Source organism: Silene latifolia, chromosome 9 (genome assembly GCF_048544455.1).
Source record: "Silene latifolia isolate original U9 population chromosome 9, ASM4854445v1, whole genome shotgun sequence".
Taxonomy (NCBI): domain Eukaryota; kingdom Viridiplantae; phylum Streptophyta; class Magnoliopsida; order Caryophyllales; family Caryophyllaceae; genus Silene; species Silene latifolia.
Genome location: NC_133534.1, coordinates 98,331,375 through 98,403,463, shown reverse-complemented (window position 1 = coordinate 98,403,463; position 72,089 = coordinate 98,331,375). Strand labels below are relative to the sequence as shown.

The following is a 72,089-nucleotide window of genomic DNA, read 5'->3' as shown; positions in this document are numbered from 1 at the left end:
TAGTGCGACATTCTTAGAGAAGGAATTTCTCGAGAATGCAAAGAGTGATAGAACCTTCGACCTGTCGGAGATTCCAGAACCAAACACCGAGCAACCATTGGAGGAACCAATTCCTTCTTCCTGGCTGCGGTGAATATTCCTGAGGAACCTAGGAGGTCGGGTAGAGTCTCTATTCCTCCGGACAGATACATCGGTATGGTCGAGGAACATGACATAGATGACGTTCTACTCTTAACGAGTAGTGAACCCGCAACCTATAAAGGTGCCATGACAAGTTCTCGACTCAAAGCTATGGCTTGAGGCCATGCAATCCGAGATGGACTCCATGTATGAGAACAACGTGTGGGATCTTGTTGACTTACCCGCTAAGGTTCGTCCCCTTCAATGCAAATGGCTTTACAAGATAAAGCATTCTGTGGAAGGTCAACAAGATATCTACAAAGCACGACTAGTTGCTAAAGGTTTCACCCAAGTGCCAGGTTTGCACTACGATGAGATTTTTGCACCCGTAGTTATGTTGCGTTCCATTCGGATTATCTTAGCGATCGCCGTTTTTCATGACTATGAAATTTGGCAAATGGATGTGAAAACCGCCTTCTTAAACGGTTTTTTGGAGGAAGAGTTGTACATGGTACAACCCGAAGGTTTCATCGATCCCGAACATCCTAAGAAAGTGTGCAAGCTTAAGCGTTCCATTTATGGACTTAAGCAAGCATCAAGGAGTTGGAATCATCGCTTCGACCAAGTGATAAAAGAAAATGGATTTACTCGATCCGTCGAGGAACCATGTCTATATATCAAGTCGAGTGGGAGCAAGATTGTCTTCCTAATATTGTATGTTGACGACATACTCCCGATTGGGAATGACATACCTCTCTTAACTTCGGTGAAAGTATGGTTAAAGAACCATTTCCAGATGAAAGATCTGGGAGAGGCACAGAGAATTCTAGGCATCCGTATCTATCGAGATAGATCACGACGGATGTTATCTCTCGCCAGAGTCTTACATAGACAAAGTCCTAGAGAGATTCAACATGACTAACTCCAAGAAGGGGTTCCTTCCTATGGCTCCAGGGGTGCATTTGAGCAAGTCTCGTGCACCGAGACACCGGAAGAGAAAGAGCGCATGACACGGATTCCTTATGCTTCAGCTATAGGATCAATCATGTATGCCATGATATGCACACGTCCGGACGTGGCATATGCATTGAGTATGACAAGTCGATTCCAACAGCAACCAGGTGAACCACATTGGTTGGCTGTCAAGAACATTCTTAAGTACCTACGGAGGACTAAAGATTGGGCTTTGACTTATGGAGGCGAACAAAAGCTATGCGCAACCGGTTACGCAGATGCTAGCTTCCAAACGGATCGTGATGACTCGAAATCTCGGTCGGATTCGTTTTTACTCTTAATGGCGCTGCATCAATCACCGGAAGAGTTCGAAACAAACTCATATAAAGCAGATTCTACGACTGAGTCCGAGTACTATGCCGCGTCTGAAGCAACAAAGGAAGCGATATGGATGCGTCAATTCTTACATGGGCTCTCTGTAGTGCCTAGTTCGAATGACCCGATCACCATCTATTGCGACAATAGTGGTGCCATCTTCCAAGCTAAGGAGCCAAAATCTAGCAACAAGTCTAGACATGTACAACGGAAAGCTCATCTAATCCGGGATTACGTGGAGCAAAAGACAGTAGTGATAGAAAAGATTGCTACAGATGATAACATAGCAGATCCTCTCACTAAAGCATTACGACAAGATAAGCATGAAGGGCACGTAAATTCCATGGGAATCAAACGTGTTCCTGAGTTGTAGTACTCTTTTATGGATCAGATTCATTCTCCTTTGTACTCTATACGACATCATCGTTTTGATATTTTATATATATATATATATTTTGTTTTTTTCATGTGGAATTGTACGACAATTTTGAACACCACAAAGTGAACTGAACAAACATCATATCTTGTTAGTCCTTAATTGCCCACATGAGCTGATAACTCTGGAAATTATTCTGTGACGTTGGTTGATGGTGGGTTCAACGAGCCATAAGTCAACAGGTTGACTGACCAATCACAGAGGCGATTTATACGGATATTTCGTAGGACACAATTGTGACATCGACGTGGAGTCCTAAATGTTTTATAACATTCGTTGCCCGGTCGTGGATAGGACTTCCATAGTGATCCTAAGAGTCGATTCTTAGACTATCGACTGTCTCTTGAGACTACGGCAGATTTTGGGTGACTTTGGTTTCTTTCTCACGGTCATCCGTAACAGGGGGCCAAGTAGATTTTTTCTGGGTCATTTCATGCTGTGCTTAGATCGGAAGGAGTCGAGTTGAAGGAAATATTCAGCCTTTATCGGTACTCGATATTTCTCGGGGCCACTCGAGGAGTCAGAATCGAAATGCATGGCCATGCTCGGATACGGATTCGTTTTATCAGTTAAGTTACTCTCTAGTCGGGGAAACCACTCTAGATACAGATCGATTGTAAAATACGACCTTTGTGGATCCAGATCTGCAAATTGTTTTACATTGAGTGGGAGAAATTTTAAATGAATATGAGAATCGGTTATCGCACCTACACTTGTTCGGACAAGTGGGAGTTTGTTGGAGCTGGGTCCTCCAGTTAGTGCGGATAACGTCATTGCACATACACTTGTACGGACAAGTGGGAGCTTGTTGGGGTTGGTGTCCTTAACAATTAGTGCAAGGACTTATAAACCTCTAAAAGGATCAAAGGGCATATTTTGGTATTATTATCACTTGATCCACGTTTATCAATAACGGTTGGCTTGCTAGATAAGTTTGACGTTATTGTCATACGGATGGCGGTGATCAACTGGTCCCTAAAAGTCACACCTATAGGATACGTTCGAGAGATGTGACAAGATGAAAATACTTGTCATGTAGATGCCAAAATTGACTAACCAGTTAGTCCGAGTTATTTGACTAAGTAATTAGTCAAATATGTGATGTTGAGATATTATATTTAATACGGATTAAATATCATGGGCTAAGGCGAATTAACCGGTTAATTCGTAAAATTAAATATACGTGATTTATATTTAATTAAATGTATATTAAAATAAATTATACAATACTGTTTTTTTTTTGTCGGACACGTATTAATAATTCAGCTAACCCGTATTATTAGCCGATGCCTTAATTTCCGATAACCGATAACAGTTTATAATATAAACCCGTCATATACATTTTAGCGATTTTGCGAACCAGACCATGAGCCAAGACTAAAAGGAAGTGGAAGCCCACTTCCCTAGGTAGCCCATGGCCGGCCGAGTGAGAGGGAACAAAAGGGAGGGTTTCTCCTCCCTTCTAACCAAATCAAAACATTTGTAAAAAAACTAGGGTTTCGAGAGAGCATTTTTCTCTGTAGAAACCGAGATCTCACATCTCAAGCAAAACACACATCAGTTCTCCCTATATTGCAAGGCAATCGGAGAACACTGTTCTAGCACAAGGGCATATCTCGGACAAGGTCTTGGGTGCAACAATTAGGAGGGAATCTCATTTGATTTCTGTTCTTTACGCCGCACTATAAGGACCCGAGGTTGATTCTAATTCCTTATCGTTTCCATTTTGTTTTTATCGTTTTATGACTATAAATTGCATGTATAAATTTACGTTATAGTCCTGCAATTAAAGGGTAGTATACGGATATTAACCAACAACTCTTTCCTTGCATTCGCGTCGAGCATCACTAATCGATTTTCTTAGTTCTTCTCGTTCCGTCAACATGTAAGTCTGAGGGTGTATTAATCTCTCTTTTATTTATTGTACTTTTTATTTTTCGTATAACAATTGTAAGGTTTGTGTCGAAAGTACCTCATTAAAACCGATTTCTAAAACCGTCTTTAAAACCTTTTTTGCGGATTTCCGTGAGATGACGTCGAGAAAAGACGCAGAATCGCTGCGCGCCTCTTCGAAGGAGCGCGGCACCTGCTGCGCCTCTTCGTGAGGCTGCCGCAGTTCCTGCTTCTTTTCTTCTTCCTCCGTCCTCTGTAATTCGTATCAAATTTACTTCTTTTGTTTTGTTCGTCTGTTAATTCTTCGTCTTAATGTCATAATAATTCATATGTATATTAACCATCATCATTAACATGCTTTAATCGTCATAAATCCGACTCAAATCCCAAATAATCAATATTTGCGGGTTTTCGTCATTAAATTCAATTCGAGTTTTAGAGATTCAATTTCGTTCATATTGAGTTTCTGGAATTTACCTTTGATATATTTGCATCTATGTTTAGTTGTTAATTCGTCATGTTTATCTAATTAATTGTTAGTTCGTTTCACCGATGTCACTAATTAATCGTTCATTAACATCGACCCTTCACATAATTAATCTGTTTTATTTCCGTCTCAATCATGTTTCATTGTTTTTATGACTTCAATCATATGTAAATAATCTGCTAATCACTTTTATCCGAGTCCGATAATCAAATCAATCCATTAATTTACCAATTAACATTAACGGTTTGCAGTTCCGGCTTCACAGCCAGAACTCACCCTTGGAACAGACGCAGCAACTGCTGCGCCTCTTCCAAAGGGCGCAGTGCCTGCTGCGCCTGTTCCAGGTTGAGTTCTGTCTCTGAACTCCGTTTTGCCTTGACATAATTAATTAGCTTACGTATTAATCTACTATTATCCGTATTATTATCGCTAATTTCTGTTCGTTTATTTCATTAATTTTATTGTTTTATTGTTTTATTCCTTTTTCTCAAATTATCCGTTTTAAAGGTATTTTCGACATAAATCGCCTATTCCGTTGTAATTAATGTAATTTTCTTTATTGTAATTTTCGTTTATTGTATTTCTTTTGTTGTTTGTATGTTTTCACATGTAAATAAGCATTAAATCCCAACTTCGACCCAATTGTATGCTAAATTACATGTCAACCGACTTAGTTAAATCTTCACATGTTAGGATTAAAACTTGGATGTTGCATTGCATGCATATAGCCGACGATATATCAAGTACGAATAACTTCCCTAATCATTAGTAGAGGCCGCTATCGAGGCGGGCGGGATTAGGTGTTCGATCAAAAGAGCTTCCTAATACGTACCCTCACCCCTTACTCCAGATCTCCGTGAGCACCCGTGTTCATTGGCATCCACGAGAGTCATTCTAGACATAGAATGCTAAGGGTAACGATTGCTTAGTGTTCATGTCACTACTTTGTGTCTTGACATGACACGAGGTACTCGAACGGTTCCAATTTCCCATAAAAATTGGTGGCGACTCCATACAAAATGCAAACGCTTGTTTCGCTTCTCACCAAGCGCCCCCGTGGGCGGCCCGCTGTCCACATCTTGTAATGTTGGAGCGGGTATTTTTTTTTAGAAGTGAAGGATTTACTTCAGCCTGGAAACAGGAAGAAAGAAAAAGATTCAGAAAAAAATGAAAAAAAAAAAGGGAAGTTGTTTACCTGGCAGAATGTTCTGAAGTGTGCAGGGTGGTCGATCGACAGCCCTCATTGGTCGATCGACCACCAGTTCAAATTTCGAAAAAAAAAAAAAAAAAAAGGAAAAAGAAAGAAACAGAAATAGAAAAATGAAAAAAAAGAGAGAGTCTTGAAAATAATAAGTCTTGGCTGAAATAAAACACGCCTCATGTGTTTACCTCTTGATTTGGAGGCGTCCGTTTGGATTTGTGAGTTGCCTAGTCAATGAAGGCATGTTCTTTTTGTTGAGTTGGAAGAACGGGATTCGGTTTCTGATGGTTCGTTAGGTACTAGCTTGGCTCTTACCTTCACTTTCCCATAATTGTTTTGCCTCTTCTTTCCCACTTAGCCTCACATTTCCAAATTTTGCAATGGTTCGGCATGTGATAGTCCTTGACGGTGGTTATGCGTATGTACGGTAAATAGAATCGCTATTCATGCTAGTCAAGCATACATGTTTTGTCGGTCGCAGTCTAGGTGAGAGACTATATTTTTCTTCCCTCCCTTTATATAATATCTTACCATTTGCTTTGCTGAGAGAAGAGCGATCCGGGAGAGTCCGACTGTATGAGTCTTGCAAGGTCGAACGCCCGACTTAATTCTATGATATGCATAAATTTGTTCGCTTGATTTAAGCTTCGCAGTAGTTGACTTTGGGCATTAAATGGTTTGGCATTGACTTGTAGTTAGCTCTGAAATGTACTCCTTTCCATTTAGTTTCATACGGGTCATAGTGCTTGCTTGGGGACAAGCAAGGTTTGGTTTGGGGAGATTTGATACGTGCATATTCTATACACTTTATCTGCGGTTTTGGCACGTATTTTCATGCATAATTGATAGCTTAAGGCTACTATTTCTCCCGAAACGGTTTACTTTGCATTTTCTATGATTTATTGTAGGAATGCGTGGAAGTAGGCTAAATCAAGCCAAGTTCGTCCTCCGGAAGCGAGTTCAAGGAAGCTAAGAGGAAGGAGAGTTCATTCACTCACCTTGAGATGCGTGCAAGGAGTGAAGAGTCATTTTGGAAGCATCAAGGAGCCACTGCACAGCATTATCAGTCGATCGACTAAGCCTTTCAGTCGATCGACCACTGGATCTCGCAGGCGAGTTATTGTTCACAGCGTGTTCGATCGATCGATCGGCCAACTCACCGATCGATCGACGATTTCGAGCTGATGTTTAATTTTCCGTGTTAGACTTTTAAAAGCCCAACTTGTAATTAACTTTCAGTATCTTTTTATCAGAGCACGCAAAGAACTTTTAGGTTATGTCATTCATTCTGAAAAAACTCAGTTTTCAGATCTAGCTTGAGACGGAAACCTTTGATTCGAATGCTTTGTTCTTGATATTCAATTAGTAAGCCTTTTATGCAATTTTTCCTTTTCTTAATTTCACTTGTTATTTTGATTCTTATTTCATCAATTAATTTCAGCAATTGATTTCTTCCCCTTTGTGTTAATTAGATTTCATTATGTCAAAGTTGTTCTTCACTATTAATTTCGTAATTAGTGTAGTTATGATTATGCGTAGGTAACTCCTTTGATTGGGAATTAGGTGAGCCATGGTATAAAATTAGGATAGTTGTGTAGTTTGGGTTCTTCCGTATTGGTCTTGTTATCTTTTGATGGATTTCTTGTTAGGTCGAAAGATTGGTAATTTGATTTATCGCTAGATTTAGAATTTCTCTTGAGTGAAAACTTTGATAAACTCTAGGGAATTATTGGACCGTGAGGTTATTTGAGCTTTGATCGAAAGACTAGCTTATTTTCCCTGAGACCGTATTATGAGAACTCTGATGCTTGACTGACCTGCTTTTTGCCATGGTGAACCGAAATTCCCGATCCTCTTTTTTTATCTTGTTAAGAATATTCATTTAGCAATTAGCCAGTTAATCAATCGATTTCAAAACCCCCATTTTATAGTTACTTTATAGACTGAAAAATAGCAAACAAAATCAACCTTGTCTCTCTGTGGTTCGACCCTTACTATCACTAGCTATAGTTTTAGTTTGGAATTATAAATTTATTTTTGGTACTAAACGACGGTATCAGTTGTCAATCATACCAACAAAGTAAAACATGATGAATAAATGAAGATGATTAACAATAATTAAAAAGGGATTAAGAGAATTATACCTACTAATGATTCCAGTAATAAAGCAAAGAATAATAGAAGTACTTGATGATTGATTGGAAGGTTGTCAATCTCCCAATAATAACCCAAATAATCTTCAATTACCCAAAATAAAAGATGAACAAAAGAGAGATTAAGGAAATGAGATTTGTATTAAGACTTGATTAAAAGTTGATTACAAGATTAAAGAGAGATTAGATTGATATAAACTACACTAAAGATTGATAAGAAGAACATGATTATCTAATTAGACTAATGGGGTATTTATAGTGGGGATTAGGTACACAAATTAGGGTTTACTAAGGGCTTAAATGACGATTAAGTCCTTGAGGAATCGCTCCTCCCAGAAAAATATGCGAGTCTCCTTTTTGCCGGTCTTTCCGAGATATGCGCATCCTTCATAGAACAAGAAAAATAGAAAGTTGCTAGAACACAATCAGAGCATCCAAGGCACGGGACGAGCGGATTCTCTGGCTTTTGGACGAGCGGATTCATTGGCTGGACGGGCGGATTGTGGCCTTGTTGGACGAGCGTCCCTATGGCAAAGACGCTCGGATTCCTGGTCTTGGACGGGCGTCCCGAGGGCAATCCGCTCGGATTCTGAGTCAGCTTCTTTCTTTCTTCTTTTCTTCCTCCTTCTTCCAATAATCCTCGGGGATTTTGTCGGAGATGCAAGGATGTTTTCTCATCATTGCTCAACTACTACAATATGTACAAAGGCCTTCTAGTCTTGTCTTCTCTTTGACGCTTGGTCATTGAATTCAATCAATTTAGCTCTATTTTGCCATGAAAATGCAAGGTTTGCACTCCTTTCCTACTAAGGGGACAAAACCTCAAAGAATATGCAAAAACAAAGGACTAAATACAATAAATGACTTAAATATGCACTAAAAAGCATGGGAACAAGGCTAATTCAGGGACTAAATACGCTCAAATAATGGTCACATCATAAACCTTCCATTGGAAGGAAAAGAGGGGTGCTTCCCTTGGTGAACCACTTGATTCTTCGTTCATAGCCTTCAAAGGTAATCCAATGGTGATGTCGGAATATTAGCATCTCATTAATCTTGGTAGTACCCGGAAGGGGTACATATGCGTTGTTGTTGTTAAAAGATGGATTAAAGAACTTGGCAAGTCTTGTTACTAATCTTCCATTAACAATGTGAATCATACCACCATCATCTCCATTCCGTAATTGCGCCCATCTCTCAAGAAGTACTAAGGGGGCCTTTGAAAGGATACCCACTCCTCCCTTGTATCTTCAAATAAGACTCCATAAAGATTAGATCAAGTTCGTTGATAACCACGGGGACGCGGTGAGCTATAAGGGGGCTTGCTATAAACCGGTAGGTGAGCCGGATGATTGGATTTTGGATATAAGAGGCCGAGCATTCTTTGATTGTTTAGAAATCGCGGCCCGTAAAGGCTCGCCAAAGCGAAGCTATGCTATAGTTCCGGGGTTTTGATGTACGGGTAGGCAATACCTCAAGTCCCAATACATCAACAAATTCTACAAGGGTCATCATTCTTATTGTGTTCTCAAGTCAGAATTCAACACAAATCGTCTTGTTTAGGGTTGATATTTTCATAAAACTCAAGAATTCGAGGACTAAAGGTCGATATGTAGGCTCATGCATGTTGAACATAGTCGAAAGACCAAATAGTTCAAAGAGTACCTCGATTTGATGGTATATCCCTAGTTTCCTTAATGTCTCATGGCAAATGAACTTAGTTCGAAGAATATTCTTACCTAGGAGACGGTGAAAGACGATTCGCTGAGCATCATTAACAAATTCGATGTTTGAGAACTCATTTAACCTTGAAAGATCGATGATTTCTTCATTTCCTCTTCTTAATGTGTTGAGATGATAGGCTGAAGAGCTTCCTATGACCCTTGTTCTTCTTATTTCTCTTGGTAAGGATACCCTTGGTCTTATCATGGAAGTAGATCGAGATATTTTGCTTGTCTAAGATGGAAGATTAAACTTTGTATTGTAAATCCTTTGTGAAACCCTAGGTTTTAGGTATTTTTATTTGAAGATGCAATTCGGTGTTTTGAGTGTTTGAGAGAGGATTCTTTCTTTTATAAAGGAGGAAAGGAGGTGATGTGTCTTAGTATGTGTGGTGGAAATAAGGGTTTGTCTTTGAGAATAGAAGGCTGGCACGGGAGGGAGACGCGCAGATCATGGACGGCTCGAGCGTCTTTTTCTATAGAGGGGACAGGCGGATTGATGTCGGGCTATGCAGATGATATGACTCTTAATTGCGCACATCTAGTATCATAATTAAACCCATTTTGCATACTAATATAGCATTTCATGACCATTTTATCCTTCAATTCCTTCCTATTTTGCTTTCCTATTGCATTGTATATGTCTTGTAGGAAAGAAGATAATGAGGCGGAATTACCATTTCTCGCGTATATTCGGAAGCTTGTTGATGATCTTGGATGGACTAGTATGAAGAGGAGGCAAGAATGATGACCAAGGATGTAGGAATAAAGAGTATATAGAAGGATCAAAGGCTTAAAAGCAAAGATGACGAGAAGGAAGCCACAACAAGAAGAAATTGCTCGGAACCAAACCAAGAGTTGCTTGTTTGGCTCTGAAATATGCTAGATGAAACGGCATCGAAAAATCAAGTGGTCTAGGCTTTTGAATCACTCCAATAGGAGTCCGGATGAGGAAATGACGTTTGTTTTACAATCCGAGCTCAAATAGATAAGCTGGCCGCTAATCCGCGCGTCCCAGACTTGGTTTGCCATTTCCAAACACCCTGTGAGACAATCCGCGCATCCCAGACTCAGTCCGCGCATCCCAGACCTAGGATCCGCGCATCCCGATGCCTGGACGAGCGGATCGTTCTACAGCAAGCCTTCTCTTCAGGCCAATCCGCGCAGATTTCCTTGGGAGTTGATACATGATCCGCGCATGTCCCTCGGGACTTGCAAAGCTCTATTCAACACTTAAGAATTTTATTTACTAATCTTCCCTTGCTTAACTTAATGATGTACCACTATATATACTCCATTTATAATACTCAATAGACTAAGCTTCCTAAGATTAGATTAAGCCTTTATTAGGAGTAGATTATAATAGATTAGTCTTTAATCATTCCACAAATCACACATTAATCTTTTCCTAATTATTGTTCAAGTTTATTATTGGGTAAGTCAAGTTTATTATTGGTTAATTGAAGATTATTGGGTTATTATTGTAGAATTGACAACTCTTCATCAATCAATCAAGTTTTCTTCTATTATTATTTCCTTTCCAAGTGTTCATCTTAAGTTTGGTATAATCTCTTTACTCTATGCTCTTTACTGTTTATTTCCTCACTCTTTAATCATGTTTATACTTGTTGTAATGATGGACACCATTGATAATATGTCATCCATGATAATAAGTGAGTAGTTACTTAACTAGGATTAGTGGGGGAATAGGGGAGTTAATCATGGGATAGATTTATGCTTAATGAGTCCATATGAATGCTTGCTTATTGTTTTTCAACTTATGCACATCATGTTTGACGAAATGCTAGACTATGAAACCTTGCATTTTTTGCCCATCTCTTACCTATTCAACAAGGCTTGTAAGATATAAACCAACTCAAGCCTTGTTAGACCTTGCATAGAGTTGAATAAGGAAAACCCAAGTCGACTTGTAGGTGTTGTAAAGTCTTAACTGACTCGGTTCTGAGATGTATGTTTCCCCAGGAATTTGTTTATCATGCATGTAGTTTAATAGGAAGAATTAAGTCGACTTGTAGGTGTTGTAAAGTCACAAATGACTCGGCTCCGGGACTCAAATCTTCTTATGAGTTATATGACATAAACTAACTTCATTCCAACAATAATAAATTGCTTGCATCTATATAACTCATTTATGCTTTCTTACTATGATTCCCCTATGATTCCATGACATCCTAGTATCCTTTATCATTTGTTTACATCTTTTAGTTTATTGCATGTTTTACTTTATTGCTTCTATTAGTTTAGACTCACCAACTCCAACCCAAATCAATTGTGACACTAGCATAAATTGAGATAGATAGACTTAGAACCTAAAGCACACTGTCCCATGGATTGACCTCGACTTAACCAGTATCTAGTTGTTTGTTGAGAAATATAAATGTGTTTGATGGAGTGAACAATGCCTCGCTCACCATCAAAATGACGCCGTTGTCGGGGACGATGTTTTGTGATTAAGTTCTTACTTGTTTGTCTATTTTTAATTGTGCTTTAGCCTTGAGGAACTTCTTCCTCAAGGTTGTTTTTACCGTCTTCTTGTAGTTTCCTGGTTTGTAGTTGTATCTTTGTCCTAGCTATGATGATGACCCAAGGCTTAGCACATGGAGTATGTGGTGGTTCTTTTGAGTATGACAACCATGGGTATGGGGAGTTTGAGGAGCAATTCAACACAAACCTACCTTATAACTCATACAATGAAAGTCCTAACTACTACCCCAACTTTTTACACCAAAGCCCCCACATCCAATATCCACAACAACCACCCTCCCAAAACCCAATTTACAATCAATGCCAAATGTCATCCTACAATCAACACTCATACAACCAATCTCCCATGTACCCACAACAAGAGAATGAGCATACCTTTGGCATGCAAAGTGTGGTTCTCCAAATGCTAAGAGACCAACAAAACCTCTTCATACAAATGCTAAAGGAGAGCCAAGCTAGGGACAATGTTCTCAAAAACATTGTTACTAATGGTGAGGAGTTGGCAAATCAAATTGCCTAAATGGAAGCCACCCAAATGCTCAATGAAGAAGAAGGGGAAGATAATGAGTGTGAAGAAGAATTTGGATGGCATTATGAAGCTACTCTTGTGAATCCCCTCCACCTCCAAAATTCATAAGCATTGAACATCCCATATTCCAACTTATACCCCACTTTACAAACATTCATGATGGATGTGAATATGAAGATGTAACTTTTGAGGATGAGGAGTGCTCGATTGATTATGGACCAAGAGTGGATGATGAATTGGAGGATGATGAAGTTGGAGAGGAGAGCGATGGTGAATATGAATTGGGGCTAATTATGAGACAAGCACTTTGTCTAAATTGCCTCATGTATCTAGCTCATCCACTAGCTTTGCTTCTCCAATTTGGGATACCTATGATGATGATGAGGAAGACCTCCCACCACAATTTCCTTCTATGACCCATGTAGAGGAAGTGGGTACCCTTGACACTTGTGGGAGTGAAGTTAAATATTGGAAAGAGGAGGTTGATGAAATTGAACTTACTATGTATGAAGAATTCAGAGACCAAGAGATAAACTATGATGATGGCACCTTTGATCATAGTTTGGAAGAAATAGAAGCTCTCTTCTTTGGAAATGGTTCAAGTTCTAAGGAGGGTCAAGAAGAAAGTGAAGAAAATGAAAGCATGAATGACCTCAATGGTGAGAAGTTGACTCCTCCACATCTTATCCTGTAACTATCCCCTCATCAAAGAAACGTGAACTCTCCGTCTACTATTGAAGGATTGATGAATCAATGCTCAATCATCATAGAATTTGAAAGAGATGGTAGAGAGTGGAAGCCTTCGGATGAATATGGGCAATACTTCATACCTTGTGTTGACAAGAATCATGGGCTTGTTGGTTTGAAGCATTGTAAGAAGCCAAGTTCTATTCCAAGCCAAGATGGCTAAACTACGTTTTGACATCGTCAATCTCCTATTTGTGTTTATTTGAAGCCCATTCAAAAGCCTTTGACCGGTTATTGAGAGCATTGAGCAACATGGACAACATCAATAAACATGGCAACATGAAATGAGTTTGGTGGAGTCCTCCCTCAAACCACCATTTGTATGATATCCTATCCTTTGACTTTGCATTGCGTTTACACTTGCATTTAGTTATATACATATAAATTTAGCTTGCATTCATTTAGTAACCTCATGATTGGATGATGTTTTGAGTGGTTTGGGGAGGTTCAACCATGAAGTAACATACATCATAGTCATATAGTATAGATTGCATTGTAATATATCTCACATGTCCATTAAAACGTTGCATATAGGTAGTTCTTGCATTCATACATAGTCACTAATGACCATTCCCATTCTTTTCTATACTAGAAATAGTGCTTAAATCGGTTTGGGGAGGTTTGATCATAGGTGACCTAAGCATTTAGAATGCATCACATAGTGTAGTTTTGATTGCATTCATTTGTTATATATGTCATATAGAATTGCAATTACTTAGAGCATGCATTCATTCATATCATTGCATTTGCATTTGTACTTCGATTTCTATAAAATAAAAAATCCAAAAACATGAAGTTCTTTTTTATTCCTAATCCTACATGTACATTGAGGACAATGTCTAAAATAAAGTGGGGGATGGGAATTTATATTCCAAAAATGCATAAAAATTGAAATTTTTTGAAAAAAAACTCAAAAATATGTCTTTTAATTTCATAAAAACAAAATCCATAAAAATTTGAAAATTTCAAAAACCAAAAACATTTTCTTTCCTTTGTAGTGTAGAATTTTATATGTTTGTTTGTTTGTTTATCACTCTTATCCCATTAGGTCGACTACGCCACATTCGAGGCATGAAGGAAATAGAAGACCGCATGGTATGATCTTTCCAAATATCCTTCCTCCTTTTTATATGTTAATGACAATGTGGCTACATTTTGATTGATGCGGTATGAACCAATGTGTTGCTAAGAGTTTGCATCTAGATTATATGGCATAATATTTGATAGAAGCATATGCATTAGAGTTTTATATATGTTAGTTGCATCATGGCATATAGTTGCATGGTTAGAAATGTTTATGAAAATGCCTATTTGGAAAGCTTCACAAATGTATATAAGGCCCTTGTAGATAATTTTTCTCCTTGAGACTTTGTTTTCTAGAATACCCTTAAGACAGCCTAGGATGTGTCATACTAGTATCTTTTGAACCATGGACTAAGGCCTAGTCAAGAGTACCTTGTAGTGTGATAACTCCTTGGCAACCGTTTATTCCAAGGTGACCTTTGAAGCCATGCAACCGTTCTTACACTTCTATCATCATATTTTTGAAGGATTCGTATATCTCTTATTAGACTCTTCTAATAACTAAGTGTTTATAAGTTTAGTCATAAAACTTAAAGGAACTTATGCATGCATAACTATTAGAATAAAAGAGAAGAATTTAGTCATTCTTACAAGGAGGCCGAAAATGGTTTATACTAAATTGGTCTCCTACCAAGTTAGCCTTCTTAAGAATAATACAAATGCCCCAAAAACCGTAGATCTATTTGCAAGATCTACTCCTCAAGGATTGTACCAAGGAAATCCTTCTTAAAATCTAATACTAATTTGATACTAGAATTAGTATAAGACTACCTTAATAAGACTTAATATTATTTTAGTTACTACAACTAGTTATAATAATATTATGGATTTTGTGAGGTTTTTCCTTCTTTAGAAATGAAACAATTTGAGAGAATAAGATTAATTCTCAAGATGATGAGTAAGAATGAATTAGTAGTAATCTCTAAAATACACTACTTGAGTGTATATGGGGGAAGGCATCGGTTTTTGCCCAAGGGAAGAGTGCCCAATTCTTTTTACTTTTCTCTTCTCAAGATTGTAGGTACGCATGCCTATGATTACTAGGTAATCATCAGGCTACACACTAATTAGAATAATTAAAGCACAAAATTCCTTATCCCCTCCATTTACACGGTTCATGTGTGTGATATGGATCCATTTTACCTTTGTCAATTTGTTAATTTGTATTGTGTGACAAATTGGTCATGTTACTAGACATGTAGTTTAAATAATGCATTTTTAACAAATTAAAAATCATTATATAAATGAAATAAATCACATACAAAAATTAACTAGTAATTCTCAATTACAATTACTTAAAATGGGTCATAGAATTATAAATCACAACTACTTTTATTTATAATAAACAATTCACTCTTTATTTTAATTGTTTCATAAACAATAAATTAACCTTAAGTAATAAAACAATTTAATTACTTAGTACGAATCTTTTTTAATCAAATTACAAAAAGATACATATTATCACTCACAAAAACATTTCTTCAAATTAATGAATTAATTAACTTGTATCGTCATACAATTAATTAATTAATCAATTAAGAATGTTTCCCTAGAGGTCTTACCTTAAGGGATCAACTGATCACCACCGTCACATGACAGTAATGTCAAACCCTAGTCAGCCAATCATTACCGATTAATGTGGATCAGATGACAATAAAATGTTATTTTCCCTTTAGTATTCTTAATATGAGATTTAAACATGTGATCGCATTATTGTCGAGGACACATACTCCAACAATTTTGCCAACAAAAAGGGAATGGGCACAAAAATTACCAAATTGAGTTCAAGTACCAAAATGAAAAGTCAAATGTTTGCAAATTGCATCAAATGAAAAGAGGAGAAAAAAATAGACTCCTATGCTTCAATAAAAGTACCCTAGCTACAAAATGGGGTTACTTTGAAAAATGTTCAAAAATGCAAAATTGAAAAATTGCCAAGTATCAAAAATGTCAAACATAAAAAATGGCAAAGAAATGTTCTTAAAAATTTCAATGCCACAACAATTTGGGGGAAAAACAAATCAAAAAGCAAACTACAACTGTGAAACTCATACACTTTGAATCCCTTTTATCCATTGATCTTATTTATTGCATGGTGGAAAGGGGACGATCCTTCTTCTTGTCTAGGCAAGAGGGGAATTTCGTGAACCTACAGTGTTTCTAACACCAGAGGAAGCCTACTCTTGACGAAAGCATTTAGCAACTGTGGACAAAGGTACCCTAGTTTGACACAACTTGGAAGTGATTTGTTGGTATCCTTTTAGACTTAATAGCTTGGAGAAACTGTTGGAGTTAGTGTCCTCCACAATAGTGCGTTAACATAATAAATCTCATTAATGGAATATCATCAGATATTTAATTATTTGATCCTTGTCAGTTGATTAACGTAAATCGATAACGGTTGGCTGACTAGAGTTTGACGTTATTGTCGTGAGACGGCGGTGATCAACTGACCCCTTTCGGTCACACCTAAAGGAACGAACCCCAATTGATAACTAATTAATTGTATGAGATACAATTTGTTTAGTCCCTTGATTTATAGACTAAGAGGTTAGTCGATTATTTTTAGAGAGATTTCGAGTTGCGAACTCGAGGAGCGGCAGTTATTATTTAATCATGCGATAATTAAATAATAAGTTTTGGGAAACGGGTTTTAGTTAATTAACTGTTAATTTACTAAAATTATACTAATTGATTAATGTGATTAATATTAGTACGTAAATAATATGTGTAGTGGTACACGTATATTTACGGAGTGAATTGGAGGAATTAATTATGGAAGTATTTAAACATGATACGATGTTTAAATTAAAAATTACACGGATTTGTGCGACAAATATAAGAACCAACATGGACCCGTAAATGGTCAAGTGGACCGTGTAAAATAAGAGTAGTGGATGATTATTCACATAATCATTTCACCTTATTTTGTATACTACCATAATTTATCATATGTAAGATTTTGCATGTGATGTAAGATAAAAACATAAGACAAATTTTCTCTACTCCCTCACTCCACCTTCCACCCGCCACTTCCCTTCTCTATATACTCCATCTATTGTTCACATTTTACTCCACCTCATTTCTTTTACTCTACCTACATGCATGTGAACTTTTTTATTCATCTCTCTAAAATAATAATCCTTACTACCTAGCTTGTTAGTAAGAACACAAATAATATTACTAAGACTAGTTAGTAATACTACTAACAATAATCAAGGGTAAAATATTAACAAGTTCTAGTTCATAATTGTTATTATTTTTGGGTTAGTTCTTGGGTGCAACAAGAAGGACATCTTCTATTTTGAAGATTTGCAAGGAGGATCTTCCATTAGTATAAGCTCAAGAACAAGCTAGTAAGGTGAACTAGTTTGTGCCCTTTTTACCACAAATTCAATGTAAGGAAATTGTTCTTTCCTTTTATGCTTTCATATTAGCATGCATGTTAGATAGTTCACCTAAATGATAATTTATGAGAAAAATTAGTTTTATTAGAGAGTCTAATATGGATCTATGATCGTTCAAGTGGTATCAGAGCTTAGGCTTGTAATTTGCATGTTGATTTTAAGTATTTTAATGAATTATGAGATAATTTATAAAAACTCAAAAATTGTGTTAGAAGAGGTTTTAGCACGAAATTTTTGGGACATACATACCTACTTATCTAAAAAGGTTTGTGGAATTTTTTGGTGATTTTTGAAGTAAGTTTGCTATTTTTAATGATTTTTGGTAGAAAACCGAGTCAAAATGTCGCATTTTAGTGAAACATTGACTAAAAATAGTTAAAGTTGATTCGGTGCATGGATTTTTTATGATAGTTCATGCATGTTTTCTACTTATTTTATTCAAAACATTTAAGGTTGGTTCGAATTTTTTGCATGTTTATTGATTTTATGAGATAAAAGTCTATAAAAGTCAAATTAATTTATCATAATTTCGAAACATTTGATTCTGCCCATGATAAATTTATGTACATTTAAGAATATTATTTAAATGTCAAAAGTGATTTTGCATGTATGTTTTCACTTTGTTTTGATGTTTATTGTTTTTAGTGGTTAATAACCGATAAATATCGATCTTTATCTTCATCAAATTTATCCGGATTTTTTGGGCAATTTTTCTGACATTTTGGTGTTCTTGGGAGTGTTCCAGAAAACTAAAAAAAAAATCAATTTTTTGGGTAATTTTTCAATTATTTTGGATTTTTACTTAAATATTATGATTTTATCGATTAAATTGGCAAAATATTACCAAATCAAACTAATTATTCATTATAAAATTAGTGAGGACTAATTTTGAGGTTCAAAACAGTTTGGACAATTAGTTTGGATTTAAATAAGATTTAAGAGTTAATTATTGATTTTTACATGTTAAAAATCGATTAAATCCACAAAAAAACGAGATGGATACCAATGAATGATAGATAGGGCGATTTTGGCATCATATTTTACAGCATTTTAAGCATATTTATTTAAGTTGAATTAATGTTTATCATTTATTTAAAGTATTTATCTTATTGTACCTAGTATGGCCTAGTTAATTTTAATCGTCATTACCCGAAATGAATGGGAATATCGATTTGTTTGTAATTAAATACGATCTCGTATCGTCGGTTTGTAATTAATTAATAGTTTTATTTTATTTTATTAATTAATGTATAATAGGAATAACTTTGTAATTCATTTGTAATAGTTATTTTTACCGGCGTTTACAAAAGACGGATTACAACGAGACGGAGTTTATTTTTGGAAGGTGTTCCAAATCCCACAAGGAAGAGCCACTTATGGAATGGAGAGGCAAGGGACCAAGGAGTTGGTTTCCGAAATGTAATAGACTAGTTTTTATTAACTAGGTGGCCATACTAGGATTTATTCATATGCTTACATGTTTGCTTGTTTTATTTTCGCGCATGCCAAAATCGCCACACATGCATTTTATGTTCGCGGTTGTCAATTCACGTCATTTACATTCACCGAATTAATTCACTTATAAGGAATTTATGACTAAATTGACAAGATCTCTCACATAACTAAAATTGAGATTAGCCTTACCAATTAGTAACACCTATGAATCTCTTGTTCATTAGAGCCACGCTCGCCCAAGCGGGGTGTTCTCTTTTTACCTTGGGTAAGTAGGGTGGTAAACGGTTATCACACGCTAAAATTGGTTGGACTCAACGGGATATATGACGGTCTTGTGTTCCGGGGCTAGTAGTTGAATTTGAGGAAATTCGTCGACCAAGAGTTTTAGAGGTAGAATTAGTCAACGTGACTTACCGAATTTACGCAATTATGGGGTGTTTCGCCCAAGCGATGCTCATTTTTGTTTAATATTTGGGTCTTGGAATCATTTATATAATCTAGTGGGAGGTCATTATATAAATGCTAAAACTTGCTAAACATGTTTTTACAAGTAATTTTAAAACAATGAATGTTAATTTTTCCTTTTTGTTGTAGCATTTTAATTCGCAATGACAACTTCATCAACTCCATCGACTACTTCACTAGGAAAAGATTCATGGCTAAGGTCCGTAATGGACAAATGTATTTTAAAAGATGACGGTAGTAACTTTATTGAATGGGAATCCAACATCAAAAGTGCCGCGTTGTCCGACAATGTGCTCACTTACTTGACCGATGCTCCTCCAATCGAGCCTGATGCAAGAGCTTCATCGGCGGTGCGGACCGCCTATGATGACTATGTGAGGATGTTGAATGATATCAAGAATGTGTTGATATGGTCAATATCCCCAAAGCTCAAGCTATCATGCATTTCTTTAAATGCTTACGAGATTTTCACTCGTATGATCACTATGTTTTCACAAACACCAAAAGTCCGTCAATACGATGCGGCGGCACGCTTCTTTGAAGCTAAGCTTGAGAGGGGCCAAAAGGTTGGTACCCATGTACTCAAAATGGTCGAATATGTTGACATCCTAGAGCGTTTAGGGTGTAAGATTTCTAAGACTCTTGTGGTGGATCGTATCCTTCACTCACTCCCCACGAAGTTTGCCCACTTTAGGGTAAACTACAACATGAATGACATGGATAAGAGTTACGATGAAATTCATGAACTACTCACCCAAGCGGAGAGGGATATGGAGGCTAGTGGGAGTGAAAAGGGAGATGTTTTAACCATGAAGTTAAAGAACATGTCTCTTGGAGTTAACAAAGGAAAAGGGAAAGAAAAGTCCCAATTCAAGAAATCGTCAAAGAAACATGACAAGGGGAAGGCTGTTGAGAATGGCAATCCCAAGGCAAAAAGTGTCAAGCTCTCCGAGGCCGAATGTTTCCATTGTAATGGGAAGGGGCATTATAGGAGGAGTTGTCCCAAATACTTGGAGGATCTCAAGGAAGGGCGTGTGACGCCTATTGGTATGATTTCCTCTCTCTATGTGATAGACGTTAATTATGCTTGTACTTCCACTTGGGTACTTGATACCGGATGTGGCTCTCACCTTTGTAACCATTTGCAGGGTATAAGGGACGTGCAAGCACTAGCAAAAGGTGATGTGGATCTCCGCATGTGCAATGGAGCTAGAGTAGCCGCCGTTGCCGTAGGGACCTATGTGCTCACTTTAGCTAGTGGTTTAGAGTTGTATTTAAATAAGTGTTATTTTGTACCAACTTTAACTAAGAACATCATCTCCATTTCTGCGTTAGACGCGGAAGGCTTTTGTTTTATGATTAAGGACAAGTGTTGTACTTTTTCTTTTAATGATGTGGTTTATGGCAAGGCCATTTCAATTGGAGGCATTTATGTTTTAAATAATTTTAATGACGTTTATCATATGGAAACTAAAAAGCTCAAAAAGAGTGATCCAAACGAATCCTACCTTTGGCATTGTTGTTTAGGCCACATAAACGAAAGACACATTAAGAGACTTGCTTCATCAAAAGTGCTCAAACCATTTTGTTTCGAATCTTATGGTACATGCGAGTCTTGCCTTTTAGGCAAGATGACTCGTGCACCTTTTGCGGGAAAAGGGACACGAGCTAGTGAGGTTTTGGCTCTCATACACACGGATGTGTGCGGACCATTAACCATCACCGCTAGAGGAGGTTTTCACTACTTCATTACTTTTACTGATGACTTAAGTAGATATGGGTATGTCTACTTAATGAACAACAAGAGTGAAGCCTTTGACAAGTTCAAAGAGTTTCAAAAAGAAGTAGAGAACCAATTGGATAAAAAGATAAAGACCCTACGGTTCGACATGGTGGTGAGTATCTAAATATTGAATTTTATTCACACCTAAAAGATTGTGGTATAGTATCACAATGGACTCCTCCTGGTACACCGCAATTAATTGGTGTGGCCGAAAGGAGAAACCGAACTTTACTTGATATGGTTCGGTCAATGATGAGTCTAACTGAGCTTCCTAGTTCATTTTGGGGTTTTTCCCTCTTGTCTGCAGTATTTTCACTAAATGAAAGCCCGACTAAAGCGGCCGATAAGACTCCATCTGAGAGATAGACAGGGAAAGTCCCTCATTTGTCATTCATGCGTATTTGGGGTTGCGAAGCATACGTTAAGATCAAGTCTGACAATAAGCTTGCACCCAGGTCTGACAAATGTCTTTTTGTAGGATATCCAAGGGAAACACGTGGCTATTACTTCTACAATAAACACGAGAACAAAGTGTTTGTGGCTCGTGATGCTGTCTTCCTAGAAAAGGAGTTTATTTCTAGGAGACAGAGTGGGAGAAAATTTGAACTTGAAGAAGTTCGAGAGCCACAAGCCAAGAATGAGGTAGAGGAGAACGTGGAGGATAGCATTACCTCTTCCTCTGAAACGGTAATTATTCCTAGAAAGTGAAGTAGGATTTCTAATCCACCTGACCGTTACCTTGGTAACATCGAAGAAGATGGTGTTTTGTTACTTTATGAAAGTGATGAACCCACTACCTACAAATCGGCCATGTCTAGTCCCGACTCCTCGCTTTGGCTAGAAGCCATACGGTCCGAAATGGATTCCATGTACGAGAACCAAGTATGGGACTTGGTGGATTTACCTAAGGGAGTGCGACCCCTTCAGTGTAAATGGATATATAAAATTAAGCTCGGCGTGGATAAACATGTGGATGTTTACAAAGCTAGATTGGTGGCAAAAGGTTTCACCCAAGTTCATGGTTTACACTATGACGAAACCTTCGCTCCAGTCGCTATGCTTAGGTCCATTAGGATAATCTTAGCGGTTGCCGCATTTCATGATTATGAGATTTGGCAAATGGATGTCAAAACCGCCTTCTTGAATGAGATTCTAGAAGAAGAGGTGTACATGATACAACCTGAAGGTTTTGTGGATACATCTAACCCTAATAAGGTGTGTAAACTTAAAAAGTCCATCTATGGTCTTAAGCAAGCATCTAGGAGTTGGAATCATCGCTTTGATCATGTTATTAAACAATACGGTTTCACTAGAAGTGTGGAAGAACCGTGTTTATACATGAAGTTTAGTGGGAGTAAGGTTGCATTCCTAGTCCTATATGAGGATGACATATTGCTCATTGGGAATGATGTTCCATCACTCACTTCCGTTAAGGAGTGGCTAGGGAAACACTTCCAAATGAAGGACTTGGGAGAGGCACAACGAATCTTAGGTATCCGGATCTATAGGGATAGGTCCAAGAGGATACTAGCATTGAGTCAAGAAGCTTATATTGACAAAGTTCTTGACCGGTTCAATATGAAAGACTAAGAGAGGATTCCTACCTATGGGCCAAGCGATTACTTTGAGCAAGTCACAGTCTCCCTCCACCCCTAAGGAAATTGAACACATGAAGACCGTCCCTTGTGCTTCCGCTGTTGGGTCTATCATGTATACTATGATTTGCACTCGTCCCAACGTTGCGTATGCCTTGAGCATGACAAGTCGGTATTAAGCCAAGCCTGGTGAGAGTCACTGGATAGCCGTAAAGAACATCCTTAAGTACTTGAGAAGGACTAAGGATTCGTTCTTAGTGTTTGGAGGAGAAAGTGAGTTGCGTGTAAGAGGTTACATGGACGCAAGTTTCCAAACCGATCGGGATGACATAAAATCCCAATCCGGCTACGTGTTTATGCTAAATGGAGGAGCTGTTTGCTGGAAGAGCTTCAAGCAAAGTGTTTGATCCGTTTGATGTCGTCACTCATCCAATCAAAGACTTTATAATACTCAACAAACAACTAGTTAGCGGTAGGTCGAGGTCGATCCATGGGACGGTGTGCTTTGGGTTCTAAGTCTATCTATCTCAATTTATGCTAGTGTCACAATTTGTTTGGGGTTTTTAGTTGTGTTCTAATAAAAGCAATAAAGTAAATCAAGCAATGAACTAAGAAATGTAAACAAATGACTTAAAAGCACTTATGCACATATGATGTTTGATGAAATGCTAGACTATTAAACCTTGCATTTTCTGCCCATCTCTTACCTATTCAACAAGCCTTGTAAGATATAAACAAACTCAAGCCTTGTTAGACCTTGCATAGAGTTGAATAGGGAAAACCCAACTCGACTTATAGGTGTTGTAAAGTCTTAAACGACTCGGCTGCGAGATGTAAGTTTCCCTAGGAATTGGTTTATCATGCATGTAGTTAAATAGGAAAATTTAAGTCGACTTGTAGGTGTTGTAAAGTCACAAACGACTTGGCTCCGGGACCGAAATCTTCTTATGAATTATATGACATGAACTAACTTCATTCCAACAATAATAAATTGCTTACATCTATATAACTCATTTATGCTTTCTTACTATGATTCCCCTATGATCCCATGACATCCTAGTATCCTGTATAATTTTTTTACATCTTTTAGTTTATTGCTTGTTTTACTTTATTGCTTTTATTAGTTTAGACTCACCAACTCCAACACAAATCAATTGTGACACTAGCATAAATTGAGATAGATAGACTTAGAACCCAAAGCACACCATCTCGTGGATCGACCTCGACTTAACCACTATCTAGTTGTTTGTTGAGAAATATAAATGTGTTTGATGGAGTGAAGAACGACTCTCTCACCATCAGTCGATTCCCTCGCAGGGTTTTCTGAAGTGGTATAGCAGCGCTGGGACGCGCGCATCAGGCTCAGCTCGAGCGGATTTCAGCTGAGACGCTCGGATCAGGATTGGGATGTGCATATTTTCTCGCAGCGAGGTTTTATCAATTTGAGCATTGCCATGACCCGCGGCTCGATAGCAGCTCGAGCGGATTGTTGTAGAGGATGAGTGTCCTGAGCTCGGCTTGCGCAGATTTTCTTACAGGACGTTCTCCCACAATTTGAAGCCTCCCAGCCCCCACGTCCCGACAGCAGGATGCGCGAATCGAACATGGGGCCGCTCGGATTGCCCTCAGTACCCACGAGCTCAGGTTTGCTCGTGGGGATCCTCCTTTTTACTCTTCTTTTCTATTCTTTAATGAATTAACAAGGTGCTTCCCCACACTATAATAGTCATATCCTTCTTTCATCAAACAAGATTAGTAACACTCCCTCACTAACTCTCATGCCAAAATCATGCTATAGGAAAATTAAATGCAAATGCAATAAAATACAAGTAAGAAGGGTTAGTATATTTACAAGTGGTGGTTTAGGGAGGACTCCACCAAACTCTCTCATTTGATGGTTTCATCATGGTGGGAGAGGTTCGAGGCGGGTGAACTCTACTTCTCCTATGAATGTTCCTTCATAGTAAGGTTTCAATCTTTGACCGCTGACCTTGAATTTGTTTCCATCCTCCGACTTTTTCTCAAAGTCTCCATACTTTCCCATTTCGGTTATTACATAGGGACCCATCCATCTTGAATTTAACTTCCCGTGGAAATGTCGATATCGTGAGTTGAATAAGAGGACTTTTTCTCCTTTGTGCAAGGCCTTTTGCCTAATCCTCTTTTCATGAAGCAATTTGGTTCTTTCCTTGTAGATCTTTTCATTTCCGTTACAGTGTAGTTGGAATTCCTCCAACTCTTTAATTTGCAAGATCATCTTCTCTCCACTTATCTTGAGGTCAAGGTTGAGAGCCTTGATTGCCCAAAAGGCTTTATACTCCATCTCAATTGGCAAATGACATGTCTTTCCATAGAATAGCTTGTAAGGAGAGGCTTCTATGAAAGTCTTATAGGCCGTCCAATAAGCCCAAAGAGTATCATCAAGCTTCATGCTTCAATCCTTACGAGTCTTGTTAACTACCTTCTCAAGAATTTGCTTGATCTCTATATTAGAGACTTCAACTTGACCACTTGTTTGAGGATGGTACCCCAAGCCGGTTATATGTTGAACACCATACTTTTTCAAAAGAGATGTGAGCTTCTTTTTATGGAAGTGTGTCCCTCCATTACTAATAATTGCTCTAGGGACTCCGAATCTTGGAAAGATCACTTTCGTGAGGAGCTTAGTAACCATTTTTCCGTCATCGGTTGGGGTAGCAACTGCTTCTACCCACATTAATACATAATCGACAACTACTAAAATGTACTTGGTCCCTTGAGATGACACGAATGGTCCTTGGTAGTCAATTCCCCAACCGTCGAAAATTTCTACCTCCAATATTCCTCGTTGTGGCATCTCATTTTTCCAAGAAATGTTTCTGGTTCTTTGGCAAAGATCACAATGGAGAATAAATTCTCTAGCATCTTCAAACTGGGTAGGCCAAAAGAAGCTTGATTGTAGGACTTTAGCAATTGTTCTTCGTGCTCCATGATGTCCTCCATATGGTGATGAATGGCATCTTTCTAAAACACCTTGGACTTCCCATTGGGGAACACATTTTCGGTAAAGTACATCGCTACATTCCTTGTATAGGTTGGGATCATCCCAAAAGTATCTATTCACTTCAAACAAGAATATCTTTCTTTGATTGTAGTTCAAGTTTGGGGGAAGAACTCCTCCCACAATGTAATTTGCATAGTCGGCGAACCATGGTGTTGAGTGTCTCTCGAGTTGTGAATGGATGGCCATCAAAATATCATCGGGGAAAGAGTCATTGATGGGTGTCTCTCCCTCCTCATCATGGAATCGAACTCTTGATAAGTGATCCGCTACTACATATTGGAGCTTGTGTCCTCCACAAATTAGTGTGATAACATTTATAAATCTCTTATAGGTTCACAAGGGTATGCTTCGTATTTTATCAGTTGATTAACGATTACCTAATAACGGTTGGCTTGCTATAAAGTTTGACGTTATTGTCATACAGATGGCGGTGATCAACTGGTCCCTAAAAGTCACACCTACAGGATGTGTTTGAGAGATGTGGTTATGGAAATGTAATCACATTGATGCCTTATATGACTAAACAGTTAGTCAACGTGTTGATGAGACGATTATTTAATGCCGATTAAATAATATTAGATGAGACGAATTAACTGTCAATTCGTAAATTGAATATAATATGTTATATTTAATTAATGTATATAATGTTAAGTTTGGACGAATTAATATGTTAATTCGTAATTAAATGTAATCGGTTATATTTAATTAGCTAATTATAAATATGCGATATTTATAGTTGACGTATATATTATACAATATTGTCATTATAAATTATTACAGACCGACATTAATATATCGACTGCAAGCTGTTGTATGAAGACTTATTAATACGGAATAAAATAAATGACAATTTATAATAAGAGACATTATTATACATTTGAGGTAACAACTTAAAATAAGGAGATTTTTCACCTTATTTGTGATTTGGACCTCTCGGTCAAACCGTGTAAAAGGGAAAAGAAATATCCCTCTTTTCTTCTCTTATTTTCGGCTTTATAAAGGGAAAAGAGGATTCATTTTGTACCCTAATTCTCTTTTGACCTAGCCTTCTCTCATCAAAGAAAAACACAACAAAAACCTAAAAAATTTACAGAAAATTTAGGGATCGATTCTAGTAAGAAGCAAGGGCATATCTCACATCATCTTGGGTGCAACTGATAGGTGAATATCATTGCGATATTGTTCTTAGGCCGATTTTGCTAGGACCGAAGGTTGTTTCTTCATTCAATACTTTTGTTTATGCAATTTATTTTATGACTAGTTTTCATCATTATAAATTTCGTTATAATCCTTAATAATAAGGGAAGTATACAGATTATTTCCTACACTACATTCTCGGCTCCCTTCTTATCCCTAATCTCCAAATCAAATCTAGGAGTAGCAAAATCCACCTCAACAATCTTGGTTTTGTTTCTTTCTTTATTAAGAGATATCAAGAGCACGGTGGCTGAGAAAACAATCACTTTTAATCCAAGCAAATAGGAACGGAATTTGTTCAATGCGTAGACAATGGCGAGAAGTTCCTTCTCCGTGGTGTCATAGTTCACTTTGGCGGCATCAAGAGTCTTACTTATGCAATAGATATCATGCAAAGCCTTTCCCACCATTTGGCCAAGAACCGCTCCAACGGCGTTGTTACTTGCATCCACTACTATAGTTACAGTCTGTAACAACGGGTAAAAACCGTTGTAAAAAGAAAAGGCGGACGTTGTTAAAGCGGCTGTTGTAAAAGGTATTTACAAGGGTTAGGTTATTTACTTAAACCGTTGTGGAAAGTATTCACCACGGTTAAAAGCCGTTGTTGTTGCGTGTAAGCCGTTGTGGAAAGTGTTTCAAAAATTTGGTGGGAATAATATAACAACGGTTGTCATATGAATAACCGTTGTTGTAACTTTCCCTCCAAAATTGTGAATACTTTTAACAACGGGTATATGCTAAATACCCGTTGTTGAAATTTGTAGTAACAACGGTTCTTCTTTTAAAACCCGTTGTTGTAACTTTCCCACCAAAATTGTGAAGACTTTTAACAACGGTTCTTCGTTTAAAACCTGTTGTTGAATATTATGCGCGGGTATTTGTGAAAGGTATTTACAACGGTTCCTATTTTAAAACCTGTTGTAGAATATTATGGCGGGTATTTGTGAAGGGTATTTACAACAGGTTTTTTTTTAGTAACCGTTTTTATTACGAACTCCTAATGTTTTTAAAAATTAAATTTGTTTTATGCCATTCAAAAACCTACATATATCAACAGCACCATATATCAGCACCAACACAAATCACAGCTGGGTTCATCAGAACTCAATAGATTCAATTCAACCACAACAGCAACATCATATATATATATATATATATATATATATATATATACTTACTAGGAGTTAAATTTACATGAACTAATCATTCCCTAACTTCAACAAAAAATTTACTAATAAGCTGATCTAAGCTTTGAGTATCATGCATTTAGCCTACAACATTGCTATGTTCTAAGACGTATTTGCCCAACATGTCCCTTACCTCGTCTATATGTAAACATTTGTACTGCTGAAGCTCTTGTGACGGGTTGATTACATACTGCGGAAAAAACAAAGACAAGACATTATTGTAACAACATCAAATACTGCATAGCAACATCATGGTATAGCAGCAAGCAAGACAACATCAGCTCTAATTTAAAAAAAGTAATAAACACATTATTAAATTACCAACCTTTTCTGGAATAAGGATATGTCTTCGCGTAATAATCTCCAACATGAACCGACAAACGTAGTATCCACATTGTATGATATCCGGCTGGCGAGCGACCTATTATTACATAAAAACAAAGAGACGAGAGAAGGCTCACATCAGAATCTTGAACTGTAGGTATTGTATTAGTATTAAACACAGATTTTTTCACTTAAGGTATTGTATGTGAGCACGTACCCCTGTTATCGTAATAAAAGTAGGGCCATCATCAGAATCTTTCGTGGGTTGATCCTGCTCGTTAGCTCTTTTCTTCTCAAAGGCCCTTTTTTTTAAAAAAAGGAGGCAGAAACTCATTTTTTTAGGGGCAAAAATGAGGTTTTTGCTATAAATAAAAATTGAAAATGTTATTATAAATAAATCAGTATTATAAACTTACTTAATAGTCAAGCGCTTAAAAGTCTCGCTTGGTGGATTATGTATAGAGTCCAACCAAAATACTTTCTTCTTCGTCGGCATGATGGCTGCTAGCACCCAATGAGTCCTACATCAAGAGACATCATCATTATTAACAAGTACATATATTAGTTATGAAAATGCAATTGTAGGGCAAACATAATATTAATTACTTTATTACCCTTTTTCATTATAAGGGGCAAAAACCAGCTTCTTGTTTGTCGCCAATTGCTGAGCAATATAATCTACCCGATCTTCGAACGAAAAAACCGGAGATAAACATAGATAAAACATAGGGGCACAGGAATCCGTATTGATCACTTGGAATCTTGTTCTCCGGGATCACTCTCAATTTCAATATCCTACATTATTACGGTATTAATTCCGGTATTTAAAACACTATCTAGTAGTCAGAATATTAGAATATGAAATTATTTATTAAGAAACTTACTTCATCCAAACAAATAGGTGTTGGACATCAATATCGTCTAGGCCAGCCCAAATGGCTAGCATATCCCATGACATAATTGCTTCGCGCTCAACCCCTAGAATATTCTCCTCGAGCGGAATAATTATCAATTGCTCGTTTTCTATGCGATCGCAAGCTTCCTCATGCAGTTTCCTCATCGTCACCGTTCTTACTTTTAGCATGTAATCATTCCTAGAATATGTTGTGGAGTTTAAACTCCTAACATCTTTCAGTTCGGGGAAATAATGATTCTTTGATTTTGTGCTACTACCACCAGCCTACACATGTAGATAATTAAAATAATAAAAAATCCAAAGGTAACATATCCTAGCTAGCTAGTTGGAGTAATAAAAATAAAAGAGTACTTAACTAAATACCTCATCAACCTGCTCTTTCAATGATGAGGTAGTAGTAGCAGGTATGCCTGGGGACTTAGACTTACCCGTCTCTTTTGTCCCCTACACAAAATTTCCATTCTTTTTAGAAATACAGAAAAAATATAAATAAAGGGAGGTTTTTAAAAAAAATGGAGAAGTTAATTAAATACCTCATCAAGTTGTTGTCTGGATGAGGTAGTTGGCATGTCCGGGGACTTAGGCTTATCTGCCTTAGCCGGCTTTTTTGTTCCCTACAAAAAATTTCCATGCTTTTTAGAAATACAGAAAAAATATAAATAAAGAGAGGTTTTCAAAAAAATGGAGAAGTTAATTAAATACCTCCTCAATATGTTGTCTCGACGAGGTAGTTGGCATGTCTGTGGACTTAGGCTTATCCGTCTTAGCCGGCTTTTTGGTTCCCTACAAAAAAAAAATTAATATATAAATTTCACATATAAAAACATTCAACAATTAAAAATTTAACATATATATAAAGGTATTTCTTGTAACTCCAACTGCTTTCGGCTGAGGCGGAGACGAACGAGCCAAGAAGATGTGAGACTCAGGACATTGGATGAAACTTCCAACCGCATCTCCCAGTATGGTAATGTCTTCACGAACTGGGACAGGCAGTTGAAAGTTTTCATGGCCTGGAAAGACTTCGGTTATCTCCACTTTTCTATGATTCGGAAAAAGTTTTTCGGCATGAACAACCACTACAGTTTCCGTTGCTGATTTGGTGGGCATTTCTACGAGAGCCCGGCCAACACATACATATGGTTTATCGAATTTAGGGTCAACAAGAATAACTGGCCTCTTGTTTACGGCCTGAAGAATACACATACATTATTATATCCCAAAATTTAATAGAATTCATATAAATTTAACTAATTAAACACTTCATGCATACCTTACTGAAAATAGCGAACTGACTTGAAAGGGATGTATGCTGTTTTCCATCAACCGTCTTCTCAAGTTGCATCTCCTTTTCATACCCATTATTTACGTAATAAAATTAACCAATGGCACGATGTCAGAAGTTATAGCATTAGAGCTGGCAGGGAACACACCCCCTGATCTTACCCAAAAAAAAAAGAAAAGAAAAATAAGGAAGTATTAGGTACCTGATCGACTTTAGTTGTTACAACTTCAGAAGCATTAGGTACCTGATCTTTCTGAATCTCGTTGACCGATACTTCCTTCTCATGTATTGCCAAGGTAGTAGTGTTCTCGGCCTCTTGACCAATCTGTTGTACCTTATTACCCCCTTTATAAACGACATCCTCCATCATACTCACTTCTTCTTCGGAAAGCTTGCCTCCAGCATTCAACTTTAGTAGTACGGATGCCATTAACTGAAGCTGCGTGCCAAGAATTTAATGTTTCGGCAATTTTTATCCCAACAATAACATGTGAATTGAACTTAAATGAAAATAATAGAATAAATGGTATCATGTCAGCCTTCTCAGCCTTAGTCTTCCTTTTCTTCTTTTTCGGGGCAGTTGTCCCATAATATTTCTTTACTCCAACCTGTAACGGGACGCCCCCTCAATCGACCTGGATGTTCGGGTCGGCCGATCGCTCTAGCAAGAACGTCATCACGACCATTGGGAGTGAATTTACCTTCTTCTACCTCCTTCAATATGTTGTCCTATAATATATTAAATAAACTATAAATTATATTTGTGACTAAAAAATAAAGTTAGTAATGAACTCGTCTTAATAAAATAATGCTTACTATGTTGGCCAACACTTCCTCATCATATTTGTCACGCGACCGGGATCCTTTAGGTGTGTGCCCTTCTTTATAAGTTACATGCCGATCCAAGTTGGTCACTCCCTTTGCCACCTACACATTAACATAGTAACAGTTATACATGTAAATGTGTATCAAGTCCAAGTGTGATTAAAAAAATCAAGTCTCACAGGGGAATGCATGCTACTTACGAGGTTCTCTTCTATCTTTATGTAACCGCCTCGAGAACCATACCATATCCCCTTCTTGCATGAAATGTAAGCACGATTTCTTCTGCTAACGGCCTTAAAATATTTATAAAAAAGAACAAGTATATTAGATAATAAAAAGATTATATAAAGAACTCATTAACTAAAAAAATGATAGGTAAATCGTTAAAAGGCGAGGATATTTAACCTGAAACTTCTCACTAGTTCTCATCTCTTTGAAAAGATCCCATTGCTCCTGACTGATGGTGGGACACTTATTGTCTCCCAGTGGTTTCTTATGCATCTCCCCCGTTGCCTTGTCCACATCCAACCAATCCCTAGCAACGTCACACTTCCACTGCCTTAGGGCATCCCCTGCCTTATGCATTAAATACTTATCATGGCATTCATCGGCAATATCAAAGGCTTCCTTTACACGAGCTAAGTATAACTTCCTCAATTTCGGATTCAAATTACTAATTTCATCTAAATGGATAGGCACAAACTGTCTTGTGCAACATCCAATCCAACTGGATAAAAAACCCGCATTTGGACCAGTAGGGAAACCCTTCGAGCTCCATGTTATTTCAAGCGGCTCTTTAGCGGCTATAGCTGCAAGGGCTTGCGGGCACTTCGTAGCACCCCTCTCACCAGGCTTATTATCATCCCCACGCTTATTATTCTTTTGACTTCTTTTCTGTTTTTCACACATGATAATCCTAAAACCCAAATATGAATGAAATAGTAAATGAACAACTTAACAACGTCATGCATAGTATTATCTAAAACCCTAAAGAGGAATGAAATTTTAAAACAACAGATTGAGGTTCTAAAATCCTAAACCCTAATAAGAGGAGTGAAGTAGATGATGCGGGATGATAAAGATAACAAAGAAGACGAAAAACAAACAGATGCATGAAAAAGAAAAAAGATGATCGTCTTAAAACCCTAATGACGAAACATAAAATTAAAGTGAACATACCTGATGATGATGATAACGAGCAGGATGATAAGGGAATGCAACGGAATCTGGGCGTCGGAAACTGGGCGACGGCCGGCAACGAGAATGTAGAAAGCGGGGGAGAGAGAATTATAAACTCAGGATACCAACGGTTGAACTGGTGTTGTGTGTGTTTGTGTGGTATGCTGTATGTGTTTGTAAATTAGTTTTTTATTAAGACAAACTATTGACAACGGGTCCTCAAAACAAAACCGTTGTTATATGTTAATAACAATGGGTCAATAAAAGTCAACCGTTGTCAAAACTTATTAAAATATACCCGTTGTAATATATTTTCACCAAATTTGCGCCAAAATGAAATATGTCTAAAAAATCAATGACAACAGGTAGGGGTACTACACCCGTTGTGGAAAGTAATAACAACGGGTGATGTAACTATAACCGTTGTTGATAGTAATAACAGCGGGTGATGTAAATATAACCGTTGTTGAAAGTAATAATAACGGGTAATTTAAATATAACCGTTGTTATTGTTGAACCATTTTTTTTAAAAAAAAAAAATTTCTGTAATTCCATTACACCAAACCTGTAACAATACATACTGTAACAGCAGAAGCAACATATACGGCAACATTATTCAGCAATTTCAACACCAGCATCCACATCTAATAATAAGATCAAGAAAATAAGACAACACCAGCTACTATTTCATTATAAGATACAGTGGGTAGATCATATGAGAACGGAGGAAGTAATAACTTATATTCTGGACAATCTCAGGATCGGGGACGTTTCTTGGATGCCATAGTTTCTTCGTTAACCCTAATACCTTCACCATGGTCATCACGCATATAGATGCTTTCAGTATCCTCATGATCAGTGTCAACATCGTCCAAATAAGATACAGTGGTAGAGTGATCCATTCCCTCAAAAACGACATCCTAATCATCATCACCATTATCGGATGGACTACTCCTTCTACTCCTTATAGACAAGACAATGACCACTTCTTATCCATAGGATCGGTGACATAGAACACTTGTTTAGCTTGGGATGCCATTATGAAAGGATAATCCTTATTATTGCCAACCTTACCCAGATTGACCAACGTAAATCCCATCTTATCCTTTCAGACACAATGAATGTTGTTATCAACCCAGATACATCGAAACAAAGCCATTGTGAAATCAATGTAATCTAGTACCAATATTTCTTGAATAACACCATAATAAAGGCATTTTTCCCAAATAGGCTTTTTATCTTTTGAAGTAGCAAAGTGCATTGCTTCAAATTCAGAACTCACACCACTATTTTGCATTGTGCTCAACTCATCTTGCTCGCGGGTGTAAAAAGTATATCCATTAATGGCAAAATCTAACTAAAGGTGACCCTGGCATTTGGACCTAAACCAAGACGTAGTAACCTAGGAGAGATGTCATCACCAGTTTGATTCGTACACTCTAAGACAATATTCCTAAACAACTCTGCAAACGTCTTCGTATGCTAGTTTGCAATCCACTTCTCAGTCTTGTTTGGGTGATCGTATTAGAGCTCATCTTTGTGTTGTTGAATATAAGGTTGCACCTCATCTTCGTTGTTTAGCACATACGTATGTGCTAAATGCAACATTTCACATGTCACATTTTTTTCAAACCGGCCCCTAATACCTTTTCCGGTCATCCAGTCACTATGACGATTCTTAGGAGCGCCAATAACCTCCTCAGGGGAGAGATGCGCGTAACAATATGAAAGAGATTCGTCTAAAATAGCGCGTTCAACAATACAACCTTCCGGACGATACCTATTAGATGTATAGTCCTTGTAGACTTTCATCGATCTTACGAAAGGATACTGGTATCTCAAGTACACGGGCCCAAGGTACAAAATCTCCCTAACCAAGTGAATGGTCAGATGAATCATGATAGTGAAGAAAGAGGGTGGAAAATACATTTCCAACTGACAAAGAGAGGTTACAACGAGGTCCTGCAATGAATCCGCGTCATCGGATCGATGACTTTCTCGCAATGGACTGGAAGAAGAGACATAATCTAGTTATAGCATATCTTACCTTTTCAGGTAAAATGGAACGAATAGCCACAGGTAGTAATTGTTGCATCAAAGTGTGACAATCATGTGACTTTAACCCGGTGCGTTTTAGGTCTTGCATCGACACTAGGCTTTTGATGTTTGACGAATAACCATGTGGCACTTTAATCTATTCAAGCATGCACATAACTCTTTTTTTTCATTCCGTGAAAGGGTATAAGCTGCTGGCAGTAAAAATGTACGATTACCTCTCTTCTGTGGTGCCAACTCTAGCCTAATACCCATCATTTTCATATCTTCCCTAGCTGTGGCGTTATCCTTTGTTTTACCAGGAACATTCAGAAGGGTATTGATAATATTATCACAAACATTTTCCTCAATGTGCATGAAATCGAGGCAATGCCTGACGTCCAGGTCAGGCCAATATGGAAATTTATCAAAAAATATGGATCTTTTTTTATACCCACGAGTAGACAATTTAGAGCCGCTTTTTTTTCCATAATCTATCTCAATATGCTTTACTTTCTGATAAACTTCATGCCTACTCAAATATCTAGGAGGTTGACGAAGTTCTTGTCTTCTATTGAATGCTTTCTGCATCTTGCGATAACAATGGTCATGATACAAGACCTCTTATTTCCCATATACACATACTTAGGAGAACACTTCAAGTATTCAGACTCGATATCCTCCCCACACAATGGACAAGCCACTTTCCCATGAACTTTGTGCCCAGAAAGGTCGCCATAAGCCGGATAGTCAGATATTGTACACAATAACATCGCTCTCAAATTGAAAGTTTCGTTCTTATATGCATCAAATACTTCTATCCCACTATCCCACAACATTCGCAAATCATCTAGAAGAGGTTCCAAATAGACATCTATATCATTTCCAGGTTGTTTAGGGCCAGAAATTAACAACGACAACATTAAATACTTTCTTTTCATGCACATATATGGAGGTTAGTTTTAAATAGCCACCACTACTGGCCAAGTACTATGTTGGCTACTCATGTTTCCGTGTGGGTTCATTCCATCAGTGGATAGCGCTAGACGTAAGTTTCTAGGTTCATTGCCGAACTCAGGATACTTAGCGTCGAACGATTTTCATTGCATACCATCTGCCGGGTGTCTTAGCTTTCCATCATTTATTCTTCCTGTTTCATGCCAAGTTAACATTTTTGAATCATCGGGATTCACATAAATCCTTATGAATCTTGGTATCACTGGAAAATACCACAACACCTTAGCCGGGATCCCTTCCTTATCCTTATAACGCCACTCCAAACATTTAGGGCAATTGGTTAAGTTTTGATATAATTTCCGATACACTATGCAATCATTTGGACATGCATGTATTTTCTCATATTTCATACTCACTCCTCTTATTAGTTTTTTCGCCTCGTATGTTTTAACAGGTAGAACATTACCATCTGGAAGCAACTCCTTTATCAAGGCTAAAAAACTAGTGAAACACGTGTCACTCACCCCATTTGCCCCCTTGATATTATACAACTTCACCACAGCCGACATTTTTGTAAACTTACAACCAGGATACAGAGGTGCTTCAGACTCACACAACTTCTCATACATGTTGTTAAGGTCATCCCAATTAATAGTCTCATCACCTACATCTTCAAAAGCATTCGACTCATCATCATTCTCTTCATTATCTATAGACCCAACATTCAACTTCTCTGCTTCCAACTCTTCCAACTCAAAAAAATCGGCAAACTCAGGATCATCAGTTAGCCTTTCGTGTACCTCAACATTATCTTCTTCAGAGCTATTCTCGTCCTCTAATGGTTCCCCATGAAAAATCCAACGTGTATAGGATCGACTAAATCTCCACTTTTCTAGGTGTATTTTAACGTCCGGAAAAGCCATATAGCTAATATTACCACATCTTTCACAAGGACATGCAATACTAGAAGAACCTTTCAAATTGTTCGAAACGGCTTCATAAAATTAAGCTAAACCATCCTTATAGTTGCGGTCTGTAGACACCTCAAAGTTGTCTACCTAGCCTTATGGGTACCCGATGATGAGGCTAAAACTAAATGACTAAATGAAAATTGATAATGTTATAATTAAAGGCTCTTTACGCTTATTTTTTCGAGAAGTTATTCAAAATGACATAAAACCATAAAAAAGGCCATTATCTCCTTTGTCCGACTAATCTTTATATATAAAGCCCACCTTATTTCTCCATAAAATTGACCTACGGACCACGCCCATTATAGGCCTAATTAAATAGTGCAGCTTATCATTAAACGCCCAAAATCACATGTAGACAAAGTACGTAAAATGGTGTATTAGGTTGGGCTTTGTTGTTGTTGCTCCTAATTAAGAGACGCTTAAAGATAGAATATTAGTGAAAGTGTGATGCGTCTTAATACAATCGTGTAAGATAACAATTTTCGGCCTAGAAATCTATCTTCTCTGATTCCCAAATTTTGTCAAACTCAAACAAGAATTACTATATATACCTTTCATGCACATGCGCATGCGGAGGGAGGCAGAGCGAGACAAACACAAACCAGCGACACCAAATATCAATACAAGATCAGACCACATATTCAATACTCTTATACCGTCTCAAATATACTATTTCTGTTCCCAAATCAAACTACAAATAAATCGTCTCAGATCAAACCACATACAATAAATTGTCCCAATTTCATATAAGCGCATAAGAGCCAATAATTAACGAAAAAGTCGAAATTCATTAATAGTCAAACATCCAGATAGGCCTGAGGGTACCGACATCAAATAAGTTTTTCTTTACTCTTTCTTTTTCTCTTTAATTCTTTTCTTTTGTCTTTTATTTATTTTGTCTATTTTATTGTATTTACTAACCAAGTTAATTTGTCCTTGTCTCAGATTTATATCGTCTTATGTATAAAATTGTATAATTAACCTTTTCTTTTATTAAAATCGTCAAATATATAATATTACAAATAGATAGTAGAGGCCGTCAGTTTGATGGGCGATCCGGGTGCCTAACACCTTCCCTGATCGTACCTTTACCCCCGAATCCGCAATCTTTGGTTCAGACCGGAGTGACGGATCAGTCTCCATCCCAGGGATCAAAAGGGGCCTTTCCGTTAAATTTATTTTTGTATGTTTTTTATAAAACCTACTGACGACTCCATACTATTACATATTTCGAAAAAAGGAGATTTTTTCAGGGATCTCACAGTGGCGACTCTGCTGGGGACTTTTTAAGAGGGTAAGACTCGAAATTTAATTGTAATATTATTTATTTGACTAACTCTGTTTTTGAGCACATGTTGGTTAGCGGCAGGACTTAAATTTAGTGCAAATCAGGTAAGCAATCCGCATCATGATTTTCCTAGTAATTCCTCTAAATTGGACTATATTCTTGTTACGTGTGTCTCATGCTAGCAAAATTGAAATTGTTTTACCATTCTGTCATATATATGTGGAATATCACTCATGTTGATTTTTACGCATATTCTTGTTTGTGTTCCAACCCTTTTGTTTTGTCTCTTCTTATCATCACGTTTCGTTTTTTTTTACAAGACAAAAAAGGCGTAGGCTCCCCGTTAGCCAATATAACGTCATTTAAGCTACCCTAATTTACCCTCGGAAATTATGTTGTATACTTAGAAGGTTCATTCGACCGACTAGGCCTTACATGTATTTTCCACCTCATGATGTCGCGTTTTGGCAACTCGTCCCTGGTATATGACCGGGGAGACAAAAGCGAGAGAGATCTTTCTCGGGTATTTTAATGTTGTGAGTCTTTCGATTTCCTACCCACAAACCTAACCATAGATCCCGTAGAACCTTTGTTAGGCTATATTATGTGTCCTGTTTGTTGATAATTATTGACATGATCTTACTCGTAATAAATTAACCCAAAAAAAAAAATATGATAAATAGAATTTGTTCAAGACGTGTGTTAACAGGGATAGCTAGTATGCATTGTCCACTCACATACAGCCATAAATTAGCCTATGCATGCATTTGCAATTACATGCGTCAGTTTCGTTCTCAGTCCGTCATTTTGTCCATCGGTCCTGCACACTCCAAAAAAAAAAGAGAAAAAAAAATAATACAAAGTTCAGTTTGTTTCGTCAGTCACACAAAAAAAATTTAGTACTCAGCACTTCCGTCTTAGGTGACCCTTCTTCCATAAGTCATTGCATGTATCGTTATCACATCTGAGTCTCTCCGTCTGTCTTTTCGCCAGTAGCAAGTCTAGCATTATGTAAAAAATCAAGTTCAATTATACCTTCATTACATCTTGTATGCATCACTTAGGGATTAGTGAACATGATTTATGGACTTATAGGTGGTTTGACATTTGCCTCGTATAGAGTATATACACTTAGAACTCATATCTAGGCAGTGGCACGATTTTCTGTCAGCACTTGCGCATAGTGTCGATCTCTGCATGACCCCAGTCCAGTACATCAGTAGTACCTGATCATATAAAAAAGGGGTTTATTAGGCATTTACATTCAGATCTCATATAAGCAGTTGTACATGTGCATTCACTTACTCCATTCTTGTCCTGTTGTAAAAGAAATAATTCCTTTTCTAAAAGCTACGATGTCATGATCCGGGATAGGGGGGAGTAAACGAGACCCTAATTTTAATAGCCACTCTAGCTTGGTAACAAAAGAAGGGTACAGAAAGACTAGACAATAGCCCTAACTCACATGTAGTTTCCATCAAAATTTGCTTAAACTAGGACCATCCTAGTCCTCGTTAAATTATATAAAAGAAAAAAGAAAGTCAAAACCACTACCAAATTACTCCCTCAAAATACGGTACTATCACAGAAAATGCTAGAATCAAAAAAAAAAAAGTTATACCTATTGAGTACATATTGTCTAGCCATATTGAGTTAAGGGAAGAAAGATCTACTGAGCTTTAGTCAATTACACTAAAAAGGTCATAATTACTTTGTCGTATGTAAGACGTAGTGACACAGTCATAGGAATTCATAGGAATTTTGTCGAGCTTTCGCCAAATATAGGACCATCCTAGTCCTTTTTGAGTGCATTAAAAAATGAAACAAAGAGCATATGCCATTTTTATTAGTCATTTGTTCTACCTTTTACCCTTAACTAGTAGAATAGACTTGAAATACTTTAGGTCGTATCTTTTTAGTGTAGATCAGTCGACGTCTTAGAGTCAGCCTAAACGAGGGCGTGCACTAGACCATCTTTTCCATCTCTGTGGTGTGATAATTCCTTGATCGCCGTGTCTCTAACTAGGTGACCTATAGGTTTGGAGATTTCATCTTTCTACTTGATTCATTAATTTTCCATACTTCATGTGACTACTAGTTTAAGTGAGCAAAACTCTCTATATACCAAATTTATCAATTTCCCATATCTCAAATAATTACTAGATGAGCACAACCTCATATGATCGGCCATTTCGCCAAATATTGCCATCCATTCTCATTGGTGCTAGAAAACTAGCTCAAAAATGTTCAAACCAGATTCTTAGTACACCCGTGTCCAAACATATCAAATAAAACACGGGAGCGCACACTCCATGTCCTTAAAACGTAGAGGTGACCGCTAGCCCTTTAGAACGAACTTAAGATGTGAGTCTAATTCCAATACAAGCTCAAAAATACTCACACCGAAGACTCTCATAAGTCGACGAAAATTCCAGTCAAATTTGCAATCAAAGCCAGTGACAAAAGTCTCAAAATTTCATAAGAAAAAAAAAACCAAAGTGCAATTTATGATCCACTGTCAAAAATCCCGAAGATTCACAAGACAAAAATAATTCCAGAAAAAAAAAAGCAAAAAAAAAAAAAAAAAAAAAAAACTCAATTCAAAAAGACAAAAAAAACTCCAGTCAATGATGCAACTTTTAATTATATTAAAAATTGCAGAGTAGTCATTTTTCATTTCTCGGACGAGTCAATCCACACTTACATTGTCTCCATTCCTCTTGGGACGATCCTTTCATTCACTTAGGTGAGTGAGAGAGGCACGCAGGTCTCCACTGTCTTCTAACACCATAGAACCTTCTACTCCATTCCATTTATCACCCTCGTTTAGCATCTAAGACTTCGGGGGATGTACACTTAATTTATACGGTCATATAAGTATTTTGTTTCTATGCTATTAGTTTTGGTTAATTAGCAGAGGTTGTTACTGTAAAGAGGGCAAAACTCATTTTATAATCTGAATCTCAAAATCCAAGGCAAAAAATAATAATAATAAGAAAACATTTTGGCACAGTCATGACCCATACCAGGTCGAAAAAAAAGAAGAAGAAAGCAACAGAAGAAAACAGGTGTGTTAGCTATGTGACTGTTGCGTGACTGACATAGGAAAATACCTGAAGTAATAGGGGGCTGACATAAGTAACAGGGGGCTATCATGAAACACAGAGTGAAGGATTTTAGCTCAGACCACGGCCATAAGTGAACACTCATTTAGAAGGCATCCGTGACCAAAATGTGGAAGGACTTACAACGAGGTAGTTCAATAGGCATAACACCTAATTAGTCAAGAGCTATTAGGAATCCTTATCCGTATCAAATACGAAGTTCCCAAATATCAAATTATATCCTTATAGATGAGAAATAGCTACTCGGGGTTAGTAATAGAAGTCGATAAGCTGAGTATTTTAAGAACTAAAAGCATGGTCAGAAACTGGATATCAATCCAAACTCAGAATACTCCGCCCCTTTCCCGGATCATCAGCACCATTTTTTTTATTCTTAGCAGGGCTAGTAAAGGAGACATCATATTTCTATAGTCTATTTAAAAAAAAAAGGTGAATTATCAATTAGCTAGTGTGGTACTTGTTGTCGTAAGAACATTAGAATCATCTTTAGCATACACATCATCTGCATCATACTATTTGCATTAATGTCGCAATCGCACTATCAGTTCAGTTCTATTATCAAGCACACTACTTGATTCGCTGTCCCAGTAAAACTATCAGTTCAATCTTATTATCAAGCATACAACTTGACCAGTAAAGAAATAAAACAAAGAAGAGAGGCGGTTAAAAAATCAGTTCAGACGGAAAAGCTTACTATTCGAAACGGAGCTTGATACCAAGAATGGAAATCCGGTCACAAAGCACAAAATCCGACGGTGCTCCTTCAACAGTCAACCGTCGCCAACCGGCGCAACCCACATCAGGAGCCAAGGATGTGAATGCAGTCCACTATTCAAGCACACAACTTGATTTAGTCGAAGAGTAATAAAAAGGGGCATAATTTCAAAATCAATCAAAAAAGAAAAGGAAGCACTTACTTCGACTGTGCTCCATCAGCAGTCATCCAGTCGCCAATCAGGGGCTCCAATGATGGCTATGCCTGCACACCTCCGCTGATCTTGTCCCAAATCAGGATAGTAAGCTTGAGCAACGATGGAAAATTTGAAGATTATTATTTAAAGAGTATAAGTTCAAAATCAATCAACAAAGAAAAGGAGGCACCTACTTCAACGATGCTTCGCCATTAGTTATCTGGTTACCGACCGGCAGCTCAAATGAAGGCTACAACTTTCATCCCATATCAGGAGCTAGAGGATCGACGGTGCCCCGTTGTAAATCATTTTGTCCCCAATCGACATGCATGCGCCGGCCACGACACAAATAACGGCTAGTTTTGTTCCATATCAGAGCATCGAACTGATTTGATTTGCTCCTCCCCAAAGGCGAATTGGAAAAGCAGAAAACAAAGAAATTGAAAGGAGAGAAAATTGTTGATTACAGCTTTTAAAAATCACTTTTTGAAAATTACAGCCTTATAAATTTTTTTTGAAAATTACATCTAAAATATTACTTTTCTTCTAAAATTGCACCAACTTGAGGTTTCCGGTTTCCGGTGAATTTTGATGATGTTTTTATGATGTTTGGGGTGATTAATTGGTTTGTGTTAAGGAGAGATAAGAAATCTGGGTAAGTAGGCTCTCAAATAATAAAGGGTACATCATAAAAACATCATCAAAATTCACCAAAAACATCAAGTTGGTGCAATTTTAGAAGAAAAGTAATATTTTGGATGTAATTTTAAAAAAAAAATTTATAAGGCTGTAATTTTCAAAAAGTGATTTTTAAAAGGCGGTAATCAACAATTTTCTCTTGAAAGAAGATCAATTAGGGGAAGTCAAAGTTTGGTCAGTTAAATATGAAAGAAGCCAAATGGAATTTTCGTTCTCCTAATCCTATAGTAAAAAACCCACGATTAAGTGGATAAGATTGGTCCACTAATTATTTCTCGTCTTTTGTTTTGCGACTTTCAAATTCGAGTTTGTAACTCAAATCTTACGCTCTTATATAATTTTACGAGTTAAATTTTAAGATTTTAAAATTTTAGTGTGTAAAAATGGATTTCACAATCCAGCTATTTTTAAAATATAAATTTTCAAATCCTGGTCGCTAGGCCCTGACACACATTTTGAGTTCTTTAAATAAAATTTTCTGAACTTGACTCTTTGCGAAATAAAATTTTGCAAATTTCAAATCCTTTGGTCGGCAGGCCCTGACATGCATTTTAAGTTCTTAAAATAAAATTTTCTGAACTTGCCCTTTTTGCGAAATAAAATTTTGCAATTTTCAAACTTATCGGTCGGCGGGCCCTGACACGCATCTAAGTTTGTAAAATAAAATTTTACGATCTTACCCATCCTTTTTCAAAATAAAATTTTGAATCCCTTGGTCGGCAGGCCCTGACATGCATTTGAGTTCTTAAAATAAAATTTTCTGAACTTCCTTTTTGCGAAATAAAATTTTGCAAATCCTAGTTTGTAAAATAAAATTTTACATTCTAATCCCTTCTCAAAATAAAATTTTGAATTCCTCGGTCGGCGGGCCCTGACACGCATTCGAGCTTGTAAAATCAGATTTTGCAGGTACACCCTTAAGTGAAACAAAGTTTTGCTTAACCAGATTCCAGACCAGTCAAACAAAGTTTGGCATTCCAGATTCCAGACCAGCTAAACAAATTATGGCTATTCCAGATTCCAGACCGGCGAAACAAAGTTTTGCCTTGCCAGTTTCCAAATTGGTGAAACAAAGTTTAACCAACTCCATTCCAGATTGACAAAACAAAGTTTTGTCATGCCAGTTCCAGACCAGCTAAACAAAGTTTGGCTATACCAGTTCCTGACCGGTGAAACAAAGTTTCATTATGCCAGTTTCGGACCAACGAAACAAAGTTTCGTTGCACCAGTTCAATCTTCATTCCAGATTAGTAAAACAAAGTTTTGCTAAACCAGTCCCAGATTCCAGCTACTACAGACAGGTAATGTAAGAGGCCCAGGTACGTTTCTTAACCTTTATCTATCCCGACCGGACTACTTTGACCTTCGTCTTACTCGGACTCGGTCAAAGTGGGGGCTTCTGTAGACACCTCAAAGTTGTCTACCTAGCCTTATCGGTACCCGATGATGAGGCTAAAACTAAATGACTAAATGAAAATTGACAATGTTATAATTAAAGGCTCTTTACGCTTATTTTTTCGAGAAGTTATTCAAAATGGCATAAAACCATAAAAAGGCCATTATCTCCTTTGTCCGACTAATCTTTATATATAAAGCCCGCCTTATTTCTCCATAAAATTGACCTACGGACCACGCCCATTATAGGCCTAATTAAATAGTGCAGCTTATCATTAAACGCCCAAAATCACATGTAGACAAAGTACGTAATATGGTGTATTAGGTTGGGCTTTCATCATATTAAAAGAGGCGTAGGATTTGATTGGAAGACGAAAAACATGATTAAACATTGCTTTGTTGCTGTTGCTCCTAATTAAGAGACGCTTAAAGATAGAATATTAGTTGAAGTGTGATGCGTCTTAATACAATCGTGTAAGATAACAATTTTCTGCCTAGAAATCTATCTTCTCTGTTTCCCAAATTTTGTCAAACTCAAACAAGAATTACTATATATACCTTTCATGCACATGCGCATGCGCATGCGGAGGGAGGCAGAGCGAGACAAACACAAACCAGCGACAGTGCGACACCAAATATCAATACAAGATCAGACCACATATTCAATACTCTTATACCGTCTCAAATATACTATTTCTGTTCCCAAATCAAACTACAAATAAATCGTCTCAGATCAAACCACATACAATAAATTGTCCCAATTTCATATAAGCGCATAAGAGCCAATAATTAACGAAAAAGTCGAAATTCATTAATAGTCAAACATCCAGATAGGCCTGAGGGTACCGACATCAAATAAGTTTTTCTTTACTCTTTCTTTTTCTCTTTAATTCTTTTCTTTTGTCTTTTATTTATTTTGTCTATTTTATTGTATTTACTAACCAAGTTAATTTGTCCTTGTCTCAGATTTATATCGTCTTATGTATAAAATTGTATAATTAACCTTTTCTTTTATTAAAATCGTCAAATATATAATATTACAAATAAATAGTAGAGGCCGTCAGTTTGATGAGCGATCCGGGTGCCTAACACCTTCCCTGATCGTACCTTTACTCCCGAATCCGCGATCTTTGGTTCAGACCGGAGTGACGGATCAGTCCCCTTCCCAGGGATCAAAAAGGGCATTTTCCGTTAAATTTATTTTTGTATGTTTTTTATAAAACCTACTGGCGACTCCATACTATTTACATATTTCGAAAAAGGAGATTTTTTCAGGGATCTCACACGGTCACTCATATTTGCATCAATCATCCAAGTTCGAGTCATTTTTCTACATTCGTAATATATAGGCAACTAATTAAGAAAATCCAATAATAGGTAAACAAATAAACGAAATTCAGGAAAGCAATTAAGCTAAATTATCAACAAATTAGATAATAACCCAAAAAATCCTATATCTATAAGCATTACTAAGAAACATATATACCTGATTGATAAACACGATGAGGGAGAGAAGACAGTGACAACAGTGACGGAGATGAAGACAGAGAGACGATCAGGGAGGAATGGAGGATGATATAGTAGCAGTATTAGCTTGTGTTTGTGTTTTGTAGCGTATAGCAGATTAAAGCAATCTGTTGTTCTTAAGATTTGCATTACATTAATAACAACGGTTACTCAGTATACAACCGTTGTTACAACCTAATAACAACGGGTTCTAAACAAACCGTTGTAATTACTTTTCACTAATTTTGCGCCAAATTATTAACAACGGTTAAAATGTATTACAGATTCAACCGTTGTTATTTGTTTTTATATTAACAACGGTTTTGAAAGTATGATCCGTTGTTAATACCAATAACAACGGTTAACAACACAGAACCGTTGTAATTATGTTTGGTAAAATTCGCGCCATCCATTCTACAACGTCTTTTGATGATTTTCGTGAATAAGCTTTGTTAAAGGGCTGTTGTAGTTGCATGTATTTGTAGTAGTGATCGCACATGATCTGATGTAGTTCCCAATTTTGTGGTTGGATGATTGGTGCCAAGATTAAGGCTTCCTTGATTCTATCAAAAGCTTCAACACACTCATTAGTGAATTGGAATTGGGCATCCTTAAGCAAAATTTGTGTGAGTGGTTTCGCGATTTTGGAAAAATCTTTTATAAAACGGCGATAGAACCCCGCATGACCGAGAAAGCTTCCCACTCCTCTTACATTTACGGGAGGTGGAAATTTCTCTATTACCTCAACTTTGGCTTTGTCAACTTCGATGCCCTTTTCCTAGATTAAATGACCCAAGACAATACCTTCATTGAACATAAAATGACACTTTTCCCAATTCAAGACAAGGCTAACATCTTCACAGTTTTTCAATACAACAGAAAGGTTATGCGAACAAGAATCAAATTCTTTTCCATAAACGCTAAAATCTGTTAGAATTATTTAATCTCATTAATATACATATACACATATGTTCAAATTTATTTAGACATAAAATAAATTGTTGATCTTATGCATGCAAACTAAATAACAAGAAATGAGAAAATCGTTTTCTCACTATTAAAAATTCGACCAAATGGGCACAAATGAAGGTCTCCTACCTTCATTTGTTCTTGAGCTAGAAAATACATTAGGATGATCATCCAAGACTTCAAATAGAAGCCCTCCAATAAGTAGCACCCAAGACTATCCCAAAATCCCACAAAATAATATGTACTAGATATTTGTAATGTGGTTTACCTTAAAATCGATTACTAATACTCATATACTACTACTAGTATTATTAGTGATTGATTTGTACAAATTAGATTCATAAAAATAATCTTTACGAAGAACAAGAGGGAGAGAGTGTTGTGTTTATCATAAAACATGAGAGTGAAAAATTGAGAAAAAATCTCTCAATTACTACTCCTAAAAACCGGTGGGTGGGGAGAGTTTTTGGACCTTTTCTTTTTCCTTTTTTGTCTTCACAAGACTAATTAGTGTAAGCCTTTGTCATAGTCAAGTCACTATCAAATGTCATAGACAAATGAATAAGACAAAACTTCTAAAATTGCCCACCAATTTTTTTGGTTATCATGTGTAATATGGAGTCCATTTTATTTTTGTCAATTGTACAATTGAATGTCATGTGACATGTGACATGTCTTATGTCATGTTTTAATTTAAAATGCATATTTAACAAATTAAATATCATTTACAAATTAAATAAATCACATTTAACAAATTGACTAGTAATTCAAAATTACTTTCACATAAAATGGTCATTTAAATACTAGTTAGTATAATTCACAACATCTTGTAATTATAACTAACTTATCATTCTCATCTCGCGTGTTTCGCAAACACTAATTAATTTTAGTAATATAACTTCTTAAATTACTAAATAAAATCTTATTTAATCACATTATAATAAGATGTCATTTTCTCTCTTATGATAATAATTTGTTCAATTTTAAGGAATTAATTAATCTGTATCGACATACAATTAATTAACCTTTTTCAATTAAGGGAATCGTCCTTTAGGTGTGACCTCAAGGGATAAACTGATCACCACCGTCGCATGACAGTAATGTCAAACTCTAGCCAACCAATCATTAACGATATGTGTGGACCAGTTGACTATATATGTAATATATCATCCCTTCCGTATTCTTGTTATGAGATTTAAATATGTGATCAATATGATCGACAATTGTGATCGCATTATTGTCGGAGGACACATATTCCAACAATCTCCCACTGGTCGTCGACAACTGTGCGTCACCAATTCTCTTGTCCTATTACGATATCCCACTCAATGCAAGGTGTCTTTCAGGTCGTACTTGCAAGTGATCATATCGAGAGTGGTTTCCTCGATCTGGAAAATAACTGATTGACCGAAATTATCTACCATATATACCTTCCGAGCGTGGCCACGCATTTCCAGTTCATTACTCCTCGAGTGGCCCTGAGATATTGTTTTAACCCTGACAAAGGGGTGGACAATTCCTATCGCACTTATTCCCTTCGACTAGCCACATCCATCATAACCCAAAATATGCCCATTTGACCCCATTTACGAAGGTCGTAGTAACATAAATCAAAGTTAATCTGAAACTGGGCCATGTTAGGCGAACAGTCTTTAGTCAAAAGAATCGACTCATTAGAATACTATAGTAGCTCTCGCCACGACCAGGCTATATAAATTTGCCAGAACTCCATAAGCGGTCACTGCCCGACAAAGTGTTCCTAGCAGCCTGCCTATGTGATCGACTAGTCATCTCACATGACTGTATGGCACTGAACTTGCCATCAATCGCATCACACTCTAGTCACTTCGAGACGTCACCTCATACAAGTGACTATGGGCGAATACTATGTTAATCCGGGTTCACTTCAACGGGGTTCAATATCGTCATACAACCCGTTTGGATGTAACAAAGTATAATAAAAGAGTTTTAAAGTAAAACTCGAACGACAAATGCGTTATCACATATGAATAGTCATTGCCTGATTATTATTTCATATTCTATAATCTAATTTGATCTTGTATATAGTTATTCATCTCAATCCAATTGAAATGACATGACTCATCATGTTAAGCCTATGAATAGGCATTGTAAGTAGGTCTTAGCAACTCCCTGCTCAACCTTGCTACATACTTGTTTTCCTTTCGTAATGTATACATTTGCATTACAAAACTTTCTGAGTACGTGTCTAGATCCAATATAGACATAGGATTTCTTGCCTTAAAATAGCTCCCACTGTTTTCATAGTGTGCGGGATTCATCCCTCTTGCACATCCCATGATTGCAAGTGTACTCAATTTCCATTGTAAATATTTCTCATTGTTCTTTATTGCCTAGAACGATTCTAGAAAATCTATTTCTTAAATAACATAGCCACAATGGTATCTTAACCATCCTAATATGTTTTGATTATGGTTTTGTCGGAAACCATGCGCAATCTCAATTATCAATTGTCATTTGTGTAACAATCTTACACAAAATTGCATCAAAAACACTTTGCTTTACATCCTTAATGCTTCTGCAAGCACTTAAGGGTAATCTTTATGGCTTACTTTGTAACTATTACTTAAATTCGATTTGAAACAATTCATCATACTCAAAGTATATGAAGTGTTATACATCATTTTCTATTTAATTGATTCGGCAGCAGAAGCAAATGGAATCAATCAAATATGTTCAACTTGATTGAGCTAGTCATGAATCTTATCAACATAAGACTTTTTATTTGACGCTAATATCATGTAGATTTATCTCCATAAATCCGGATATTAAAGATGTATTATAATACTCCAAAAGTCTTAAATCATTCCCAATGATCAATATGTCATCCACATATAAGACTAATTACCGTAACTCCCACTAAACTCCATGTATGAACACAACTTCTCGACTTATCGAGAAACGTTTTATAACATGATCAAAAACATTGATTCCAACTCATTGATGTCCTACTTAAGACTCTCTCTTAAGTTTCACATTATCTTAGGATGGCAAGAATCTACAAAACTCAAGACATGTATTGGATACATTCCTTCTAATTGAAGAAGTGGGTTTTAGATTCGCTTGCTATATGTATATCCTCATAATGAAACGCAATCCTTAAGAAGATCCAAATAGACTTAAGCATTTCAACTAGTGCAAAACCATTTGCCACCAATCAAGCTTTCATATCTAACAATTCACTTGGAATTTATTTCGGATTTTCATGGCTCTAAGCCTTGTATTGAGTTGTGACTTAAACACTCTCATATAAGTTATATGTTCATTACTTTCCAGAAGTAATCAACTCGAATTTAACAATTTCTTTGTAAGTTACAAGCTATTTACTTTCTAAAAGTAACACTAATTCATCATCTTCAACAAATGATGACTTTAACCTCCTAGGTTTTGAAGAAACAACGTGTTACACAAAACGTCTCATGTTGCCAAGAAAGACCAGTTTCTTGCGACTGCGAAATAACATTGTTTGTGGCTCTTGTTTAATTTCTCCCACTTTGTCTTCTAGAAATAAACTTGTATTTTAGAAAGACAGCTTCACGAGCCACAAAACCGGTATACTCGTGATTATAATAAGAAAAATGAGCATTTGTTTCTTTTGAAAACTTACAAACATGATACCCTACCATTTCATATCTCATATGATTCGTTTTAGATTTAGTGGAAAATAATTTAGAAGAAATGACAAAATCCTCAAAAGGATCAAGTAACTCAAAGTAACTTGATTGAAGTCCAAACCATATCGAATAGCGTTTGATTTCTTATCCAACCACACATTATCCCATAATGCGTGATAAGAGAGATTAACTTGTTATACTATATCACATTTCCTTTGGCTTATATCAAAGTCTTCACTTTGATAGTCCCATCACGACTAAATCGTGATTCCTGGAACTCTTTGAACTTCTTTAAAGATTTCTCTATTTACCTTATTAAGTGAACACATTAGTGTCAACTTAAATCGTTGGTAAAAGAAAATAATCAACCTATTTTGGATCAATGATTTACAACCTCGATCTCCTTTTCAACCAAAAGCACGAGACATATTGCTTTGAATACAAGATACGCATATACCATAAGATTAACAATCTAATAGTTTCAAGAGTACTTGATAACTCTTTGCGTTTCATCATTCCAGAATTTAAGGTTTAATCATGGGTTACCAATTTGAGTCTTGCATCATCTACATGATATGTCATTCTAGTTTGGTTTAGAATATAATCACCTTGATAATGGGCTATCCATACATCAATTCATGGTGTATAGGGTCACAAAAGTGACACCTCTTTTGTATCTTAAGAAGTTTATATTCTTATTTAGAGTTTATGCACTTAATAGTCACAATTAAGTACAACTTTAAACCCAAAAACTAGATTGAGTACACAATGACTCTATCTCTCAGCATCATTGTTGCTAGTCGTCATATTCTAATCATCCTATGTATCAAATACAATGATGAAAACCACCATCGATTTCTAATATTGACGAAGTAGTACTAGCAAAATTTATGTTAATCGAATAAACATTTAAAGAAGAAGGTCCCATTATATTTCCCAAAACTAACTTGTTGATTCTTCAATAATTTGGGGTAGTTTCCTTTCTAGCGTCCAACAATTAAGACAATGGAAACTTTATCGGTCGGGATTGATAGGTTTAGTATCGTTATTCTCAATAACTTTACCTTTAACATTACCTTGTATCACTTCCATTCTAATTTTACTTCTTTAAACCTCACCCTTTTCTTAACGGTTTAAGAGAATGCTCCCACTCATTTCAATGAGTCTTTGCTAAGAGAAGCAAAAATGAAAATCATGAAGACTACTCTTCATTCGTTCGTTTAGTCTTAAAACTTTCATTGAAGTGGTTGCGGTATTTTGGTCAATTACGATTTCTAACAAATCTAGTCACCAAAATGATTTAACGTTTCAAAGTACTTAACTCAATTAAGCATATGAGAAACAATTCAGTGTAAGTAGATATGTTAGTCAAGAATCAAAAACCCTTTGATCACGAATAACTTTTATCTATACTCTTTAAAAGAGATCCTTAGCAATGGTTCATATGAGGTTTTGGAAGAAAATTCATATTTGTCTTTAGTTACGATGTTTTAATGGAGATTTGAATCAAAAACCAAAATGATATCGTATATGAATTGTGGTAAAGAAATAGAACAATATGATAACGGAATAGTGGAAAACTTAACATTTATCGTTTTATTAATACTTGTAAATAACAAGTAAAGCATTTACATAGTGGCCTCTACCCAACTATGATAAATGATTCCAAGATCCAAATTCATATTAACTTGGGCATCGGTAAAGCCGAATACAATCCTCATCAATATAACTCGGTGGATTAACTCTTTAATCGATTCTAATTTTAGAACTCTTGGTCGATAAAATTACATTATATTTATCTTTAGCCCGAAACACATCCGGTAACCGTCGAGAATACTTTCGTTGAGTTCAACCCTAATTTCGAATAAATGTGTCCATGATCCAAATTTACATCAACTTGGGCATCGGTAAAGCCGAATACAACCCTTATCTTTATAAATTCGGTGGATAGACATTTATCACCCACTTTCCCTACGTAGCAAGGTTTGTACCCCGGTAAGGCCGAGTGCACTCCCTCACGAAATAGGTTTTCATGGTTTCTAATTTTTGGTAAGGCTAAGTCTCAATTGTTTATTTAGCGAGAGGTCATGTCAATTTATTATCTATCACGTTTTAAGTTATCTAAAGCGGTGAACTACGATAATTATAATTGACATGGTCGATTTACTCGATTTAATAAAATGCATGTTTAGTTATGGCGATTTAGCGATGCATGCAACATATAAATAAAATGCATAGCATAAAAATAAAATCCTAGTATGGCCTTCCTAAAATAGTAAATCTAATAAACTATTACAAATTCGGAAACCAACTCCTTTGGTCCCTTGAACTTCGGTCTTGGCACGCATTTCAAGGCAATACTTTCTTTGATGGACCGCCTTCTCGAATGGCACCGTCTTCAAGGAACTCCGGAATAATTAAATTACAAAATGAATTACATAATATCCTATTGTACATTTGTAATAAAATAAAAAAAATCTATTAAATTACAAAACGGTGATACGAGATCACAATAATTACAACCAAATCGATATTCCCATACATTTCGGGTAATATCAATTAAAACTAAGGCCATACTAAGTAAAATTACATAATTCAAAAATTACATAAAATTAAGATATGACAATCATAAATAAAATGCAGCATTATAATATGTAAGAACATGCTAAATCGCCTTTTAAGAGCCAATATCGTATATTAATCGGTTTTTACAGATTTGCGTGATTTAACTTGTGAAAATCACAATAATTACATAAATTCATATTTATGTACAAGTTAATTACCCTAACCATCTTAGGACTCAAAATTAGTCTTCACTAACATTTTGACTATAATTAAACTTATTTTCTTAATATTGTTCATAAATGGACCTAAAAAACAAAATTATGCTATAAACTTCAAATTATATTATAAAAATTTCAAATAAATTCGAAATTTGAAATTTAAACTTATGAACGTTCTGGAAAAATCTCATGACACTCATAATATTCAAAATTTAGGTTAAAAATTCCGAAAATTTATCGTGAAAAACAATGTTGCGGTTTATCGATTTTAACAATTATGACCATAAAAATTTGAGGAAAAATATTTTCATCAACTTTTCACTTTTAGATCTGAAATATATGATAAAATGCAACATGTGGCGTTTTTCCGTAGTCATGAAGTATGTTTTAGCATTATTACTAATTATAGTCACTATTTATGTGATTTTTCATCAAAAACTCATAAATCATGCAAAAAGACTTCATTATAGCCAAATATTTTACACACATCTTTTAAACTTGCATGTGACAACATACTAAATTTCAATGACCATATTCGAAATATTACTCATATTAACCTATTTACCCATTTAAATACGATTTTAAGTTGAAAAATCCATATTCCGAGCAATACAACTCATTTTATCATGACAATTTACAGGCTATCAATAGATAATATATGAGAAAACATATCCTAAAATCACTGAAAAATTCGATGTTTAGCTATTTTTCATCCAAAAATGACATTTTTATCATAAAAATCACATTTTAATGCCAATATTATATGAAATGAACAATAAAATCCGTAAATAAACCAAAATGTCCTAAAAATCACTTAAGATCAGAAACGTTTAACATGCAAAGTTATTTTAAGGTTTATCTTCATAAAATCAAATTTATTAGTTTTGTATGTTAAATCATATAATCCGGAAAAACTATAAACCGATTTGCATGCAAACAACCTAAGGCTCATGATACCACTTGTTAGAATTATTTAATCTCACTAATATACATATACACATGTGTTCAAATTTATTTAGTCATAAAATAAATTGTTGATCTTATGCATGCAAACTAAATAACAAGAAATGAGAAAATCGTTTTCTCACCATCAAAAATTCGGCCAAATGGGCACAAATGAAGGTCTCCTACCTTCATTTGTTCTTGAGATAGAAAATACATTAGGATGATCATCCAAGACTTCAAATAGAAGCCCTCCAATAAGTAGCACCCAAGACTATCCCAAAATCCCACAAAATAATATGTACTAGATATTTGTAATGTGGTTTACCTTAAAATCGATTACTAATACTCATATACTACTACTAGTATTATTAGTGATTGATTTGTACAAATTAGATTCATAAAAATAATTTTTATGAAGAACAAGAGAGAGTGTGTTGTGTTTATCATAAAACATGAGAGTGAAAAATTGAGAAAAAATCTCTCAATTACTACTCCTAAAAACTGGTGGGTGGGGAGGTTTTTGGACCTTTTCTTTTTCCTTTTTGTCTTCACAAGACTAATTAGTGTAAGCCTTTGTCATAGTCAAGTCACTATCAAATGTCATAGACAAATGAATAACACAAATGAATAAGACAAAACTTCTAAAATTGCCCACCAATTTTTTTGGTTATCATGTGTAATATGGAGTCCATTTTATTTTTGTCAATTGTACAATTGTAGGTCATGTGACATGTGACATGTCTTATGTCATGTTTTAATTTAAAATGCATATTTAACAAATTAAATATCATTTACAAATTAAATAAATCACATTTAACAAATTGACTAGTAATTCAAAATTACTTTCACATAAAATGGTCATTTAAATACTAGTTAGTATAATTCACAACATCTTGTAATTATAACTAACTTATCATTCTCATCTCGCGTGTTTCGCAAACACCGATTAATTTTAGTAATATAACTTCTTAAATTACTAAATAAAATCTTATTTAATCACATTATAATAAGATGTCATTTTCTCTCTTATGATAATAATTTGTTTAGTTTTAAGGAATTAATTAATCTGTATCGACATACAATTAATTAACCTTTTTCAATTAAGGGAATCGTCCTTTAGGTGTGACCTCAAGGGATCAACTGATCACCACCGTCGCACGACTGTAATGTCAAACTCTAGCCAGCCAATCATTACCGATATGTGTGGACCAGTTGACTATATATGTAATGTATCATCCCTTCCGTATTCTTGTTATGAGATTTAAATATGTGATCAATATGATCGACAACTGTGATCGCATTATTGTCGGAGGACACATATTCCAACAAATCATCCATAAAAACCTCCATTATGGTTTCTAAATAGTCGGAAAAGACGCTCACCATGCATCTTTGGAAGGTAGCGGGGGCATTACATAGCCCGAAAGGCATTCTCCTGTATGTAAAAGTACCGTAGGGACATGTGAAAGTAGTCTTGTGTTGGTCATCCGGGTGTATCGGGATTTGAAAGAATCCCGAGTACCCATTAAGGTAGCAAAAGAATTTGTTAGAGGCAAACCTCTCAAGTATTTGGTCAATTAATGGTAGGGGAAATGATCCTTTCTTGTTGCGGAATTCAATTTATGATAATCGATACAGATACGCCAACCGGTAATCTTCCTTGTGGGTATTATTAGCTCGTTCTTATCATTTGTCACCACCGTGGTACCTCCTTTCTTAGGTACAACTTGAACGGGGGTAACCCACAAAGAATCCGATATAGGATAAATGATTCCTGCATCAAGTAATTTCATAACCTCCGCTTTCACAATTTCTTGCATGTGGGGGTTTAGTCTCCTTTGTCCTTGGATGGTAGGTCTATGGTCGTCCTCAAGATGAATCCTATGCATGCAAAAGTCGGGGCTTATTCCCTTAAGGTAATCTAGACTATAACGTATAGCCTTTTCATGTTCTTTTAACACATCAAGCCAACTTTCCAATTGATTCTCATCAAATTTTTCATTAACAATCACGGGTTTTGTTTTACACTCATCAAGGTAAGCATACTTCAAATTTGGGGGAAGGGGCTTTAGAGTTGGAGTTTGTATGTCATTTTCTACCTTTGAAGGTTCACTAGGGACATCTTCCATCTCCATTACACATTCCACCCTCATGGCATATTCGACTTGTTTGTCGAACTCCTCATACCCATTGTAGTCAAATTCCTCGACATATTCAACTTGCTCCTTGACTTGCATGGTATGATCTTTAGTTGCTTGTTCTTCTTTAGTGGATTGTAATGCTTCCTCGAGAATTACATTTATCAATACGGATTGCTCATAAGTGAGCTATTTTTTGGCTAGAGCGGCTTCAAGGAGATCTACTTCCAATGCCCAATGCTTGTTTTTGGCCTCACTTGCTTCTAATGCTGCCAATGCTTGCAAAGGGTCTTTGATGAGAGTAGTACTCACATGGTCCTCTACACAACAATCTATAATATCCATCTTGCAAAGTACACTAAGAGAAAAAGGTTAGAAGTACCTTGAGGAAGTGCTCTCCCCCAAGATAAAGAAAGACACAACTAAAAACAATTAACGAAAATTAAATCAATTGAACACCGTCCCCGGCAACGGCGCCATTTTTGGTATCGGTTTATAAAACTCGTCGTCAAAGCTACCAAGCAAAACAATATTTATAACTACACAAACTACTCTTACTAAAGAGGTAAGTAAAGGTCGGATCCTAAGGGACGGGTATTGATTTAGGATTTCAATTGCAAGTATTTATGTCTTAGGGTGTCACAAATTGGGTTGAGATGAGGTATGGTCTAAACCAATCAACAAGATGGATGTAAACTAATGAAAGAAAAGTAAAGCAATTAAAGGGGTTTGTAAACAATTGATTAAAGACACTAGGGTGTCATGGGTTCATAGTGGAATCATGGAAATAGATCATACAAACATGTTCTCTTCATATTCAACTCTATGCATGGTCTAACAAAGACTTTACAACACCTACAAGTGAAGCAACTTATTGTTGTGATGGAATCGAGTTAGTGTATATCTTACAATTCCTAGGAAGATTTAGGTCCCGGAGCCGAGTCGTTAAAGACTTTACAACACCTACAAGTCGACTTAATCTCTTCATATTCAACTCTATGCATGGTCTAACAAAGCTCGAGTTGGCTTATATCTTACAAGCCTCATTGAAACGATAAGAGATGGGTAAAAAATGCAAGGATTCATCGTCTCGCATTTCATCAAACATAACATGTGCATAGGTTGAAATCACAACAAGCAAGCAAATGATTATGAAAGCATATTAAATTAAGCATAGATCAATACCCATGATTTACTTCCCCTAATTCCCCATTAACCCTAGCTAAAGGACTACTCACTCATGATCAAGTTTAGCATGCTAATAAGGTTGTCAATCATATTAACAAAGCAAAACATGATGAATAAATGATGTGATTAACAATAATTAAACAAGGGTAAAAAGAGATTATACCTACTTGAGATGATCCAAATTGATGGGGCATATTCTGCACCCGCTGACCAGTCAACATATTGAGCAAGGTCAAAGATATCCACAGCAAGTCAACGGCATAGACAGCCTAACCGACGCCACCTGTCGGCCTGTCTCTCGTGCCTCGGCGGGGACAACTAGCCAGCCGAGGCACACATCTGCGAACTCATATCCAAGACCCCTCGGCGGTGAGTCAACAGGGCCCGCCGGCCTGACATGGGTCCCTCGGCCGAGGGGTAGATCAGTCTTTCCACCTGCTGGCCACTTGGCCACTTGGCCACTACGTGACAAAAGGTGAAAGTCTATAAATACTCCTCAACTCTCATTGAGAAGAGGATCCACAATTTAACCTAAGAATCACTATTCATCTGCTAATATCTTCCTTATCTCTCTACAATACATACTTCGCCAAGTAACAACAACTTACCTATCTAAGTTACTGACTTGAGCGTCGGAGTGAGTTCGCTCGGCCCAAAGCCGAGCCCTAAGTTTGCTCATTGTTTCAGGAGACCGCAAGGAGGATTCAACCAAGGACGTCATTCTACAAGCACGGGTGGTAACTTATAACTGCTCTGGAATTACACCCGGAACAATTGGCGCCGTCTGTGGGGAAAGATACTAGAAGCTAGTCACATTCATTCCCAAACAAAAAAAAAAACAAAACAAAAACCCACCCAAAAAGCTAAGAAGATGTCAAAACAACAAGAGGTATTCGTAACTGACGAAACCGAGTTCTGCCAAGATGATACCGTCCACAATTCTGGAGTTGCGCAGCCCTCCACCGGCCGGGTAATTCAACCAGAGTACGGGATGCCAATAATACCAGATACGCCGTTGCCCGCCAACCAGGTCACCATCATGGGACATGTGGTTGATGTAGCAAAACTGAAGCTACTCCTGGACCTCATTAGTAGTACGTCGGCTCACACTGTCACACCGACAAGAGCGGCGGAACCCGTCCAGGAGACCAGGGCCCAGAATGTGACTCCAAGAGACTTAAATGGAGCACTGGAAGAGGCTGGCCCTGTCAAGACGTCGGAGGAGCCCAGAATGCTAGTGGTGGACCTGAGTCCTTCCCGCACTCGCGGGAGGACGGCGTCGCCGCAGCATCGACGAGGCACCCCCCAGAGGAGTGAAAGAAGTCCGACTCGCCAGAGTCGGAGAAGAAGCCCGACTCACCAGAGTCGAAGAAGAAGCCCGACTCACCAGAGTCGGAGAAGAAGCCCTTCCCGCCATGGGGAGAGGAGCCGGACTAGGAATGCGAGGAGCCGATCGCCGCGTGTCGTTCGACACGTGGTCAGACAGCCCCTCAATGCCTACGTCCTTGAAACCGCCGTGCCAACCAAGCTAAAGTTGCCGGCGTTCACATACAAAGGGGATAGCGACCCCACCGACCATGCCGAGGCCTTTGAGTCGTACATGTCGGTGTGGGAGCAACCCGACGAAGTCTGGTGCCGAGTCTTCCCAACAACCTTGCATGGGATGGCTCAGAGTTGGTACAAGGGGCTGCCCGACGGCTCGGTATATCTTTGTTACGCCGACCTAAGGGACGCCTTCTTAGCTCGAGATTTGCAATAAAAGGAGGGCCGTGGAGACATCGGACCTCCCGACTATCAAGCGGAGGGAGGCGAGTCTCTCCGCACTATGTAAAGAGATTCGACGCCAAGGTTCGGCAGATTCGTGAGTGAACAATGAGTGGCAGACCTTCGCGATGAAAGGCCTCCCAAGGGGAGACTTAAAAAACGAGCTCATCAAGTGCGGCTGTAATACTCCGTATTTATATGTCTTGGGGTACTCTATCGAGTAGCCCTTACTCTGTCGAGTAAGGGCAAGTTGCGAAACAAAATAGTTTCGACTGTTGGGTACTCGATCGAGTAGCTCAGGTACTCGATCGAGTAAGGGGTACTCGATCGAGTACCTTGGGTACTCGATCGAGTGTCCCGCTTACGGGGTGTTTTTCGCGGGTTTTGTTAATTATGCGATTAAGGTATTTAAACATAATCGTCAATGTTTTAAAACACTTTTACCAAAACGTAAAACCTGTTTAAGAGAGAAAGCAACTAGTTCTTCTTCCTAATCGCATTCTTGACAATTCCCGGAGTTCAGACGGTCAGTTCGGATCATAGTTCGTGTCGTTGGATTCCTTGCGTCGAGGGTAAGCTTTTAACATAGTTTTTATAATGTTTTGTTAAGTTTGGTGAAACCCTAATTTAGGAATTGGGGTTTTGGTGTGTAGTTTGTGATGTGTAGTCTTTATGTGTTGTATGATAGGAGGAGAATTCGTAGAGGAGCCGTTTTGATACAGCTGTAGATACCGTCTGCGTGTTGTGCTTTCCAGGTAGGATTTCCTACTCAGTATTAGTCCCATAATGGGATATTGGTGATGTGCTGTAGTTAGTTGTTTGATATGATGATTGTGATTGTGATTGTGATTGTGTTTGGTTGTCTATGGCTCTCGAGATGCGTTCTCGGCTGAGTGGGGTCACTTGCGGGAGTGACTTCACGCCCTAGTTTCGCCCTTCGTGGAACCCGCCACGGAAGGGGATGTGCACATTAATGGACAGGGTTATCGCTCGTACGATGAGCGGGGCTTAGGTGGGTACGGCTGCGGTCCCCCACTGGCAGGGTTGGTCCAGTGGACAGTCAGTGTTGAGATGATGGGAGTTGGTGTGTGTGTGTGTGTGTGTGCGTATGTGACAGTTCAGCTGTCTACTTATCTTATTACTGTTATCTATATTGATTGTGTGATTAGTACTGACCCCGGTGTTGTTTTGTAAACCTGCGGTGATCCATTCGGGGATGGTGAGCAGATATTGAACAGGTATAGAGATGAGTACTGGGATAGCTGGGATGGCCACGACATGACGATAGAGTCTTCCGCTGTAGTTTAGCATTTATTTACATTTCATTGAGAAAGATAGTTTGGAATAATGTATTGTACTTTCAGTTTGGTTTCGAGGATTGTAGTTATTCATTAAACTACTTATAATAAATGTTGTTTCTGTTTTGTCTATTTGATTATCATACCTCGGGCGACCGAGATGGTGATGTCTTCATACCTGAGTGGTCCTGGTAAGGCACTTGGAGTATGAGGGTGTTACAAATGGTATCAGAGCGACGATCCTGAAACCTGTAACCAATGAACTTAATGAACATAGGGAGTCAATTAAAATGAACCCGGGGTAAAAGTTGTAGGAGCTAGTGCAAAGGCTTGGGAGACGTCCTAAAGTCGCGGGGGTCGCCCTACAACTTTGAACCGGTCACGGGGGAAAGTGTTTGTCGAGTATATGTGTGCTTGGTTAACTTGTTAACAATGTGATGAAGTGTGTGATTGTTGGATGTTGAAGGAGGAGTTGAGAATGTGAAAGAAAAGTAATATATGTGTAGACTTGTTGTTGGAATAACATGTTGGATGTTTACAATGTGGCTTTAATGGCATGATGAATTGATCTTGTTGATAGTAGAGTAGATGCGTAGCATATTTATTATGATATCATGTGATTTTATAAGGTGAGCATGTTAGCATATGATGTAATATGCGGGTAGCTCTTACGTAATAGTGATACTCGATCGAGTGAGACTGACTCGATCGGGTGGGTTTTCGGCGATTTTGAGTCCAGAATCGAGTTTTGGGGCACTCGATCGAGTAACTAGGGGTACTCGATCGAGTAGGGGGTCCCTCGATCGAGTAGCCTAGATACTCGATCGAGTAGGTTGGAGATTAGAAGGTCTGTTTGGTTCTGGAGTTTGGGTACTCGATCGAGTACATGGGGGCACTCGATCGAGTAGCCCGTTACTCGATCGAGTGGGTTTGGATACTCGATCGAGTAGGTTCTGGGCAGCGTGTTTTCGTGTTTTGAAGTTTAGTACGTATGTTCATATCTACCCCTTTTCTTATATATGTATAGTTTCAAGATGCCGCCCAAGAGAAATGCTTTGTACGCGAGAGCAGAGCTTATGACCACGGATGACATCGTTAAGATGTTGGAGCACCAGGATGCTCTTACTGAGACCCTGAAGAGAGTGAATGAGGACAAGGATAAGAGTAAGGAGAAGGAGGTTGACCATGCTAAAGTCAGCCTCTATATTGCGAGGTTTAACCCGAAGGAGTACAAGGGAGTTGAGGAGCCTAACCTTCTTGATAGTTGGTGAGGGAGATGGAGAACATACTAGATTTAGTTCGTTTGTCCCGATGAGATGAGAGTGGATCAGCTGCATTTTATCCGAGGGAGGCAGGTGGCAAGTGGTGGGATTCAATGAAAGTGAGTGCCAAGGAGATATATACCAACCAAGGGTTACCCGCTATACCTTGGGAGGAGTTTCGTAGGGTCATGAGGAAGGAGTTCGTACTGCGAACATGTGAGGAGTAAGTTGAGAGAGGAGTTCGACAAGTTTAAGATGACCGCCGAGATGTCCGTGGCCGAGTACTATAGGCGATTCAATGAGAAATCTAGATATCTTTGAGGATATGGGTTTGAGTGAGGAGAATCTGGCTTTGAGGTTTGAGAGAGGGCTAACCACGAAAATTATGGATAAGTTACCCGTGGGAGTCCTTACGATGTAAAGGAAGCGTATGAGAGGGCCGGGAGAGCCGAGAGACTAGTGGATATGGCTCGGGAGAGGTCGGGTGGAGAGAAGAGGAAATCGAGAGTGAGGGTGGGTGGCCAATCTAATTTCAAGAAAGGCAACCACAATCAATCTAAGGGATTTTCTTCCGGTCCGGGTTTAGTCTTTGGAACTTCCTTTGGGAGAGGCCGTGGGAGTGTGAGCAATAGGCCGGGAGTGACTCGCTTTGGTTGTGGTGGCGTAGGCCACAAGAGATATGAGTGCACGAGTGCACCGGATCTTTTCGAGACTGCGCGAGCTTCGCGAGCAAATGCACCACCGGATCATGGCCAAACCGGGAGGTCGAGCTACCGAGTGGAGGCAACCGCAACGGCGGTAATTCTTATCAGAAGACACCGATGAACAACAACAACAACAATCAAGGGTCGGGTGCTAAGCCGACCGCATCAGCCAGTACTGTCCAGGGAGATGGGCTGAAGACCAGTGGCAAGTTATTCATGATGGAGAAGAAAGCAGCTGAGGAAGATGCGCATGTTATCACCGGTACATTTCTTGTTAATGGTGTTCCTACCTTTGTTTTGTTTGATTCGGGGGCTTCTCAGTCGTTTGTGTCTTCGAGTCATGTAAAACAGTTGGGTTTGAGAGTATATGAGTCTGTTAGGGAGCAAGTTTTCATACCTTCGGGTGAGTCTGTATCGTGTGGGAGGTTGTTTAGAGATGTATCTTTGATAGTTGGGCAAGTCGATTTCCCTGTAGACTTGCTAGAATTTCCTTTTAATGGTTTTGAGATGATAGTTGGGATGGATTGGTTAGGAAAGTATAAAGCTAAAATAGACTGTCATCAAAAGAAAGTGTCCCTAAGAGGTCCTAAGGGTGTTAGTGTGTCTTACCGTGGGTTTCTAGTCAAACCCAAAGTTAAGTTGATTGCAGCTGTTACCTTGAAGTCTTATCTGAGGAAGGGATGTCCTCTGATCTTGTGCCATGTGAGAGATGACCGGATAGAGAGTCCGACAGTTGATGAGATACCAGTGGTGGGAGAGTTTGCAGATGTCTTCCCGGAGGAGATTCCGGGGTTGCCACCGAAGAGGGAGATAGATTTCACCGTTGAGTTGAAGCCAGGGACGGGGCCAATCTCTAAGGCACCGTACCGTATGGGTCCTAAGGAGATGGAGGAGCTTAGGAAGCAGTTGGATGATTTGATAGAGAAGGGATACATTAGACCAAGTGTATCGCCTTGGGGAGCACCAGTTCTTTTCGTGAAGAAGAAAGATGGGAGTTTGAGGTCATGCATAGATTACCGGAGCCGAACCGTGTGACGATAAAGAACAAGTATCCTTTGCCAAGGATAGATGACCTGTTTGATCAGTTGAGCGGTGCAACGGTCTTTTCTAAGATTGATTTGAGGTCGGGGTACCATCAGGTGAAGATTAGAGATGTGGACATACCGAAGACAGCTTTCACGTCGAGGTATGGCCATTATGAGTATGTGGTGATGCCGTTTGGGTTGTCTAATGCGCCGGCAGTGTTTATGGATTTGATGAATAAAATCTTCAGACAGTTCTTGGATCAGTTTGTAGTAGTGTTTATCGATGACATCTTAGTCTACTCTAAGACTAAGGAGGAGCACGACGAGCATCTGAGAATCGTGTTGCAGACTTTGAGGGATCATGAATTGTATGCTAAGCTGTCCAAGTGTGAGTTCTGGTTAGAGAAAGTTGCTTTTCTGGGTCATGTAATCTCTAAAGATGGGGTAGCTGTGGATCCGGCGAAGATTGAGGCAGTGACAAAGTGGGAAGCACCGAAGAATGTTGCTGAGGTGAGAAGTTTCTTGGGTTTAGCTGGATACTACAGACGGTTCGTGAAAGATTTCTCCAAGATAGCTAGACCGATGACAGCGTTGATGAGGAAAGAGAACAGGTTTCGTTGGGATGAGAGTTGTGAGACGGCGTTCTAAACATTAAAGGAGCGTTTGACCACAGCTCCTGTCCTCGCATTGCCTGAAGGGAGCGAGAATTTTGAGGTTTATACAGATGCCTCGAAGAATGGGTTGGGATGTGTGTTGATGCAGAATGGTAAAGTGATTGCCTATGCTTCTAGGCAGTTGAAGCCTTATGAGGAGAACTACCCTACTCATGATCTGGAGTTGGGTGCAGTGGTGTTTGCTCTCAAGATTTGGAGGCATTACCTTTATGGAGCAATCTTTAAGGTATTTTCTGACCACAAGAGTCTTAAGTACATCTTCACGCAGAAGGAGTTGAACATGAGACAGAGGAGGTGGATGGAGTTGATTGGCGACTACGACATGGAAATCATCTACCATGAAGGGAAGGCCAATGTTGTTGCTGATGCTTTGAGTAGAAAGAGTGTACATTCTTCGTGTACACTCTATCGTTGATGAGGTGAGGATGAGGTAGCGAGCTTTGGGATACATATGATGCAGAAAGGAGATGCCATGGGTGATATGACAGTACATATGGAGTTTTATGATGACATTCGGGATAAGCAGGCTTTGGATCCTAAGATAGTGGAGTGGAGAGCTGGAGTAGAGAAAGGGACAGAGTCCCGGTTTTCCATTCATACAGATGGTAGCTTGAGGTTTGATGGTAGGTGGTGTGTTCCTAACGATGAGGAGTTGAAAAAGACGATCATGACATAAGCGTATTGCACACCATATTCAGTTCATCCAGGTGGAGACAAGCTATACAAAGATTTGAAGAAAACGTTTTGGTGGCCTGGGATGAAGAAAGAGACAGCTGAGTTTGTGTCCCGTTGTTTGACATGCCAGAGAGTTAAAGGGGAACAGCGACGACCACAAGGTAAGATTCAGTCTTTAGAGGTGCCTGAGTGGAAGTGGGAATCCATTTCCATGGATTTCATTGTGGGTTTGCCAAAGAGTCAACAAGGTAACAACATGATTTGGGTGATAGTGGATCGTCTGACCAAGTCAGCTCACTTTGTTCCAATGAAAGATACATGGACTAAGGCACAATTGGCTATGGCCTATCGAAAGAACGTGCTTAAGTTACATGGAGTCCCTAAGGACATAGTGTCTGACAGAGATGCGAGGTTTATATCGAGGTTTTGGAAGGAGTTGCGGGAATCGTTGGGAACGACTTTGAAGATGAGTACAACATTTCATCCTGCGACAGATGGGCGTGATCGAGAGAACAATCAAGACTCTTGAGGATATGTTGCGAGCTTGTGTGATGGATTTTGGTGGTAGGCGGGAGCGGAGGTTGGACTTGATAGAGTTTTCTTACAACAACAAATTATCACACCGGTATTGGTATGGCACCGTTTGAGGCTTTGTATGGGAGGAGGTGTAGGAGTCCAATCTGTTGGGACGATAGTCTTGAGGCAAAGTGGTTTTAGGACCGGAGATGGTGCATGAGATGGTGGAACAGTTAAGATGATCGGGAACGGATGAGAGCGACCCGGGATCGACAAAAGAGTTATGCGGATCTACATCGTCGGGACATAGAGTTTCAGGTTGGGGACAAGGTTCTTCTGAAAGTGTCTCCGATGCGTGGAGTTATGAGATTTGGGAAGAAAGGCAAGTTAAGTCAGAAGTTTATAGGGCCTTATGAGATCTTAGAGCGAGTTGGGGAAGTTGCTTATCGTCTGGCATTACCAGCTGCGTTAGAGAGAGTGCATAATGTGTTTCATGTATCGCATTTGGGAAGTATGTGAGTGACCCGTCACATGTGTTGGAGGCAGAGAGCTTAGAGCTGGATGAGTCTTTATCATATCTTGAGGTGCCTAAGCGGATCCTAGACCGAAAGGTTAGAAAGACCGGGAGTGGTGAGACAGTTTTGCTTAAGATCCTTTGGTCTAACCACGAGACTGAGGAAGCTACATGGGAGGCAGAGGATATCATAAAAGAGCGTTACCCTTTCCTTTTTGATCAGGTATGTATGGTTACGGGGACGTAACCTTGTTTCTTTTAGGGGGGTAGGAGATGATCGCGAGAGTTTTTAAGAGTTTTATACACCTTTTATATGTTGTGTCGGTATGTTTGTCGGGATAGGTTGGGGTTAGTATCATGTTTTACGTTGTGTTTTGTTTGACCTTCGAGTCGGGAGGCTTATGGGAGTACCTTTGTTTAGTGGTGGTTTGAACTTCGGGGACGAAGTTCCTTTTAAGGAGGGAAGACTGTAATACTCCGTATTTATATGTCTTGGGGTACTCTATCGAGTAGCCCTTACTCTGTCGAGTAAGGGCAAGTTGCGAAATAAAATAGTTTCGACTGTTGGGTACTCGGTCGAGTAGTCGGGGTACTCGATCGAGTAATGGGGTACTCGATCGAGTACCTTGGGTACTCGATCGAGTGTCCGGTTTACGGGGTGTTTTTCGCGGGTTTTGTTAATTATGCGATTAAGGTATTTAAACATAATCGTCATTGTTTTAAAACACTTTTACCAAAACCTAAAACCTGTTTAAGAGAGAAAGCAACTAGTTCTTCTTCCTAATCGCATTCTTGACAATTCCCGGAGTTCAGACGGTCAGTTCGGATCATAGTTCGTGTCGTTGGATTCCTTGCGTCGAGGGTAAGCTTTTAACATAGTTTTTATAATGTTTTGTTAAGTTTGGTGAAACCCTAATTTAGGAATTGGGGGTTTTGGTGTGTAGTTTGTGATGTGTAGTCTTTATGTGTTTGTATGATAGGAGGAGAATTCGTAGAGGAGCCGTTTTGATACAAATTGTAGATACCGTCTGCGTGTTGTGCTTTCCAGGTAGGATTTCCTACTCGGTATTAGTCCCATAATGGGATATTGGTGATGTCTTTGTAGTTAGTTGTTTGATATGATGATTGTGATTGTGATTGTGATTGTGTTTGGTTGTCTATGGCTCTCGAGATGCGTTCTCGGTGAGTGGGGTCACTTGCGGGAGTGACTTCACGCCCTAGTTTCGCCCTTCGTGGAACCCGCCACGGAAGGGGATGTGCACATTAATGGACGGGGTTATCGCTCGTACGATGAGCGGGGCTTAGGTGGGAACGGCTGCGGTCCCCCATCGGCGGTGGTCCAGTGGACGATCGGTGTTGAGATGATGGGAGTTGGTGTGTGTGTGTGTGCGTATGTGACGATTCAAATTGTCTACTTATCTTATTACATATTATCTATATTGATTGTGTGATTAGTCTGACCCGGTGTTGTTTTGTAAACTGCGGTGATCCATTCGGGGATGGTAAGCGGATATTGAACAGTATAGAGATGAGTCTTGGATAGGCTGGGATGGCCACGACATGACGATAGAGTCTTCCGCTTTGTAGTTTAGCATTTATTTACATTTCGATTGAGAAAGATAGTTTGGAATAATGTATTGTACTTTCAGTTTGGTTTCGAGGATTGTAGTTATTCATTAAACTACTTATAATAAATGTTGTTTCTGTTTTGTCTATTTGATTATCATACCTCGGGCGACCGAGATGGTGATGTCTTCATACCTGAGTGGTCCTGGTAAGGCACTTGGAGTATGGGGGTGTTACAGCGGCGGCTTGGGCTTAGACGCCGCTAGGAAGATGGCCGACCAGGACATCAAGGTGGAAGACTATCACAAGACCTGGGTAGGCCACAGCGAGGCTAGGCACTCAGAGAAGAAGAGCCACCGGGAGGACAACCCGGATGAAAGACGCCGTGACAATAATAGGTCACGGTCTGATAGATCTGCCAGGAAGCAGAGCTCGGCGGGCGCCGGGGAGCTCGGGAACGTACCACCAAAGGCGGTGCGGTGATCACACCCCCTGGTTGTATCCGCCGCCGAGGTCTTCGCCCGAGCAAGGGCGAGGGCCGAAAATGGGAAAGGCCCCCAAGCCAAAGGGAGACGGTGACACGAGCCGATCGTGAGTACCACGGCCACACCGGTCACCTTATCGACAACTAGGCATCGAAGAATGCCATTGAAGAGCTAATCCGGAAGGGGAGCCTCGGCAAGTATGTCGCCAAAGGCCAAAAGACCGAGGCCGGCGGTTCAAATAAGAAATCCGTCTTTGAACGGATAGGAGTGATCCATGTTGTCATCGGGGCAACGAGAATGGTGGGTCCGCTCATGGGCACAAACGGCACTGAACGAGCCGTCGGGCCATCAACTTTGTGCCCAAAACAGCGGTCCCCGCTTCCAACATCCCCGACATGACTATTGGGAAGAAGGACTACGAGGGAGTCATCGCCCCTCACAGCGACCCACTTGTAGTCCACCTGGACATATCCAACCACCTGGTCAAGAGGTGCCTGGTTGACACAGGCGCCTACACGAACATCATGTTCAGGGAGTGCTTTCTCAACCTCGGTCTGAAGGTTGAAGACTTGAACCCCTGCACCAATCCGTTGTATAGCTTCTCCGGAGCCGGCCTGGTACCCCTGGGGTTGATCAAGCTGCCGGTGATGTTCGGCGAGGGGAATGCGGCGAAGAATGTCCTGTCTGAGTTCGTAGTCATTGACGGCTCGTCCGCCTACAACGTCCTCATAGGCCGCGTCACTCTGAGCGAGGCTGATGCAGTAATGTCAGTCCGGGCCCTGACACTGATGTATGTCTCGGACCGGGGGGAAGCACATAAGCTCGTCTCCAAGGACGAGAAGGACGAGGTGGTCAACACCCAGATATCCGCCAGAGGGTGCAACATGCAATCCCTCAAAGTGGCAAAGAGGTCAGGGAAGGGGAAGAGCCCATCCTTGCAGCAGGAGGGTGACCCGATGAATACCGACGTCGGCATGGTTGAAGGAACCCCGACCGACCAAGAAGAGCCGCATCCCGGCGTATGGGAAATAACTGCTGACGGGTCCCCCGCGGCGAACAGCCCAGAAGCTACCATTCTTATCACCAGCCCAAACGGGGACGCGTTTGAGCACGCCTTGAAACTTACCCTTCGACCTCAAACAACGAATCCGAATACGAGGCGGTGATAAATGGAGTCGAGTTAGCTAGGGCTGCCGGGGCGGAGCACGTCGTGGTGAAGACATGCTCACTATTGGTTGCCAGCCAAATCAGAGGAGAGTGTGAGGCTCGAGACGACGGGATAGTAAGATACCTGGAAAGGGTAAAAGCCGACACCGCCAAATTGAAGTCCTTCCAGATACAGTACATTCCCAGGTCCGACGATCCCTCGAGACACACCAGCTGACAGACATGGAGGGTGCACCTTTGATGAGCCATTAGGGCACTGACAATCTCGGGAAAAATTTTGTATAGCGGCGGAGGTGCCCAAGACAGCTGTGGGCACCCCAACGCATGTTCATATCTAATGAAGAATCGTCCAAGTTTTCCATGAAAGTGTTCATTTCCCCCATAGTCACTATCGAAAAAGCGACACCGCTCACACTGTCACACCGACAAGAGCAAGGCGGCGATCATCATCAAGAAGCAAGCACCGTCGCAGTCACCCCAAGTAGTAGACGCTACGGCGATCACCCCAAGAGGTAGACGTCGCGGCGGTCACTCCAAGTGGTAGACGCCATGGCGATCATCATCAAGAAGCATGCACCGTCGCGCACCCCAAGTAGTAGACGCTACGGCAGTCACCCCAAGAGGTAGACGTCGCAGTAGTCACTCCAAGTGGTAGACGCCACGGCAGTCATCATCAAGAAGCCGGCACCGTCGCAGTCACCCCAAGTAGTAGACGCTACGGCAGTCACCCCAAGAGGTAGACGTCGTAGCAGTCACTCCAAGTGGTATACGCCACGGCAGTCATCATCAAGAAGCAGGCACCGTCGCAGTCACCCCAAGTAGTAGACGCTACGGCAGTCACCCCAAGAGGTAGACGTCGCAGCAGTCACTCCAAGTGGTAGACGCCACGGCAGTCATCATCAAGAAGCAGGCACCGTCGCAGTCACCCCAAGTAGTGGACGCTACAGCAGCCACCCCGAGAGGTAGACGCCACGGCAGTCATTACCAGCATAGCTGATACTCGCAAAAGCGATCAACGTACCTTGGGAACGTTAAACACAGTTGAGATACGCACTCCAGACTGCCTCGGCCAGGCCGAGGCGAAAACAAAAGTGGCGCTCAATTAATAACAAAAGAAGACAACTCAGACGAAGACGAGAAAAGACCTCGGCCAAGCCAGAGGCAAAGTGAAAACGTTTACAGTTAAGATGCTTAACTACTAGCGCAAGAAGACAACTCAGAAAAATGGGGTAAAGACCTCGGCCAAGCCGGAGGCAAAAGAAACGAGCTCTTATTAAAAATGTTCAACAGATTACAAGAAATGCAGACGACGGCCGTCCCCATAAGGATAAGCCAAAAGACAACCTACCAAAGTTGTACAAAATACAAGGAAAAGAAAGACAAAAGGTTACAGATATCATTTAAGCGCCAAAAGATGGCAGGGAGGAAAGGCTTAATAATTGGCCCCCGAACAGCTAAAGCTATCCGAGACGCCGGTGAGCCTCGGTGACGACCGCCCGTCTCCCTATGCCCTTGCTTGCCATCGGCAGCGTTAGCGACATCGTCCTTAATGGGCGACCCGGAGAGGTCGTCTCGGCGAGTCTCGGCTTTCTCGGCGACCACGGCCTCGGCGGCCTCGGGCCGCCTTCATCCTCTCGGCTTCCTCCTTGGCCGCCTTAGCCTCCTCGGCAAAGGGCCGCTCTCTCCGCGGCCACCTCTTCCTCCTTCTTCACCCTTAGCTCCTCCTTGGCCTTCTCCTTCGCGGCTTCCTCCTTAGCTTCGAGCTTGTCATCAAACAGCTCGTCAAATTTGTCCCACGGAAAGGAGCCATCAAGAGGGAAGAGCTCCTCAATCACTTCCCTGGCAGCATCTTCGGCCAGGTCCCGGTATTGGGCGCACATGTTAGGGAGGAGCACGGTTTGGAGTGTCTTAATGCCCTCCTCCCTTTGGGCGATGATAGCATCCTTGTTCCGGACCACCTTCCCCTGGCACTGGAACAAGTCCCTAAATTCGTTCCTCTGCGTAAGGTAAAGGTCGGCGTGCTTCTGAACGAGGTCACGCATCTCCCGCAGCTTAGCAGCTTCAGCCGCCGCAGCCTCGACCTTGGCTCTCTCAGTAAGGACTTCCTTTTCAGCGTCCTCCCTGAGTTTTCTCTCGGACGGACGCCTCTTGACCTCATCCTTGGCCCTCTTAGCCTCCTTGTTCGCCGCGTCGAGTTCCAGCCTTAGCCGCTCGAGCTGTGGGGCAGCCTCAGCCATGGTCCTCTCTTGCTCCATAATGTGGGAGCCGGCTAGCTGAGTCCATTTCGCCAGCCTCTTGCCTATTCTCATCCCCTCTGCCACAAGCTCGGTGGGGGAAACCTTCTGAGGTAGGGGATCGACGGCGACATTTCTATCACCCGCCTTCTCAGGCTGCTTCCCCAATTGCCGCACAGTGAGAACGGCGGCTGCCGACGGTTGATCTACAAAAAGTCAATTAAAACATCCGTGTCAGTATACATGGACGTATCGGAAAGCTTTGTCATCGGAACGCCTAAATAACCGGCTAAGCTTGAGCCACGGGATGTATCCGCCATGCTTGGCCTTCTTGCTCGGAGGGTGCATCTCCTCGCCGCGACGATTGCGCGATAGCGAGAAGTATCGGCGAGCGGGGTGGGCTCTTTCCTTTTACGGATAAGGGGAGATCCCTCCGCATCGGAGTCCCCCCCATCGGTAATGTCAACGATCTCCACCGTCTCCTTCTGGACTGAAGGGATGGGAGGTGGAACGGATGTCGATGCCGTCACCGCCGAAGATTTTGTTTTCCGCGTTCGGCGCGGCATGTTACTAGCAACCCTCGCCTGGGCCGCCTCCACATTCGGGCCTTTCACTGCGATCCATCGGATCATTCGGCGACGTCCTGCGATCACGGGCCGAGCCTTAGGGTGCAAATCAAGCAACGGTCTTATCCTTGTGCAGCCCCATCCTCCGAAGGATATCCTCAGACAGGTCCGGTCCAAAGTGTTCTGCGAAGAAAACAAAGCAAGTTTTG

At 39.0% G+C, this 72,089-nt stretch overlaps 1 long non-coding RNA gene across 4 annotated transcripts; it reads right to left on the bottom strand.

Annotated features, from left to right (window-relative positions):
• Nucleotides 1–38,687: 38,687 nt before the first annotated feature.
• On the bottom strand, nt 38,688–42,570 carry LOC141598219 (uncharacterized). Of its 4 annotated transcripts, none has more exons than XR_012523339.1 (4): nt 42,349–42,570; nt 42,161–42,264; nt 41,938–42,071; nt 38,691–39,344 (listed from the first exon to the last, which is right to left on the bottom strand). It is a non-coding gene; the product is annotated as an uncharacterized LOC141598219 (long non-coding RNA). The 4 variants fall into 4 exon arrangements; XR_012523340.1 differs by having other exon boundaries at nt 42,161–42,240; nt 42,345–42,568; XR_012523341.1 differs by having other exon boundaries at nt 42,161–42,240; nt 42,349–42,568.
• Between the last annotated feature and the right edge of the window lie 29,519 nt (nt 42,571–72,089).